The sequence below is a fragment of the Centropristis striata genome, chromosome 11 (assembly GCF_030273125.1).
Source record: "Centropristis striata isolate RG_2023a ecotype Rhode Island chromosome 11, C.striata_1.0, whole genome shotgun sequence".
Taxonomy (NCBI): Eukaryota; Metazoa; Chordata; class Actinopteri; order Perciformes; family Serranidae; genus Centropristis; species Centropristis striata.
In genome coordinates, this window is record NC_081527.1 from 38,084,731 (window position 1) to 38,156,819 (window position 72,089).

The 72,089-nt window shown below is 37.3% G+C and overlaps 3 protein-coding genes across 4 annotated transcripts; 1 reads left to right on the top strand and 2 right to left on the bottom strand.

The window, feature by feature from the left end:
* Positions 1-7,076: 7,076 nt before the first annotated feature.
* Positions 7,077-25,221, bottom strand: olfml2bb (olfactomedin-like 2Bb). Its single transcript, XM_059344538.1, has 9 exons — positions 24,672-25,221; positions 21,000-21,272; positions 19,895-20,002; positions 18,606-18,770; positions 18,304-18,517; positions 14,982-15,479; positions 13,782-13,958; positions 12,571-12,767; positions 7,077-8,767 (listed from the first exon to the last, which is right to left on the bottom strand). The coding sequence occupies exons 1-9, from the start codon at positions 24,954-24,956 to the stop codon at positions 8,378-8,380; spliced, it is 2,307 nt and encodes a 768-aa protein (XP_059200521.1). The 5' UTR covers positions 24,957-25,221; the 3' UTR covers positions 7,077-8,377.
* A 2,327-nt stretch (positions 25,222-27,548) lies between these two features.
* On the top strand, positions 27,549-46,611 carry LOC131980324 (protein Niban 1-like). The gene is made up of 15 exons (XM_059344541.1): positions 27,549-27,603; positions 30,558-30,688; positions 30,830-30,967; positions 31,618-31,735; positions 33,028-33,186; positions 38,218-38,333; positions 38,425-38,529; positions 40,871-41,033; positions 41,821-42,002; positions 42,101-42,247; positions 42,744-42,854; positions 43,764-43,871; positions 44,440-44,551; positions 44,860-45,781; positions 46,097-46,611. The coding sequence occupies exons 1-15, from the start codon at positions 27,549-27,551 to the stop codon at positions 46,476-46,478; spliced, it is 2,949 nt and encodes a 982-aa protein (XP_059200524.1). The 3' UTR covers positions 46,479-46,611.
* A 3,823-nt stretch (positions 46,612-50,434) lies between these two features.
* LOC131980323 (kinesin-associated protein 3-like) lies at positions 50,435-68,479 on the bottom strand. 2 transcript variants are annotated; one of them, XM_059344540.1, is made up of 19 exons: positions 68,353-68,479; positions 66,879-67,036; positions 66,052-66,113; positions 65,595-65,736; positions 64,191-64,290; positions 63,988-64,112; positions 62,979-63,077; positions 61,071-61,249; positions 60,766-60,928; positions 59,642-59,742; positions 58,746-58,848; positions 57,852-57,964; positions 57,565-57,730; positions 56,049-56,174; positions 55,358-55,456; positions 54,721-54,806; positions 53,609-53,765; positions 52,568-52,652; positions 50,435-50,982 (listed from the first exon to the last, which is right to left on the bottom strand). In XM_059344540.1, the coding sequence occupies exons 1-19, from the start codon at positions 68,382-68,384 to the stop codon at positions 50,883-50,885; spliced, it is 2,196 nt and encodes a 731-aa protein (XP_059200523.1). In that variant the 5' UTR covers positions 68,385-68,479; the 3' UTR covers positions 50,435-50,882. The 2 variants fall into 2 exon arrangements, with proteins under 2 accessions (XP_059200523.1, XP_059200522.1); XM_059344539.1 differs by having other exon boundaries at positions 66,052-66,116.
* Between the last annotated feature and the right edge of the window lie 3,610 nt (positions 68,480-72,089).

Sequence of the window (72,089 nt, forward strand, 5' to 3'; positions counted from 1 at the left end):
ATTCTCCTGGTGAACTATTCAGCCTTCTGTCTCCGACCACCATCTCTGTCTGAACCCTTCCTGGTGTTAGCCTGCTGCTACACTGCTGGGTTGCATCTACTTGCTGGACTTGTATGAGAGACTCTGTGATTAAACCTTTTTTTTTAAATCGCAACAATATCATATCGTGACTCAATTATCGGAATTAAATTGTATCGTGGGGCCTCTGATGATTCACACCTGTAGGCAACAATAGTAGCAATACATTTTCAGTTATTAAGAGATTTGCATCCTTACTCTAAATACTTGCACCTTTATGACATTTATCATACTTTTGAAGGGATAGTCCAACATGTTGCAAAATATGCATATTTTCCGCAATTTAGATCTGCATGAGAAGAGTTGGTAACTCTTTATATTAAGGTCCTTGTAATAACCATTAATTAACAAGTAATAAGGCCCTTGTAAGTCCTTACAAGATGCTTATTAACATTATTGTGTGTTTATAAGCTTATATAAGTGTTAATAATGGCATTACAAACACCCATGGCCCACCCATTATGTCTTTGCCATGCCTTTATTAATCTTATTTTGTTTGCTTATTGATATTAAAATATACTTTATTGCTCATCTATTATAAGTTAACTATGCTTTTTGCAACTAGCGGATCGAAAGCGAGAACAATGCCTTATTACTTGTTAATTAATGGTTATTAAGGACCTTATTATAAAGCGTTACCAATTATTCTTCAGCTCGTCTTGACCGGCAGAGTGTAAACAGCTGATTATTCATGAGTTAAATACTGCAAGATTTCAAAGAGATGAATAAAATCACAACTTACTGTGCTCCTTGCTGCTCTTGAACTTCTCAGCATGAAGCTAAAAAGGTCACAGGTCATTTTAGTGAGATGTTCAAACATACAACAGTCCTTTTCAATATTTTTTGGTGTTGCAAAAAGTGGATGCACCTTGCGTCCAGCCAGTTTGATTCGAGGGGTGAAGGAGCTACAAGAGTTCTGGCTTTTGGAGGTGTAGAAACTATGCTTTTTGCAACTACCGGATCTAAAGCAAGAACAATGCCTTATTACTTGTTAATTAATGGTTATTAAGGACCTTATTATAAAGCGTTACCGAAGAGTTTAACCACTCGCTTCAGCATGACTTCACAGTAAGGTAATACACCTCTGCATACTGATTGTCACAGAGAAGCAGCGGTGAGTTCAAGATGGAGAGAATGAGCTGAGATGAGTCCAGCAGATGTGTCCTGCTGCAGTCTGGACTCATTAGTGACGTCACAAACCAGAGCAGAGCTTCACACATGGACCTCTGACACGGTCTTTCTTTTTCCTTCCACCTGACAACAACAGGACCTCCATAAAGATGCTCCCGGTAACCTGATCCAGTGAGGGATTAGAGGAAGGACAGCAGGAGAGCGAAGGAGTGACATGATGAAGAATGTGAGTCACAGTCGAAGCCCCGACCTCGTGACTCTGCTGTGGTTTCTGTGTCTGAGCTCTCTCTGGGGAGGACCAGACGGGGTTTGGACATTAAAAGCTCTCAGGAGGAAGCTGCTGCTTTGATTGGACTTACAGGAAATGGGATTTTCATAGTTGTGGTCTCAGTCATGATTTAACCCTTTGATGCACAACATGGGTCTAAAGTGACCCGATATGTATGACTTTTTATGTTTTATATATCTTTGCAATAAATTATTTTCATCATTCAGTATTCCAGGTTTTCCTTAATTAGTTTGTTTTTGATCATCATACATTCTAATTTTGTGTTTTCCTTTATTAATCTTTTGATAAAATCCCTTTTTGTGTCACTACTCTTCTAATGGGTGAAAAATGACCCATATCCATTATTTAGTTTTTACATTTAAGTAGCTTGCTAAGCTAACTACTTAACTAACTTCTTGGCTAAGTAGCTTGCTAAGCTAACTACTTAGCTAACTTCTTGCTAAGCTGACTTCTTAGCTAACTTCTTTGCTAAGTAGCTTGCTAAGCTAACTTCTTGGCTAAGTATTTAGCTAAGTAACTTGCTAAGCTAACTACTTAGCTAACTTCTTGGCTAAGTAGTTAGATTAGCATGATACTTAGCCAAGTAGTTAGCTATGTAGTAACAAATAAATACATTTCTTCATAAAGTATGAGAGGCTAAATGGAAATAATGATCTGTTATCAACAACATATAAACTTATCTTATGATTGATTATTCCAAGTTTCTTTAAATATCAAAAGAGAGCACAGAAACACACAGCAAGCATTATATAACATGGGAAATAAATGTTGTGCATTAGAAGGGGTGTCAATATGTTGTGCATCAAAGGGTTAAAAGAAAATTAAAGGTTTCTGGCAGCAAACTGTGAGTCGGTCAAAAGTGCAGTATTGCAGATTCATGCAATGACTCTTAAATTTCTTATTACATTCTCAGACAGACATGGAAACCAGGATTATTTTCCATTGTGAGTCTGAAGTGTGATTCAACATCTTCGAGCCTCCAACTATTTTCTGCTTTTCATCCAAATCTTCTGGTTTTCTGTCTGAGCGCTACCTGAGACGTGTTGCTTCCATCATTCTGTTCAGACCTCAACAGTCTGTCTGAGATGTTCAGAGTAACAAACCAGATGCTGAGATCTAAAGTCTGGGAAACACATCAGCCTCCTTCCTCTGCTCTTTCAGTATTTTCCACCACTCCCCTCTCCTCTCTTCACCCCTGCTTGGTCTCATTTCATCACTCACCTCTCCTTCTGCTTTCTAATATTTCCTCTCTTCCAGCCTAGAAGGTTTCTGGCTGCAGGCTAAAGAAAAGTCTGCACATTTTTATATCATGTGCAACCAAACTATTCAAAGCTTCGTATAACCTCCAGTGTCCCCCTGTGAATATGCAAAAAACTTTATCCACATAAAAAAAAAAGAAATAAACACAAACAGTAAGCCCCCTTTGTTAAGAAAGTAGGACATTTTCTCATATTTTTTCTTGTTTACTTTATTAGTATTCGTTTCAAGATCAATGTTAATTTCATTTCTGAGGGCTTCAATTCAATTCAAACAACTTTATTTATCCCAAATAAGGCAATTCAGTTTGCAGTCTCCAGTCAGACAGCGCACGAGACAAAGCAAAAACAAAACAACAAACAAACAAACAAAAGCAGGACAGCACATAAACCAACAATTCCCTCTGTCAGTGGCAACAAATCAGTGTGAGGGTAGCAGCAATATCCAGTCCCCAATGGACCACAGAGCAAACAATCTCAGGACAAAATGAGGGGAAGAGTAATAAATAAATAAATACATTTCCACCTTATGGCTGGAATAAATAAATAAATGACTAATTACTGCTATCGGTAGCATTTAGCAGCTTGATAGCTGAGGGAATAAAAGAACTGGCGTATCTGTTTGTTCTCCTTGTGGGCTTTCACAACCCAAAGTTTGGTCTGTATCAATGAAACTCTGCTGGTTAAATCCTTGTTATGGTTCTTTTGGACGCTTGTGAATCTGGTTCTGACCAAAACAACCAGTCCGAGACCACTTGCAGAAAGGCTCTCGGTCCGTTTCCAAACTAACCCTAGTAAGGTTCCATTGCACTGAGAAAGTACCTGACCCAATGACAGGGAATGAACCGAAACTCACTGGATAGTGAGTCACCTTCACGGGCATTTAGTGAGATGTACTCAGAGCGACAGATGCTGCAGGACTGGGAGAGGACTGACTTTGACTTTTGATTGACATCTGGCTGAAGAACACACAGGAGATGCAGAATAAAGTCCACAAAGAATTGTGTTGAGATCAACGGGAGAAGAAAGGATTCTTCTTCAGAGTCAGTTTTCTACCGCCAGCTCTGCAACTAATAAGAAATAAAACTACAAGAAAACAAATCTTACATTCCTGCACTATGAAAGCAATGGCCATTATATTCAGTGCAGATTGGGAGCCAGATCTCCCACCAGCAACTGACTCCTTAGTGTGTTTTTTAGTACAACTAAATGTTGAACAAGTTATTTTTAAGCTACCAAAAATTTTACATTTGCTTTATTTTTTTGACCCCACTAGATCAATCAATCAATCAGACTTTATTTGTATAGCACTTTTCATACAAGAGAGATGCAACACAAAGCGCTTTACATAAAAAAGAAAGGAGAAAATAATGATAATAAAAAGATAACGAAACATAAAAAACAAACAACGGTATTAGTCCATTGAAGAGATTGGCCATCGTTTGTCTAGCTGTGGCTCTCATTGAATCGATTCTTCTTACTATTTCATGTCCTAACGCCAAACGTCTTAGTCAACAAAGTGGTTCAAAGGTCTGGGCCAAGCCAAGGCTTTAGTCCAGGGCATTAAGCTTGTAAAAACATTAAATGCTAAATGGACTGTATTTGTAGAGCACTTTTCTAGTCATTGCGAGTTCTTTCAGGTCAGGCCAGCATTCATGTGAATTTAAAAGTGACTCATTCACACATCCGGAGCAATCTGAGGTTCAGCATCTAGCCGAGCAGACTTCAACATGTAGAGTGAGATCAGAGGGAGAGAGAAAATGTACTTTCTTGTTATTCTCGTCCCATGTGGTCACTCAGAGAACAATGCAACAAGTCTAATGTGTATATCAAAGTCTGATACGTCTTATTCCTCTGTGCCATAGAGCTCCATTGTTGTCCACAAGCTATTAAAAGCACTGAGTCACAGTGTCACACTGGTTCTTTATTACCATGAACACACACACTGCAGTTTATTCTGACTCCGTCCCACGTACATGCTGCTGCTGCCAGAGAGACACTCACCAAATGTGTATTGATCCGCCGCTGAAAACAGTCCCAAAGAGAAGCTCTGATCAATCCTTTTTACTTCATGTTTACTGAAAAATACAACCCAGGAACTACTGAGCTTTTATTAACCACTTCTCAGTTTATTTCACTTTGCTCTCACCACTTCATTTTTCCCTTGGTTTCATCCTCTTCTCTGGTGCTTTGACAGTGTATAAAGTTGATGTGTGATGTAGTTTAAAGACTGAGATAGAAGATATGAGATTTAAAGTGGTGAATCTGCGAGAAAAAAGTTGCTTTTTTTGCCACTTTAAATCTCTTAAATCTGCAACTTTTTTTCTTGTAGATTTGCCACTTTAATTAAGTAAATTTGCAACTTTTTTCTCTAAATATTACCTGAAGTTACCAAATATAGTTCTTTGCCTGATAAAGGGTTAAAAGTGATAATAAACTGCTTTGTAATGTTCTGATTATTGTTGATTATTGTAATTAATGTTATAAAGCATTAAGAATATGTTTGAGTGCACAGACATGGGCGTCATATAAAGTGTGTGTGTGTGTGTATGTGTATGTGTATGTGTATGTGTGTGTGTGTGTGTGTGTGTGTGTGTGTGTGTGGTCCTCCAGACCAAGTGGTTCAGTTACAGAACACACACAGTCGTTACATTCAGAGTGTTTTTGAGGATGCAGTTGATGTGAATGCTGCCTTTCTTCTTCATCCTGCTTGGTGGTCACTTACTACACACACACACACACACACACACACACACACACACATGCACCACACACAGCCACATAAACATGACGGTTATATAACTTTTGATGGAACATTCCTGCTGTAAGTCGTTCCTTTGTAGCCGATATTTTTGTTCATATATTTTGGAATTGTTTTGTTTGAAACATTTCTTTCTTTTCTATCGTCTAATTATGTTCCACTTCACACTGCAGCACTGAACTCTAACTTATTATTATTTATAGCTGCTGCCGTGCAGGCCAGATTGGACCTTTGAGATAAGGGGCCAGGAGTTATTTTTGCAATTAATATTTCCACTTTAAGTGTGTGTGAGAGTTCTCTGGGGAGTCCAGTCAGAACAGCAGAGGGCCTATAAACTATAATAGTTTATATATATGTCTATAAAGCAGAATTAGCAGGGAGTTATTTAACAGCATTTAGTTTTGGATGGATGTTGACTGATTTGAGCGTGCTGAACAAACCAGACTGGAATGGAAACGTGTCTGAGAGGAAGTCTTATCAAACACGAGGATGATCTAATAGGAAGCTGTGAGGCTCTTTAACATGCAGAGGGTCTGCTCTGTGTCCTGAGTATTCCCAGTTGGAGGCTTCACCAGCATCTGGCTGGGGCTGATTTTCCATGCTGGGCTCCTTCCAGTGGCTCCGCTGCTTCCAGGAAAACTAAATCAACCCCAGAAGTCCACAATGTCCACGGCGGGTTGGACAGGACAGACCGAGGAGAAAGAAAGAAAGAAAGAAAGAAAGAAAGAGAGAGGGAGGGAGACAGACTGGAGGTGGTTCACCTTTATCTTTTTAAAAACATTTTATTATAAATAACCAAAACAAAAGGAAACTCATAACAGGCAGTTGAAACCAACCTTGTCTTGGGAATGTGGACCATGTACTGGTTTGAAAATAGTTTTAAATGAATGAATTAAATGACAGATGAAGCATTAAATGCACCAGGGTTAGAGCTTTCTGTGCTGTTTCCACCCAGATTCAAAGCTGAGGATAAGAACACTGCTGGACAGGAGTGAAGGGAAACATGCAACATAATAAGTAGACGTGCAATGAAAACAGCCTACAGTATAGACAGATACAATAATAAAGGTCTTACAGTAACATTAGATCCCACCCTTACATTATGAAGTAGTTTATCTGAAGTTATTAGGCCATTTTCACCACAAAGACTGTGGAAGAAAATCTGTGTCATCAGAGTTTGAAATAAAAAAGACGTTGAATCTCTAGCACTGAATATTTATGCATTGAAATTATGTATCTGAATGTTTTTCAATGTAAAAAATCCAACCGCAAAAAATTCAACCTCAAAAAATTCAACCGCAAAAAATTCAACCTAAAAAAAATTCAACTGCAAAAAATTAAACTGCAACATCGTTGCAAAAATCGGGATCGTTGCTTGACGCACGATCCCGATCTTGAATCCGGAATGGATTGCTCCTCCTTGGGTCCCCAGATGTTGCAGTTGAATTTTTTGCGGTTGAATTTTTAACGTTGAAAAACATTGATACATAATTTCAATGCATAAATATTCAGTGCTATAAATTCAACGTCTTTTGTATTTCAAACTCCGATGACACAGATTTTCTTCCATAAAAGATTTATTAAGGGTTTTATTATTAAGTTCTGTTTTATTATTAAGGTGGTACCTTCCAAAAGTTCATGAACTTGAGCTTGTGAACAACACACAGCAGCACCACCAGTTGGTTTCTGTTCATTGTGCTTCAACAATCAACATGGAGATACAGAAGAAATCATATAGCAGAATCACACGGCAGCAACTCAATTGCATTTCGTCATGTGGACACGGTGAAGACGAGCTGCTGAAGGTCAAAGCGCATCAGAATGAGGAAGAAAAGTGATTTAAAGGACTTTGAATGTGGCACGGTTGTTGCTGTGAGTGATGGTTCACAAACTGGTGATCTACTGGGATTTCCTCCAGAGTTTACAGAGAAAATATCCAGAGAGCCTTGATGCCTTGTTGAGGTCAGAGGTCAGAGGTCAGAGGAGAATGAACAGACTGGTTCAACAGTAACTCAGATAGCCACTGGTTACAACCAAGGTCTGCAGAAGAGCATCTCTGAACTCACAACATGTCCAACCTTGAAGCAGAAGATCACACAGCCACTTTATTAGGTACACCTCGCTGGCTCATAAAGTGGCTGGTGAGTGTATATAGAGAACTCTCCTCCACAGTGTTCATCATTTATGAAACTTGATGTAAGAAATCATCTTGTTTGTCCACAGACCTGATTGCTCAAAGCACATGAAGAATGGGATTAACAGGGTCATTATTGGCATTTTTTAAGAACCATTTGAGTGGAAAGCCCTTCAAGGCAATTTGTGATTTGTGATTCTGGGCTATATAAATAAAATTGAATGGAATGGAAATAAATATGGGAGTGGACATGGACAGCTGCTCACACCAGTGATTTCTCCATCACACTCACACTTAATTCAACAAAACTGTATTATGATGTTCTGGTAAATACCAATAGGATAAATGTGTGCAAATCTGTGAAAATACAGGAAAAATAGATGTGTTCTCTGCTAACCAAAGTTGTTTCCAAAGTTCAGAGGACGGGTCAACAGAGTTTTACGATCAGAGGAAACTTTACATTTGTAGAAATAGTGAAATAAGTGAATACATTTATTTACATTCATTCCTATGACTACCGGGGTTTTGTCTTTTGCTGACTTCTTTGGAGTTAAGTGCTGGTTAAAACTGACTTTGGTGTCAGCTCAGGTCCTTATAAAACACATTCAGACTGATCCACAGTCACTTAAAAAACAAAACACTGATAAAAAATATCCGTTTAGGTATTATGTCACTTCTTCTGCTTCCTGTGGCTTCTTTCTGGGTTTGCTATGTGTCCATTCATTGTGCTAATAAGCAAAGATGACATCATAGGTCATCTGATGCCCGGCGTCCCAGGCGTAGAGTTTCTTGCCCAGCGGGCAGTAAGCCAGCTGGGAGGTCTGAGCGTGCATGTTGGTGAAGGCGAGGCTGGGCACGGTGTGTGTGAGCGTGTGCGTGTCGAAGGCGTACGTCACGTTGGCGTATCGGTGCTGCATGCTGTTCACTCCGTACAGCACGCCGCACACCAGGAAGCTGTTTCCGTAGCGACCACGCCGGAGACCCGTGCGGAAGGTCTGTATGGGCTGCAGGTCTCGGGGCCGGAGGTGGATCAGCAGCATCACCTCTTGGTGGAAACCCTCGGTGTCCAGAGCCGGGTAGAGCAGCCACAGCCCCGACTCATCCACAGCAAACTCCACCTGGAGGACACAACACGCTGTTATCTACACAGGAACTAATAGCTCAAGTAAAGTTTTATTTTCAGTTTTATACATGTAATGTGTACAAATATAAACATACAATATACCAACAGTATAGAGACATAACAAAGCCCCTCACAAAGTCAGTGTTCAAGGTCAATACAAACGATTACATTAAGCACTTGGTGTAAGAGATGGACCGATATGGTCTAAATATGGTTGCCAAATTTTCAGAAAGGTGTTATATCGTTTTCTGAGACAATAGGTGATTTTTTCCAGAGGGATACAACTATTCATCTCTATCTATCTATTCATTCAACAGACCACCTATCAATAAGAAGAGGGGAGTCAGAGTTCCATGATTCTGCAATGCACTTCTTAGCCACACATAGAGCAACTTCAATAAATTTGAGCTGTGCATTGTTCAAAGAGCGGCGAATACTTGTAAAGTTCCCCAATAAACAAAGTTCAGGGTCCACTGGAACATTTATTCCTGTGATCTTGGTTAAAGTGGAACAGATATCATGCCAGAAGGGTCTAACTTCCATACACAGCCAGGTACAGTGCAAAAAGGAACCAACTTCAGCATCACATCTGAAGCACATTTCCGACAGGTTAGATTTGAATTAATGTAATTTTTCTGGGGTAAGGTATTATTGATGTAGAATATTATAGTTAATCAATCTATACCGGGCATTGATAATAGTTTCAAATAAAGTTCTTATGATCTTTATGGCTTCTCATGATTTCACTGTATGACAAGTATTTTATGTCTGGTGTGTGAAGGAAATTTGGTACTTCCTGTCATGGTGGTACAAGAAGTAGGCGGCGACCTACTTGATATTCAAGACACAAGGCATTGTGGGAACTGACTCTGTGAATTTAGCTCTGATAACACCATGATTGAGGGGAACACAGATGAGTGGGGTCTGTCCTGATGTGAGGTACAGGGCAGGAAGATAGAGCTGCTTTGAGTCTTGCTGAAAAGTGCAACAGTCATAAGTCGTGCGGTGTACGGGGCTTTGTTGTACTGTAAAAGAGCCATTCGGGATTGTGCGGTGTATGGAACACGAATGTGCTAATAAAACTTGCTGAACAGAGAATTGAGTGCTTTGTGTTTGGCCAGCTCACCCATTAACTAAAAAATACATAAAAGATATACAATATAAACATAAACATACACCTACTTAGGCAAGTAAATGTAAAGAAAAAAAAAAAAGATATAATGTAAAAATATATCAGGAAATTCTATATTAAAAAGACAGTTTGCCGAATCAAAGCATTAAATTATAGCCACTTGGATTAAATGTTTAGGAATAATTGGTCACATTTTGTCCTGTTGGATAGTGCTGATGTGTTTCTGCTCTTGTGACTTTCCCTCCAACTCTGTGCTGTTCCCCTCCTGGTCAGATTCCTGTGTGCCTCGCTGCCTCGTCTTTGTTCGTCCAGTTCCTGAGTCCTTCCACATGCTCAGCCCTCATGTCCAGCCAGCTCCCTGCCTCTTCAACTGTAAAATAACCTCTTTTTGCATATATTTCTCTGCTCTGGGGTCCAAACAGAAGCAGAATCCTAACACAAATAGAGTAATTATCACCCAGCTCGTATTAAACCTACTTTCCAAAGATCTCTTACTTCAATAAAAGTACTGATAGCACACTGTGAAATTACTCCACTACAGTAAAAGTCCTGCATTCAAAACTTACTGAAGTAAAAGTACAAAAGTATCAGCATCAAAATGTACTTAAAGTATCAAAAGTAAAAATACTCACTATACAGAATGGACCCACTCAGATTGTCCAAATATATGATTGTATTATTATTTTTGATGCATTTATGTAAGCTTTAATTTACTGTTTACTGTCATTTTAACTACTCAAAAACTTTTATGTGGTTTAATTAATGAAAATGCATAATTTTAAATTGATAATGTTTTTCATGTTAAATCTCAACCTGAAAAGTATGCTGGCAGCTAAATGTAGTGGAGTAAAAAGTACAATATTTGCCTCTAAATACAGTGAAGTAGAAGTATAAAGTTACACAAAATGAAAATACTCAAGTACAATTTTTAGGTGCTTGTGGTTTTCTTAAGTACAGTACTTTAGTGACTTAGTTGCATTCCACCACTGATCTTTATCTGTGAGGGCAACAAGCTACACATACAGAAAAGTAAATGAATTATCTTTGACACCTTCTTACAAGAAGCAAGATTTCTAATGGTGTGATCCATTTGAACAGGAAAGTTGCATTTCACCCTCTGCTGTAGGACTCCTGACTCAGTAAATCTGTTTTAAACACAGAACTGTTCAACTTGAACCTGTGGATACGTTGCTCTAGTGTTTGTATGCACAAAATACCACATAATAGGTTGTTATTATAATAGGTTGGTATTGCTAACGATGGCTAGGAAAAAAATCCTACTCTCCTCAGCCCTTAAAAATAATGTTGGAGCACTGTCCTTCCTGCCCCTGACTTGTTATTTCCGAGGTGAATAACGCAGCATAATTAATCTCTCTTGGAAAACTGCTGAAAAGGTCAACAGCTGAGAGAAATGTCCTGCTGTCTTTCAGTTAAAAAGAAGGAAATCTGTTAAAGTGTGAAGATTGTTTATATATTATATTAAAAATGGTGATTTGCATGATGTGCTTGCCTCAGTAGAAGTAAAAAAAAGTGAACTTGAATTTATATTGTGCCAACAAAGAAGCACATGGTGATTGTGGAACTTGTTTTCTTTGTTTAGTTTAGATTGATTCCTGTGCACCAAGCTGGAATCAGGACATTTAGCCTTTGCAAAATGAACTGGATCAGAGGAGAAAAAGCTTCCTGTCTGACCTTCTCCTGACCCGTTGTGACCCAACCCTTACCTTTGTCATTTTGGTAGTAGTTATGTGGTGAATGTATTTTTTTAGGCTTGTCGTAATAGTAAGGTTGCCACATTTGGTGCAGCACCATTGTGGCTGAACAGAAGCGTATACTTAAACCTTTGCTCACCAGCTGCAGATCTGGCAACGCACACTAACCACTGCACAGAAGAACTGAACAGATATCTGTTCAGAAAAAGTTATAGTGTGTAACTCCCCTTATACTGATTCAACTATAAAAATTAAGCCTAAAAAAAGTTGGAAATAATATCAACAACAATTTTGAGTTAGCATTGATACGCTAATGGCTACTCTTGTAGCTGTAACAAGCAGCGCCGCTAGCATCAGTTAGCCGCTAGCATCAGTTAGCCGCTAGCTTTCACTAATGACCGAATTTCCCAACAAAGAAATAAGAGTTATCAGAACTATTGTCCCTTGTTGTGAACCCCAACTTAAAGATATCAGTAACAACAACTCACCAACTTGTTTTTGAGCAGACAACTGGCTTCCTTTGTTGTGCTAACTTACATTATTGCCCTAAATGTCAATAATTTATATTTCCAAGTTTTACCAACTTAAATCACTGTTTTAGGCCAAAAAATACAAGTTGGCTTTTTTGCAGTGTACTAAGTGTGCACTATATTTGAACCAGCTCTGAGGGTTAAAGAGCCAAGGCAGCTGATTTCACTGCCTCCAACTCTGCACACAAACATGAAGGAGGTATTGATCTACTAAGACTCTTTTTTTTTCACTTTTATCAGAGCAAAGTGGTAAAATCAGACTTAAAATGAACCATAAACTAAACTACAGCAGTTGTTTCTACCACTTTCTATTTGACCTTTTGAACTCCAGTGATTTGTAGTGTTTTTGTTCCCTGCTCTGACCTTTTATGACCCTTTAAAACGTTCCAAATGTATTCCAACAGTAAATCATCACTGCTCTCACCTCAGTTTGTGTCCTGTGAACATGCTCCTCTAGCAGAGCATCATGTAGCGTGGTCCATGCAGCTACGTATCTGTGCCTCAGGTCGTACCTGATGATGTCCCTGCTGAAGGCTCGGTTGTAGTAGAACGCTCCGTTAAACACCACGTGGCCCGTTCCAGTGAAGCTGTAGGGAAGCTTGTATGAGTTACTGGTCTGACCTGAGCAGGAAGAACACACACAACATACAGGCAGCTGGTTAGTTAGGCTGGAACCATCACTCAACTATGACCAAGGTTATAATTGTTTTGGATTTTTCATTAGTTTTAGTTTTAATTTCGTTGTCAATTTTTGTTTTCAAATTCAGTTAGTTTTAGTTAGTTTTCAGAGTGATTTCGTTAGTTTTAATTAGTTTTTATTTTTTGGAAAATGCTTAGTTTTAGTTTAGTTTTTATTAGTTTTCATGTTAGTTTTAGTTTTTTTGTAATGGGGTATTTGTTGGGTCCAGATTCAATAAGGTCACAATAAATGTTTCCTTTGTTTCCTTTGTCTGATCCGTCTCAGCCCCAATAAGTTTATTAAGACATAAAACCAAATAGATGAAATAGATTTCATATCAACCAAAAGAATTACATATGAAAAAAGTTAACAAAGACGAAAACTAAGGACATTTTCACTATAATTTTAGTTAGTTTTAGTTAGTTTTGTAACCACACAGTACAGTTTCAGTTAGTTATCGTTTTTTTAAAACTCTTGATTTTATTTTTATTTCAGTTAACGAAAATGTTTTTTCAATTCTAGTTTTTGTTATTTCGTTAGTTTTCGTTAACTATAATAACCTTGACTATGACAAATATATATATAAGCTTTAATAAACAAGTTTCATTTTTTATTTTTTTTTCATTTTATTAATTCTTCTTTTCAAACCGAAAAAAATAAATAAACATAAACTAAAACAGCGTAGGCTAGATGCATATACATATTCATACACATACTCACATAGACACCATTAAACAGATGTCCATAAACATATAAACATTTACACACATACAGTATATAAAGCCCTATACATATACATGCATCTGCCCCGTTTAAGTAATAAGATAGAAATAAGAACCAGTTAACTTAATATTCAATATGCATTACCTTACCATTACAGACATTACCAGTCTTTCTCCAAACCATGAAGTCATGTAGCTGCAACAGATGCTTCTAACTGCCAACAGCTCCGTTACCTGTTTTGAAGGTGTCCATGTCTCGGAACTCCAGGAGGTTGTTGCCATAGTGACCATTAGTAACGTAGACGACGTTGCCATGGCCGCGAGCGTCTCTCATCCAGGCTCCCTCACTGAGGCCGTAAGAGTTCTGCTCCACCGGTTCAGAGAGGCTGGCCACCGTGTCCTTACACACCGCTGCAGGGACCAACATGGAGAATCATGATTAGTATCAGTCATCAAATGTTAACATAAGAAAATAAGTTTTATGGTTCAGAAGATTTGCAAGAGTCACAACTTCAGTGCAAAAGTAAAAAACAAATCATAGTTTGCATTATTCACTCTAGCTCTTTGGCTTTTGAGAGATTTGATACAAAAATCCCACTAAATCTCAACTGTGTTCATATCTCTGACAAAAGAAGCAAGCGTACAGATCTATACATTAAGGAAAGAAGGAAACACAAAGTCTAAGCAATAGAAACCCAAAGACCTGATAATTAGAGTCAACATGTGTCCTAATAAGTGACTCTTTAAATAATACTCATGTTTATTTTGTTGCAAAGTATAGCAATGATGATCTTTTTTTGTACAAGTTTGATCTTGCTTCCAAGCTTTTGGCCTGTAGTGTATATATATAAATATATATATATACACTACAGGCCAAAAGTTTTAGAACACCCCAATTTTTCCATTTTTTTATTGAAATTCAAGCAGTTCAAGTCAAATGAACAGCTTGAAAGGGTCCAAAGGTAAGTGGTGAACTGCCAGAGGTAAATAAAAAAAGGTAAGCTTAACCAAAACTGGAAAATAATGTACATTTCAGAATTATACAAGTAGGCCTTTTTCAGGGAACAAGAAATGGGTTAACAACTTAACTCTATGGAGTCTTGGGCTATTTTGTCTATTTTTGAATTCTTTTCATGTCTTTGTAAGTCATTTAGTGTCTTTTTAGTAATTTTGTGTCTTTTTGTGTCTTTTTTTAGTAATTTTGTGTCTTTTTTTAGTCCTTTAGTCCAACATAAAATGTGATTTTGAATCTTTTTTTTACTTTCAAAACACTATCATGCTCAATAAAGAATTTTAAATGTTGCAAATGTGCATTAATTTCAGAGTAAACTGAGACATTAAACTGCATAATTTTCAATTAAATTCTGGAAAAGTTGGTGTCTTCTAAAACTTTTGACCAGTAGTGTATATATATTTATATATATATATATCTACCAGGCTTTTTGGTGGTCTTTGGTTGGTCAGCAGGACTCTCCGTCCAGCTGAGTCCACTCTTGGGTCTTGGTGGAGGTTGGGCCCTGAGAGACGCATCAGTCGGTGGAGCTTTATTGTCTGAGATGGTGGTTTGCTGATTGGCGGGCCTGGTGGGCTGAATAGTGGTTTGTTGGGAAGTAGTTGGGTTCAGTTTGGTCGTTGTTGGTTTTGGAGTCGTTGTTGTTGTTGGTACCACGGTGGTTGGTCCAGTTGTTGGTAGAATGGTGGTTAATTCAGTTGTTGGTACCATGGTGGTGGGAGCTGCTGTGCTTGTCGTTGTGGTTTGTTGGGTGGTAGTTGGTGGAGCTGTTGGTGGCTGTGTGGGTGACACTGAGCTCAGCACTAATCTGGATTCATCAAGGAGACTAACAGTGGTTGGAGGTCTTAGAGTCCTGGTCGGGGAAGTCCTGGTAGGGGGCTTCTGGTCCCAGATCAGTGCGTCAGTATTTGCAATAGTTGCTGTAAAAGAAGTAAGATGAGAGACAGAAGAGGAGAGGGACAGTTATATGTTAAGAATTATTCTTATTCAGACAGTTCTATTTGCCTATTATAGCTGTTAGTTTTGCACATTATGTTTTATATTAACAATGTATAATAACCACCTTTCTGCTCATTGTTTGGGCTGACCAATGGACATTAAACATCTTCCTTGTTACTGACTGGATAAATATGTATCACACCATAAATCGATCATTATCTTTAATATTTTAGGCACAAAACACAATTGACAAGGCCTTTTGTAGGAGTCATGCAGTTTTTCACTCATGTACAGTCATGGAAAAAATTGTTAGACCCTTGTTTTCTTCAATTTCTTGTTCATTTTAATGCCTGGTACGACTAAAGGTTAATTTGTTTGGACAAATATAAAAATAACAACAAAAATAACTGATGAGAGTTTAATTTAGAGCTGATATCTAGACATTTTCCATGGTTTTCTTGATAATGATTTAGGTTATTATGAAGAAAACCATGGAAAATGTCTAGATATCAGCTGTTAAATTAAACTGCAATGAGCTATTTTTGTTGTCATCATTATAACATGTACACATGTACCTTTAGTTTTACCAGGCATTAAAATGAACAAGAAATTGAAGAAAACCTACAATTATTACCCAGATATTTATCTGAACTCTACAAAGTATTTTAGCAGCTTTCTGCTTATTGTTGGAGTTGACCTTTGGACATTAAACATGTGACTTGTTACTGACTGGATGTATACGGAGCATCACACCATAAATCGATCATTATCTTTAATATTTTATGCACAAACACAATTGACAAGACCTGTTGTAGGAGTCATGTGCAGTTTTTCACTCGTTTATAAGTGAGAGAAAGTTAAAGCCCGTCATGTTGCAGCTCATGGAGGTGTTTGTCCAAACTGTTAATTCCATCCGACCCAGAGATCTGAACCATTGTCACGTTCTTGCTGTCAAAGACATTATTACCGAATTTCCCTTCGGGGATGAATAAAGTAATCTATCTATCTATTATCCATACCACAGCAGAGAGAGGAGGTGCAGAGGAGGAGCCCGGCTGATGCACTTCTTAGATTTATGAGAGGAAATTGGACAATTTATGGAGCAGAAAGGAAAACCAGTGTTGGAATTACAGGCTGCAGAAAAATCAGCCCAGGCCCTTTTGCATTGATGGTGGATATTAGAGACACTGATGCAAGGCTACAACAACACTGTCCCACAGTATAATGATAGCATCTTGGATTGTGGAGACGCAGCTGTTGGCGGTAAGTGGCGAGTTTCCCACTTCATATAAACTCTGCTTCAGGGGCACTGAATAAAAAAACAATGGAAACTCATCGTGGTCATATTTAAAGATGCTGAACATTGTGTAAAATATTGTCCACGAGCAGCTTCACTACACAATGATCTGTATCTGTTTAAAACCATCACGGTGGAACCTTACTGTTAAGTATGTAAACATACTGTAAATGCATTTTAAGTGCATTATTTTCCTGTTCATCTTTGCAAATGTTTAATTTATCTGCACATTATTTAATTAAATTTCCTGCAAATGTTTAATTTCTCAGTTTGAATCCAATTTCTTTGCAAATTTTTAAATATTTGGTAACGCTTTATATTAAGGTCCTTGTAATAACCATTAATTAACAAGTAATAAGGCCCTTGTAAGTCCTTACAAGATGCTTATTAACATTATTGTGTGTTTATAAGCTCATATAACTGTTAATAATAGCATTACAAACACCCATGACCCACCCATTATGTCTTTGCCATGCCTTTATTAATCTTATTTTGTTTGCTTATTGATATCAAAATATACTTTATTGCTCATCTATTATAAGTTAACTATAAGTTAACTATGCTTTTTGCAACTACCGGATCTAAAGCGAGAACAATGCCTTATTACTTGTTAATTAATGGTTATTAAGGACCTTATTATAAAGCCTTACCAAATATTTTAGCAAAGGTTTTATTGTAAAATCAGACTCATCATAGATTCATCCATCTATCTATCTATCTATCTATCTATCTATCTATCTATCTATCTATCTATCTATCTATCTATCTATCTATCTATCCACCCACCCACCCACCCATCCATCCATCCATCCATCCATCCATCCATCCATCCACCCACCCATCCATCCATCCATTCTTCCATCCATCCATCCATCCATCCATCCATCCATCCATCCATTCTTCCATCCATCCATCATCCATCCATCCATCCATCCATCCATCCATCCATCCATCCATCCATCCATTCTTCCATCCATCCATCATCCATCCATCCATCCATCCATCCATCCACCCACCCACCCATCCATCCATCCATCCATCCACCCACCCATCCATCCATCCATCCATTCTTCCATCCATCCTTCCATCCATCCATCCATCCATCCACCCACCCACCCATCCATTCTTCCATCCATCCATCCATCCATCCATCCATCCATCCATCCATCCATCCATCCATCCATTCTTCCATCCATTCTTCCATCCATCCATCTATAAAACACATTTATTTAAACAACATTTATATTACAAGCAAATTGCTACAATGTCACATTTTTGCCCCACTGGCAAAAAAAACCCATTGAAACAAAGTTCCAATGACCCTGATAGTCAAAAAGATCAGAAACAACCCGACAATGAAATCTGATGCATCTTTGCTGAATTATTGTGTGCAAAGTTACAAAAAAAATCACCAGGCGGAAGATGTTTGTTCAGAAAACATCCATCCAATGTGGTTTTCTTTGACATTATTTGAAGTATTTCCATAATAAATGTATGTTTCCACTCACTATATCTTCCTCTCACTCTCTCCTCCTCCTCCTCCTCCTCCTCTCTGAAGCTCTCCTGCTGCTCCGCCTTGTAGAAGGTCACGCCCCGGACCACCTTCACGGGCTGCTTGGCCTCCGTCTTCTCTCTGCTGGTCTTGGTCTTGTTCCTGGTCGGCTGTTGTTGCTCCAGACCGTCTTGTTGTTGGTTCTTCTTCAGCTGACCTTCATAATTCTTCTGAAAGACACAGGATTTTCAATAAATTATTAATCTCTTTTTAAACAGATGAGACATGTGATTCTGTCTTCTGATTGACAGGTAATACCTGCTTGTTGGCGAAGGCACCTGCTCCACTTTTCTGTCCTGCACGCTCCAAATCATTCACTTTCTTTTTCTTCTGCTGGGCCTTCTTCTCTTTCTCCTTTTCTTTGGCTCGCTCCTTCACACGTTCTTTTTCTCTCGCTCTCTCAGTGAAATTACGGGCAAAAGCCTGGAGAGCACACATGATGACAGGGCGTTACCAGTCCACCCTGAGAACAGTTCACATGGCAGAATACAATAATACACCAGTGGTGCTAGAGTGGTTTCTATCAAAGTAATCCTTGACATCTCCAAAGTGCTTTGATATTCAAATCTGCTGCATGCTGAAAGAGAAATGAGAGAACTTGTCGGGAGAACGGGGTCTGTGTCTGTGTGTGTGTGTGTGTGTGTGTGCGTGTGTTTGTGTGTGTTTGTGTGTGTGTGTGTGTGTGTGTGTGTGTGATCTGTGTGTGTGTGTGTGTGTGTTGTTACGGCTGGCTGCCGTTCTTTATTTTATTGTTTCTCCAAATTACTCTACTATTTATGTAAAGTGATAGTGAGGTTGCCCGGAGTTGGTTGGCCCTTCTGGAGCTGTGAGACCGCCTACTTCCTGGTTCTACTGCCTCTACTTGTCTGTGATTGGTGCGGCGGAGATTCCTGTAAGTCAGCCAATCAGGACTTCAATCAACAGGCTGCACCTTATAAAAGGCTCATGTGTCCACAGTTCATGGCGGCTGTGAGACAGTGAGCAGTCTGCCTTTGCTGTTGGGTTATATCAATTTGTGTAAATTAGGAGTATTGTATTAGTGTGTGTTGCAGCAGTATTGTTTGACTGTCTAAGGGGTTTCAGACAGTGTGTTTTCTTGGACTTTTTGTAAATGTTGTAGATTGTCAATTTGTTAGATAAAGAACACCAAGAGTTTGGACATCCTTTGTTTAACTCTTAGTTTGTTTTGTTGGTTTGTGAAAGCTTATGGGTGCTGACCTCCTTCTGTTTCTTAGAGTTCTCTTTAAGCCAAGAGTTTGGTAATTTAATTTATTTTATATTGTATTGCCTATTGTCAGCCCCATACAGCCTCTTTTCGTTAAAGTTTGTTGTATAAAAGTTTTCTCTTACTGGTTAATAAACACCTGATTTAACCAGAACCTCCCAGTGTTACGTTCCACCTCAATTCTATTCCTTTTTCACATGTTACAGCTCACAAAATCGAGCCGTTTCGTAACAGTGTGATCTGTGTGTGTGTGTCTGTGTGTGTCTGTGTGTGTGTGTGTGTGTGTGTGTGTGTGTGTGTGTGTGTGTGTGTGTGTGTGTACCTTCTCCATGTTGTCCACCCTCCTCAGCAGCTTGGTGGTGACAGAGTTGAGTTTCAGCAGGTCCAGTCCGTACAGAGATCCCTCCAACAGGTCGATGATGGTCGCCAGCTGGACATGTCAACATAGAGGGGACACACACCAAACACAGGACGTAGAAACACAAGACGGCCAGACATTCTCAACAAAACAGAAAAATACTGGCATAGAACAGCACGAGATAGGCAAAAGTGGGGAGAGCGGGGGAAGGCCTACGTCCAACTATGGACCTTTACAGGCTGAAATAATGATGATGATTGGGATGAAATAAGTAAAATCAAGGTTCATCATTTAAAAAAAGCTTTCATGTCCTTGAGGAGCAAATTGCTTTACAGACAGTCCAAAGTTCAACGAGTGATGTCCAAATAAAGCTAAAACCTGAAGTTTTTCTGGAAATTCAACAGAAGTGTCAACGCTTCTACTAAATAATAGATTTTTCAGCCTCTGTAGCAGATAGAAATGAAATTCAAAAAGTATCTGAGAGCTTATACAAATACTACAAAACGACATATCCACTTTCCAGGCTTCAATGGGTTAACCCCTTAGGTTTCCACCTCATTCTACAGGGGGTTGTGACAGTGGGACAGAGGGAGATAGCAGGTGAACAGTAGATGCTATGAACAAGTGGTGGAGACCATCTGAATGCTGGGAACCTGGAGATTAAGCTCCCTATGTGTCATAATAATAACATAACAACTATAAACATCTATAATCTCAAACGTGTACACTAGAGGTGTGGATCCCCAGAGGCCCCACGAAACGATTTTATCCCCGTACTTGATTCACAATACAGTATTATTGTGATTTTAAAGCCAAATTTAAAAAGTCTAAAGTTAAGATACGTCTTAAGTTTGCTTTTAAAAATATGAACAGTCTCTGATTTTTAGTGCAACACAAATACAAACAACACATCGTACACAACAAAGCACAAGACACAGATCATATCCTCCAGATATCACAGATACAGCTCGCAGTTCAAACTCTACATGACCTGAACTAATCTCTTAGAAAAACAGTGAAAGTGACTTTGTGTGTGTGTGTGTGTGTGTGTGTGTGTGTGTGTGTTTACCTTGATGTCGTCTCTGCTGGCCTCTTGTAGTTTCTTGAACCTGTACTCTCCCTCACAGGGGTTAACAGCTGACGGTGGAGCCATACACACACACTGCTGACAGTCTGTTCCCTTAGTGATGGTCTCTACGGTGTAATGATCCTGGGACAGCGATGCTGGGTCGCTGTCATGGATACGGCTGCAGTCGGAGCGTTTGATTGGTCGAACAACACAGCGGCACACACAGTCGGAGCCCGAGGACACCGTCTTTACTTTGTCGTAATCACCCAGCAGCTGAAAGAACAAAAGAACACACAAAGTTTATTTTTCTGTATCTTTCTCAGCTAACTCAGGCTGTCTCCTTCTTGTCTCTATACTGACCTGTAAAGCCTCACTGCAGTAACTACACTTTTTGGTCGAAATTGAGTTATAACTAAAAATGAACTCCTTAATGTCTGTTTTATCGTGTGACAAAGTTTTAGATTTCAATTTTGCTTTATTGCAGAGAAATCATTATAGAAAAATTACAATAATTACAAACTCCAACTCAAAACCAAAGCAGACCACAGTAACTTCACTTGACTGACTTTGCATTACTACTAAACCTTTTACAGCAATGCAAAACCAGAGTGCAGTAACTACATTTTTGGGGTCAAAGGTCAAATAAATCGTCATGATTTTTGAGCATAAAAATTACATCATCATTGTAGAAATAAGTGTTATATCACTGACCTACCTATAACCCATTTGGCTTGTAAGTTAAAAACATTAAAAAACTTTAAAGCAGTTTTCTCAGTTTAACCCTTTAGTTGTATAGTAGGTCTAAAACTGAGAAAAACTACTTTATGTTTTTTTTAAAACATTTTTTAATTGGCAAGCCAAATGGATTATATGTTTACATTATTATTTCTCTGAAATAAAGTAAAATTGAAATCTAAACCTTTGTCACACAATAAAACAGACATCAAGGAGTTCATTTTTAAGTTATAACTCAATTTCGACCAAAACTGTAGTTACTGCAGCTAGGCTTTGTAGAGCAGAATAGACCTAGAATATACACTACGGGTCAAAAGTTTTAGAACAGCCCAATTTTTCCAGTTTTTTATTGAAATTCAAGCAGTTCAAGTCCAATGAACAGCTTGAAAGGGTACAAAGGTAAGTGGTGAACTGCCAGAGGTAAATAAAAAAAGGTAAGCTTAACCAAAACTGAAAAATAATGTACATTTCAGAATTATACAAGTAGGCCTTTTTCAGGGAACAAGAAATGGGTTAACAACTTAACTCTATGGAGTCTTGGGCTATTTTGTCCATTTTTGAATTCTTTTCATGTCTTTGGAAGTCATTTTGTGTCTTTTTTTGGTCATTTTGTGTCTTTTTTTAGTCATTTTGTGTCTTTTTTTGGTCATTTTGTGTCTTTTTTTGGTCATTTTGTGTCTTTTTTAGTCATATTGTGTCTTTTGGTGTCTTCTTTTAGTAATTTTGTGTCTTTTGGTGTCTTCTTTTGACATTTTGTGTCTTTTTTTAGTCATTTTGTGTCTTTTTTTAGTCCTTTAGTCTAACATAAAATGTGATTTAGAATCTTTTTTTACTTTCAAAACACTATCATGCTCAATAAAGAATTTTAAATGTTGCAAATGTGCATTAATTTCAGAGTACACTGAGACATTAAACTGCATCATTTTCAATTAAATTCTGGAAAAGTTGGTGTGTTCTAAAACTTTTGACCAGTAGTGTATGAAGCAGAAATACTTGCAGCATGGTGATGATGTTGAGTTTCTCCCTGAGAAGAAGAAGAAGATCGCTCCGGGCGTTTACAAACAGCCACTTTTGGTTTGGAGCACGTACAGTCTGAAGGATGTTACATAACTAACCACCAGAAGGATGCAGCCTGTTGCCGTGGTGAACACACACACACACACACACACACACACACACACACACACAGAGCCTGGGTCTGATTTACACGCCATTTAAGCTGAACTGACGAATTGTTGGGTTTGGATTGTGCATGAGGAAAATAAAGTATATAGTTCTTGTTATGCAAGTAAACACTTCTGTCTAATATGATTACTTGAATGAGATATTTAAGGTTTATAGTGCAAAAGGAAACCAAAAATGTTTCCAAAAATGCACAAGTGCTTTGAATTCTCATGTGGTTTTTTCACTTGAAGTGGATGGAAATTTTTCTTGAGTTCACCAAGCAGCCCAACGACTCAGCTGAGATCTGAGATCAGATGAGAGGAACATTTAACTGCTCTTTGGTTTAATCTGCTCGTTTAATCTGATACTTCCACACATTATCAGGGTAATCATTCTTTAAGCATATAACATGGCCCATACAAATCTCCATGTTAACTGAACTTGTGAATAAAGTATATGAAATCTTTCCTCTACTAGTTTTGTACATTGGTGGAATGTAACTAAATAAATATACTTAATTACAGTTGACATTATTGTACTCATATATTTCTAGTACTAACCCTACTACATTGTACTTTTTTCTCCCTTTACAATTATTTGAAAGCTTCAGTTATAAGATAATTTGTCTATTAAGATTATTCACATATAATACATGCACTGTATATGACCTATATTAATATATGTCCGACCGCTTAGGAACTGAGTTGGAAATTACATAAATAAATGGCCAAAATGAACATATCTATTCGATTAAAATAATCATCTAGTGATATTCTCAATAGTTTTAAAACATCCCTTGACCCAGAAAATGTAGATTTTGACACCAAGATTGACCTTCTAATCGGCTTGGAAGATATATTGGTTCTCATAGACTTCATATGGCTGCCATCTCGATGTAGTGGCTCCCACCCCAAAATTGAAACTTATGATGATGGAGATCATGTGGAAAAAATGTGGTGCTTTTGTCCGCCGTGCCTCGTCCCCATTCTTCTCAAATCTGGCCCTAAAGAAGGTATAAATCAGCTAATAAATGATATAATATTTAGCTACCCAGTAAAGAAAACAGTTGGAATTCTGCACAATGAGTACTTTTAGGCTACTTTTGGAACTTTAAGTGTTGATGTCAATGCTACCATTTTGAATGCAAGACTTATCCTTGCAGTATTTCTACAACACAGTATTTCTAGATATCTGAGATATCTAGAAATACTGTGTATTTCGCGACCCCAATTGGGGTCGCGAGATGATTTCTGGGGGTCGCCAAATCATTTTGGAAGTCAGCTCTGTCTCCACTGTGTTAAAGTGTTCATGTGTTAATGTGTTTTAGTCTTTTTGTCATTTTGTGTCTTTTTTGATCATTTTGTGGTCATTTTGTTTCCTTTTTTGGTCATTTTGTGTCTTTTTTTAGTCATTTTGTCTTATTTTGGTCATTTTGTTTCTTTTCTGCGTCATTTTGTTTCTTTTCTGCGTCATTTTGTGTCTTTTTGGTCATATTGTTTCCTTTTTTGGTTATTTTGTGTCTTTTCTTTGTCATTTTGTGTGTTTTTTTTAGTCATTTTGTCTTTTTCTGGTCGTTTTGTTTCTTTTCTGTGTCATTTTGTGTCTTTTTTTGGTCATCTTGTGTCTTTTTTTGTCATTTTGTGTCTTTTTTAGTCATTTTGTGTCTTTTTTTGGTCATCTTGTGTCTTTTTGGTCATTTTGTGTCTTTTTTGGTCACTTTGTTTCCTTTTTTTGGTCATGCATGTTAAATTGGGGGTCGCTGCAGTAACTAACCTGACTGATGATGTTCTCCTGGTTGTCCAGCTCGTCCTCCAGCGGCTCGGCTGTGGGCTGCGGAGCTCTCTCCTCCTCTCTCCCCGGGGACTGCTGCTCCCTCCCCCGCAGACTGTCCTCCACTGTAGCCGCGGGGGGAGCCTCCCTGGTCGGCTTACCCGGCTCTGCTGCTCCTTTCGGCTTACCCAGCAGCGTCTCTGCGCTCCGGACCGACTCCAGAGCATCCAGAGCATCCAGAGCGCTCACAGCGCAGCAGAAGATCACCAGAGACAATCTGCGCCACATGTCTCCACACCAGCAGAGGACAATGAAGAAACTAGAGCCAGGTAATGATCAGGTAGCTGGAGCCAACAATGGCCGAGCAGGTCCAGTCAGTCCTCAGTCCTCCAAACAAAACAATAAGTGAGAGTTTTCCAGAGTGTCCATGGGTCCTCAAACGCGTCTCAACATCTCCACGCGCCGAATGGATGCTGCTCCAAGTCTGACATGGAGAATAAAATACACAGCAGACCAGTGCACTCGGGTTAGTTTCAAAAAGTTTGTCATTAAAGGGATAAAAAGGGATTAAAATTAAAAATTGTTCACAAAGGCCTATAAAATAGTAGAGACAAAGGAGGCCGGTTCGCTTCCATGCGACGTGTCGCCGGTAAGATGGGACAGACCTCCACACCGGAGCCGGTCCAGACCAGGACTGAGTCTGAGCCAGGGAGGGAGGGAGGGAGGGGGAGAGAGAGAGAGAGAGAAACGGAGGGAGAGAGAGAGAGAGAGAGAGAGAGAGAGAGAGAGAGAGAGAGAGAAACAGAGAGAGAGGGAGAGAGAGAGAGAGAGAGAGAGAGAGAGAGAGAAACAGAGAGAGAGAGACACACACACACACACACAGAGAGAGAGAGAGAACCTCTTCAGTCTCTCTATCCAGCTGTTGGACACAGTCAATAATCCCTTTAAGTAGCCTACCTTAAACCTTAAATACACTGTGTATTTAATGTTGTACACTGTGAATGATATACCATCCTCTTCTGTGTAATTAATTCACAATTCCTTCAACCACTACCAAATATAAATATGATAATTTGATTATACTTTTATTCATCATTATTAATCAGTGTTCAAAATTGATAGTTTAGTAAATGTATGAAACTGATTTAGGTGAATTGGCTATATTTTTCTGTTTTACAGATGGTGCCCCAATGAGCTATGACTTAGAGAAAATAAAGTCATATAATTTATTATAATTAATAATTATTTATGATAGCCATCTTACCAAACTATTGAACCTGCAAGATCCACACAAGTCTTGCTCAGGTTCATCCTTACATATTTTATATCCTTAAGGGAGGGAAAGCATTTATGATAACGCCCTTTTATTTACATATTTGACGCCCTATTCAAGGTATCATTCATTCATAAATGAGGCATCCTAAATTCCCAGCAACCATTAGTCATTTTTGTCTGTCATAAGGCATACATTCGAGTCGGCAACATGAAGCAGTCCAGTTGTAAATGCTAGAAAGTCTTGCATGAGAGCGTAGAACAATCTGGCAGTGAGTGTGTGAAGCAGGGGTTTATATACTGGCCTGATTGGTGATCAGGGGCAGCTGAGTGCATATATGCTAGGCGTCCCTAATTTGCAAAAGGCTAAACTTTAACTGGAAGCCACATGAGTTTCCCCATAACCATACAAGGTACCAATCAGTAAGTAAAAAACATTCACACAGCCATGGGATACTCAGACATGTAGACTGATCCACAAACAAGTGTTTACCCTGCTGAACATTTCAAATGTCTGCAGTGAAAAAGGTCTATGGTCCTGCCACACTGTAAAAAATAATCTGTTTAATTTACGGTAAAATACTGGCAGCTGTGGTTGCCAGAATATCCCCGTAAAAAATACAGTGAGTGGGTTTTCTACTGTAAAAAAAAATGTTTTTTTTTAAATGGACCTGCACTTATACACTGTAAAAAAAAATTGTAGAAATAACAGTAAAACACTGTCAATACTTCAGAAATAGGGCATAAAATTAAAAATTCTATATCACCATATTAGACTCTTTTAATTACCGTAAATCAAAGAATAGCACAAAACTTTTACTTTTTTCTGACATAAACTGGAAGAAACACACAGTTTTGCTGTAAAAAAAAATAATTTATGGAGAAATACCATGATGTGTGAATTAATGACACAATGACCCTAAAAATAACGGGAATATTCAGTCTAAATTACAGTTTTTGCTGGTTTAAATTTAGAAGAGAAAATCCATTCACTGTAATTTTTACGGTGAAGTTCTGGCAACCACAGCTGCCGGTATTTTACCGTAAATTAAACAGATTTTTTTTTACAGTGCGCAATTAGACTCATTAGACTTCTGAGTCTACGACACATTCAAATACACTGATGATGATTCAGTAATACACTGTTGTCAGACAGGTTGCAGAAGAAACCAAACGATGACACAAAACAGCATAAAAACACTGTGAAAGTTGAATTGCCAACAGTGTGTTTATACTGTTTATGTTCATTACTTTGGTATTAGGGAAGTCTAATATGACGTCATTTCTGAGTAACAAGAGATATCTTCCCTTCCATGTGTTCACCAGCAGATGGCGCTATTAGGGAGGCTGTGACACTGTGTGTGTGATGTTGTAGTTGGTGACAGATATCAGCATGTTCACCAGCAGGACCGCCCAGCTCACCACACACACACACACACACACACACAGACCGACTCACAGAGGAAATGCGCTGAAAAAAAAAAAGCTCTTGACACATCGGAGAGCTCATTAAGTTGACATGTGCAGCTTATAGGTTTCCTGTGTGTTCATGTACTGATAACTGAGCTGAGCTTTTCATTTGAGAAGAGGGAAATATATAAATACATTATGGGAGCATCTTCCTCTGGCTTGTTGGATGAGGCTAAAATCAGCAACATCAAAGGTAAAACTAAGACATCACTTCTTTGTTTCGTGGTTTATTCTGCAGCTTTGGACACTTTTTGTGAGTCGCCCGGGGATCCTAAAAACCTCAAATTCCAAATTTTCCATGCTGGCTTACGACTGTTTGACACTCATTGACACTGTCAGAGTGTCAAAGTTTATTCAATACGGTGATTTTTGGGGCTGTATGGTGGTGGTGTTGTAGTGTACTGTATTGTATTGTACATAATCATTTTCTTAATGTTAGTTTGTTTTAGCAAAGTGATAGACAGGAAACCCTGGGAGGGGTTGTGACATGCTGCAAAGGTCCCTGATGATTCAAAGTGAAGACCCTGTGGTTCTTTATATTTACCACCAGGACAGTTAGCATGACTTTATTTTCTCTTTGAATGTGTTATGAATAAAAATGAGTTTTATGCTGTAATCACAAATGATAAGTTATTCTTCTAAGTTAACTCTAAAGTGAATATAACAGTTTTAACCACGATGGTGTCCTATGTGAGTGGTTTTACTTATTCATACGTGTACATTCCCATACATGTTATCAGCTCAGAAACATCCTGTCACTAATCTCCCAGAATGTAATTACAGCCATTTCCAACTATTACACTATTATGGGTTGTCTGATCTGTATGAGGGTGTGTGTGTGTGTGTGTGTGTGTGTCAGTGTGAAAGATAAAAGTCCGGCTACAGACTAGTGAGCCAGCGATGGTGTGTTCATGGACATACACTGTAAACAAAATGATAAACAACAGATTATGACGAATCCACAAGAAGACACATCAAGCTCCTCCAGGTCAGGGAGTTCATTAATCCACCTCTTCTAACAGAAAAACAGATATTTGACATATAACATAACTCATACAGACCCTGTAAGGCAAGGCAAGTTTAATTGTATAGGACCTTTGTAGTGGAGTAATTTCACAGTGTGGTGTTAGTACTTTTACTGAAGTAAGCGCCCAGAATACTCCACAACTGCGGTAAATACGTCACCTTCTCACCTAGAGACGCCTGAGTGATGCACTTTAATGCTGCATTAGTTTTTTTTTTTTTTTTTTGGACACTTGGAGTGATACAAACTGAAAACACAACATGGATACATTATCAGCATACAGAGCTGTTATGGCTAACCAAAGAAAGAATATCTGCAAAACACGTCACTATGTTCACCAGCAATGTGAAAATAAGAAGCAAGGTTAATGAAAGTGAACTAAAACAGTAATGTATCAGAGTTTTTTACATACTAATGTATCAGAGTATTTTACATACTTGTGTCTAATGTGTCCAGAGGGGGACTTGAAATCACACTTATAGATTTGTGCAGCTTTAATACACGGTCGCTCAAAATATTTTTGACCTCTCTCCATGAATTGATTGTGACAATTTGATTTATTCTTGACAGATAAAGTCAAAACTTTATTAATCAATCTCTTCCAAACATCACAATCAAAAAATAAAGCACAGTTAACAGAGGATTGGGTCTGAAAACGGGTCTGAAAAAGTCTTGCAGCTCTATGGAATCAGCACAATCATGGCTAGAAGTGGGTACAACTTGTGTCTTTTGTGCAGTATAATAACATTTTTAATGTCAGAAATCATTAAAAAAATGTGAACAAAGAGTGAAAGGTGAATTTCTTTGCTATAGTATTTTTTTAAACATGGAATGAAATGTTATCTATATATACAACACTTTCCAAGTATCATGAATATTAGGGGGAGGAAATGGGGATTCCACATACTATACTGATTGAATTATTTACATTTTCAAGCCTCTTATCACACTGTGTCTTGTCCTCTCCTCTCTGCTCTGTGTAAACAGCCTGCTGTTCTGTCTGATTTTCAGGGAATATTTGTCATGTCAGGATCTGGTTATTCTAAACGGTTTATTTAGAAAAAAGTGATTTTGAAGAAATATCAAAATTCGTTTGGTTACCTATCACACACAGGGCCGGCTCTAGCCCATCTGGTGCCCTCGGCGAGATCCATTGGTGTTTAACAGCTCCACTTGCTGTTTCACGGAGGGTGGAACACCCATTTTTGTTTGCCCATGGTGCCAACCAGCTATATAATACAACAGTCTATCTATAAAATGATTAACTTCCGACTAAATTCGCAAAGAAGCCCAGCTGGAGACGCTAACAAAGTTAGAGACAAGAGAGACAATGAAAGTGCAAACCCCGAGAAAAATGTGCTTAACTGTGTTAAGCTAGCGTTGGTTATTTCAACCTAGCTAGCAAGCTAATACAAATGAAACGTCTTCACAAAAACGGCATTTAAAAAAAGATTGGGTCTTCTTCTCCTCCTCCTCTTTTCTTCTTTTTTGATACCGCGCACAAGAGAGCTTACATCACCTGCAAGATTTATCAAAACATAACGTGTCTGTCACTTGACGTAACCTGACCTCTGTGACACCGGTCTGACCGTCTAAAGGGGGGCAAGGCAATGACCACACGTCACATGACTCAGCACCACAAGTGACAAAAATGTCATTGTTTATCTGTTTCTTTATTTTTTTTTAATATTTATTATTTTCAAGACAGAACACAAAAGGAGGGCGACAATGGGAAAATTATTATATATACATTTTTTTTTTTTTTTTCTCCCTCGAATGTGACTGGTGGCGCCCCTCGAGCAGATGGCGCTCTTGGCGACCGCCTATGTCGCCTAGAGCCGGCCCTGATTACACACATGATGCATTCAAGGATTGTCGAAAAGTTTATACTCTGTGATGCCTAGCGTTGGTGCATTTTTTAAAAGAAAGTATAATTTTCAAACCCGCAGATGTTAAGGCAAAATCTATCACTTACTGTAACCACGTAACAAAGGTTTCTTGCAATAAATTAACAAGCTGATTATTCACTTTTGAGATGGAAGAAATAACATTTTAAAGGGACCAGGCATATCGAGATAAAAACATCTTCTTTTTTTAATGTCCATGTTTCTGTGTGTATCCAGGGCTTGTTGACAGCACGTTCCAGAGCTTCAGTGAGTTTTACAGACTGCAATATTCTGCAAGCTACATTGGACATGTACACCAGGAGGTGGAGCCTAAGAAAGAGGGGAGGAGCCTATTGCTCACAAAACGGGTAGGAGCTGCTCCTGCAAATCTGTCAATCAAACAACACGCAATAATCATCAATCAAGACGTTAAGTTAGAAGTTACATCAGTAAGTCTGTTTGTGTGTGTGTGTGTGTGTGTGTGTGTGTGTGTGTGTGTGTGTGTTTAGCCACAGTATAATCCAGAGGAGGTGCTGTACCAAGGCAGTGTGAAGTTCTCTTGCTGGCATGAGCAGGGAAAGAAATGCAAAGAGAGATACGTCGTCCTGAGGAGAGACTACAAAGTGGAAATACATGAAAACCTGGAGGTGACACTTGCACATACACATCCTCTCTCAACATATAAATAAATATACACTACTGGTCAAAAGTTTTAGAACACACCAACTTTTCCAGAATTTAATTGAAAATGATGCAGTTTAATGTCTCAGTGAAATTAATGCACATTTGCAACATTTAAAATTTTTATCGAGCATGATAGTGTTTTGAAAGTAAAAAAAAGATTCAAAATCACATTTTATGTTGGACTAAAGGACTAAAAAAAGACACAAAATGACTAAAAAAAGACACAAAATGACCAAAAAAAAGACACCAAAAGACACAAAATGACTAAAAAAAGACACAAAATGACCAAAAAAGACACAAAATGACTTACAAAGACATGAAAAGAATTCAAAAATGGACAAAATAGCCCAAGACTCCATAGAGTTAAGTTGTTAACCCATTTCTTGTTCCCTGAAAAAGGCCTACTTGTATAATTCTGAAATGTACATTATTTTCCAGTTTTGGTTAAGCTTACCTTTTTTTATTTACCTCTGGCAGTTCACCACTTACCTTTGGACCCTTTCAAGCTGTTCATTTGACTTGAACTGCTTGAATTTCAATAAAAAACTGGAAAAATTGGGCTGTTCTAAAACTTTTGACCGGTAGTGTATGCTGTCTGTGTTTCCACCTCTAGACTCTGAGTCGTGGATGTCCGGCCAAGTTGGTGCTGCAGCCGGTCGGGGCCAGCGTGTTCTCCTCAGAGAAGGAGTCCAGAGCTCACCTGGAGCACACCTGTGCAGGAATCCTCAACGGTAGAATTAATTAATTTATTCCTTATAGTAGTACCAACAATATCGCATGCTGGTTCACAGTTCATTCTACTACCAACAAGAATGGCCTTGGTAGGCTGGTCAATACTGCTGGAAGTGGGCAGGAAGGTGTTATGTCCCTGTATAACAGACAGGTCCTGAGGAAGGCTAGCGCCATCATGGATTGTCCTGATCATCTTCTTCACAATGATTAGAGCTCTTGCCCTCAGGCCGTCGTCTCAGGGCCCCTAGGTGGAGGACTAAAAGACTCCAGGTCTCATTTATACCAACTGACATTTATTTAACTAATAGAAAGTAGCCCTCTAACTGCTCATCTTCACCAGTCTGTTTCTTGCACATCTGCACATTGCACTTTTTACCTACACTAGGTAGTAACTCTCCATTTAGGGCATGGGTCTAAAACTCGCGGCCCGCGGGCCAATTGCGGCCCTCGTGATGATATTTTGTGGCCCCCACCTTGATATGAAAGTTTGGTCATTGTGTGTCTTTTTGAAGTAATTTAGGTTTTTTTCTGTCAATTTGTGTCTTTTTTATAATAATTTTGTGTCTTTTTTAGTAATTTTGTGTCTTTTTTGGTCATTTTGTGTCTTTTTTAAGTAATTTAGTTTTTTTCTGTAATTTTTTGTCATTTTGTGTCTTTTTTGGTCGTTTTGTGTCTTTTTTTAATAATTTGTGTCTTTTTTTAGTAATTTTGTGTCTTTTTTTGTGTCATTTTGTGTCTTTTTTAAGTAATTTAGTTTTTTTCTGTAATTTTTTGTCATTTTGTGTCTTTTTTGGTCATTTTGTGTCTTTTTTTAATAATTTGTGTCTTTTTTTAGTAATTTTGTGTCTTTTTTTGTGTCATTTTGTGTCTTTTTTAAGTAATTTAGTTTTTTTTCTGTCATTTTGTGTCTTTTTTCTTTTTAGTAATTTTTTCTCTTTTTTTGGTCATTTTGATACTGCCTCCAGTGGCCCCCAGGTAATTTGAGTTTGAGACCCCTGATTTAGTGGTATCAGCTCTGCAACAAACATGTGTCAGTGATTTTATATATGCGTATGGCGTTTCTTTGACTGTGTTTTAATAGATATTTATTGGGTCTTATTATGTTATCGTTGTGTACCTCGTCTTGTGTGTCCTGCTGCAAAACAAATCTCCCTTCAAGGGACTAATAAAGTCATTCTGATTCTGATTCCGATTCTGATTCTGAATTCACGGTTCAGAGAAAATACAGTCAAGCCCACTTCTGTAACACTGCTGTGTGTGTGTGTGTGTGTGTGTGTGTGTGTGTGTTCAGGAGTGAAGGAGGACTCTTCCTCGGCCTCTTCTTCCTCTGTGCTCGCTGTGTATCTGCACCTGCCTTACATGGGCCACAGCTGCTTCCTGTTCCAACAAGAGAAGGAGCGAGATGACTTTCTGTCTGCCCTCAAGACCTGCATCAGGCACGGCAACCTGGGTAAAAATAAAACACACACACGATCACATTAACAAGACCAGGTCAGAACCTCACATAATATATGGCTGACCACGATTGGTCAATGCAAGTCAAAGTTTATTTATAGAGCACATTCAAAAACAACCTCAGTTGACCAAAGTGCTGTACAGTTATTAAAATAGAATCAATCATACACAACTGGGTATAAATAAAAACAATAAAAAAAATAAAATACTAAAAAAAAAGGAAAACAATAAAATAAAATAGAATAAAATAGTAATAAAAACTCAATCCAAAACAGAGTTAGAGATAAAAAAAAAAGACAAATAAAAGGGTAAAAAAGTAAAATGCAATTTTGTGATTGTGAGGGCAATGTGTTAGAGGAACAGTATTTGTCAGCAAGTAAATAAATTCCACTGTATCGTCGATGAACAGCTAGATATCTATTCACAGTCCTTTAAATTAAATGAGTGAAGTAAAAGCAATGTTGTTATGAGGCCACGTGTTTGAAAACAGGCGTGAAGAAGAAGAAGAGAGCAGGCGAAGAGCCCCGAGCAAAGTGTCACATACAGACCTGTGTGTAGGGCAAAGTGACTCATAAAACAACTCACATCCTCTGCAAGTTGGGGGTAGTTTCTGGACAGGAATGCAAGAAATAGCTGAAAATGAGGAAATATTCAAATCTGGGGGAAAAAACCCAGATGTGAGTGAATCTCTGTCTCTCTGATGCCCTTCAGGCAACAAGAGTTCAGACATTTTCAGAAATTCACTTTGTTTCCAAGAGTGAATATTGATGCCAGTCTCACATGTGAAAAATACTTGAATTGTGTATGAAACTTTTCAGAGAAGATCAATTCAACTTCTTATTCTAATTCATCAGCATCAAATTAACTGTACTCACTGCTTTTGGTCTGTATGGCCGGTAGCTTATGGTGCCTAATCTTAGCGTACATTTTAAAACTTTGATATTTATGAGTCACTCACAATATTCAGGAAAACTCATTTCAAACTCATTTCATTCAAACTCTTTGAATGGACATAATGAAATCGTGGAAAGGATTTCCACATGACTGAACTGATTTCTTCTTCTGTTGTTCTAACTTAAAGCAGTTTGGTTGGGTCAACTTGGTTTATTTGGGTTGAAATAACACTAGTAAATAAATAAAGTTGGCCCCCTATCAGGCGGCCTGCAGTCACACATTTGCAGTGGCGGAAAGTAACAAAGTTTTTAAACACTTTTATCTCAGCATGAATGAATCTAATGCATGCTAAGTTGTTGAATTGCATGCAAATCCTAAATGATTTAATCACATTCATCTCGTAAGCATCATATTTTTCGTACAAAATTCACGTTAACAGTCAGACGATTTCCTCCCTTGAAGTCAGTTTCCTGACTCGACCACCACTGTTCCTCTCGTGAAAAAAAACATACCAATGAACACCTTTTAAAGCTTTTTAACCTTTTTTTTTTTTTAAAGTTATGGTTTAGAGGTGTTTCTTGACAAATGTCAGCTGGGACCACTGACTTCAGGCAGCTTCCAGTTGTTCATCAAGAAATAGTTACAGCATGTTTACTAAATCCCCTGATCATAATCATGTTGATAAAACATATGAGAAACAACATATTTTAATAATAAACAAGGCAAATAAGTCCAGAAACCTGTGTTGTGATGTTAATTTAATCATTTAAATTTCAATTAGGAGCAGTTCATTATGACAAAAATACCAACTAAGTACTTGGCAAAGAGCTTTGATAATGACTAGTGAAGCTTGTTATTTAAACTGAGTTATTTGACAGATAACAAGCATCCTGGTGGTGTTAGACTTCCAATGAGTGAACACTTTTTTAGAAAGCGTTCGTCTGTACCAGAATGCCCTTTGCTGGGTGGCTCTGTTTCAATGTGTCACTCATGTGATGGCAGTTGCTGCGGCAACAGCTAAAGATATTAATACTGTTGACTTCCTGTGTGGTTAGCTAGGATACAAAGCAAAAGCAGCCCCTTAACTTAACGTTATGTCATACGGTTGTGAAAACACAGCATGTCACATCTGCACCGTGATGTTCAGCAGCTACAGGAAACAACCAGATCTGGCCAGCAGGGACTGTTTCACAGATAATAAACGATTAGAGGAGTTATAAAACGTCTTGGAAATAAAGTTCTTTGACTCAAAACACTGGAGATGGTTCCGCTTGTTGCCAAAAATGACTGCATGATGTGAGATGTCGAAATATTTCCTGAAAAAGTCCCGATGCATGCAATAGTATCTTTTTTTCCCCAGAAAAACAAAACAAAAAAACCCTTATTTTGAGATGTCAAAATGTGAAAAAAGTCAAACTATAGTATGTTGAAAAAAATTCAAAATATGGTCATTCTGTTGTTTGTCAAAAAATGCCTAAAATTATTTAAAATAGCTTGTTGGTCATTGTAATACTACAATACATCCAAAAATGTTCCAGAATAAAAACATTCTAGCTCAGTGTGATAGGAGACTGATGAGAAGACAGAAGGGTTTTGGTTTGATTTTTGTGAATTTTGAGTCTTGAAAAATTCATTATACTGTCTCATTAAAAAGTCATTTTATGTACTTGGATCAATTATGGTCTGTTGAAACATATTAGAACATAATATGGTCAGAAATGACATAAAAACACCCCTCATCAAGTCATACTGTAGCATGTTGATTTTTATCAAAAATGGTTGAATTTTAAAATGCCTAAAATTGCTTAAAATGGGTCGATTATAGTCTGTTGATGCATATTGGAGCATAAATGAACCAGAACCAGAAATGAAAGAAAAAGCACCATATTATGGGATGTCCAAAATGTCAAAATTTTAAGTGAATTTTTTTTTTTTAAATGTCCCGATACTCTCAAAATGGTCTTAATATAGTCTGTTGATACTTGTTTAGGGTGGCTTTTCCAGAAATAACAGAAAAACATATTTTGAAATGTCCAAAATTTGAAATTTGAAAAAAAAGTCAGTGTTGACAATACCTTCTGATTTATTTTAACTGATAAAATTAAAAGTAAATGGGGAGCTTCCACAAAAAACAATAATGTCTTTTTCACCCAAGTTAGTATTGTGTTGTAATTGTTTCAGTTTTATGGCCCCAACCTTTCTGTCATCAGCTTATTTTACAGGCAGATGTTTTCATTATTTGTACATTAATTAGCATGAATGCTAATGTTGCTTCATGCCTGCTGGATGTCTAAATAGGCTTTTTTTTCCAGACATAAGCAACTTTATGAAGTGATGTTAAATGTAGGAGATGTTCAGCTTGAATAAACCAAGAAATTCAGTTTTGATGAAACTAGTTTTCAGCAGTTTTAGATGATGAATCAACTAAATTACTGTTTTTTTACTTCATGCACAAACAGAGTTCCTGGAGAACTTTAACCATTCAAGCATCACATGTCAGTGACATCAGTGAGGAAATGAATTCATGCTGCCTTCCTCAGTTTAGCTGCACTGTGTGATTCATACTGATGGTGTAATAGTGAATTATTAGTGAAGCTTTCGTTTCCTCAAATTTCCTCTGCAACAAGTGAAAAAAAAAATGCCCACAGGCCTTAAGGGGAAGAAGACCACAACAGAAATACAACAAAGTAATAACGGAACATGAGAATGTGAAAAAATTAGAGATGTGAAACCTAGCAACACCAAAACACCAAAACACCAAGAAGACTAATAACTGTACAGGCTGAACTGTAGAAATAGAAGTGACGGCATATAGAAACTAAAACAATGGTACAAACTAAATAAAAACACAAGATATCACTGAGCTATCATATATAATAATAACTGTAAGGGCCAATAAGGGCCAGTTCATCAATAATAATTTAAGTTAAAAACAGTTAAAAATGAATGATAATAATTTCATTGTAATTCATGCAATGCTAAGAGTACATTAGTTTAAAATATACAATTAGAAATGTTTAAAGGGTGTTTCTATGCTTTAAATTTTACATTGTGATGTCACTATATAGTGGTAACTATGGTAACTGACTGTGTATCTTAAGTTTTGTTTTTAGTCAGAACATGTTGGAAGCAACACAGTCTGTTGACCGTGCGTCAGACCTGTAATTTACTTTGTTGTTTTTAAGTAAACATTTTAAAAGACAAAGAAGTTGTCATGTCTCGTCGCTCGCGTGGAAAAAGAGTGTTTTTATCGACTGACTCTAGAAGTGGCGACGTTAAGAAGGAAGACCAGACGGAGTGCCGCTACAATAACATTTACTCTATAGAGATTTTAAAGACTAACAGTGTGTTAGTCTATCTGTCAGTACTTTCTAATATTATTTATATATAATATTCCAGTGGCTCTCTGATACAAGCCCATGGTTCCTACTAAAGATATGAACCTTCTGAGGATTTACATCTTCAGTCAAATATGAAAAGATAATTAATAAATTGTTTATCTTTTTGTGGTATTTCTGCCCTTTATCAGCTAACCGACAGGAGAGAGATGACAGGAAGTGAGAGTAGAAAACGATGCGAGCGGTCTTTGGTTGGCTTCACAGGAAATAGGTCATAATCCATTTTTAAAATAACTGGTTAATGTTATGTTAATGTAACGGTGTGTGTGTGTGTGTGTGTGTGTGTGTTCATGGTGATAAAGTAGCATGCCACCCTATGAGGGGCGTGTCATTCTTCCCTCTCACATACACAGGAACTTTACCTCTCACATTAACAATTTTATCTCACATTCACAAAAAATAATATTTAGAGAAAAAAGTGGCAAATTTACGAGAAAAAAAGTAGCAAATCTGCGTGAAAAAACAACTTTTTTCTCACAGATTCACCACTTTAAATCTCATAAATCTGCACATTTTTTCTCGTAGATTCACCACTTTAATCTCGTAAACTTTTTTTCTCAAAATATCACCCCCCTCCCCCGGGTCCTATGGTTTTTTTTTACACATTCTGGCTGTATATAATATCCTCCAATATTCTCTAGGGTTGAAATTTGGAATTTGCCAGTATTTAGTACTATTTAGTAGTCCTATTAAGTGTTTAGAGGTCTCAGATGTGACTCCTCCCCTTCCTGCAGAGCCGTGGTGTGATTGGTCCTATGAGAGCGAGGCGTACGTCCACGCCCTCCGACTCTACCGGCAGCACAAAGGAAGCTATGAATCCTGGGAAAAGCTTCTGGGGACTCAGGAACAAGTCAGTCAACCAACGTCACACTTCAGCTTTCTGACTGTTTGTGGTTGTTTGTTTGTTTGTTTGTTAATTGTTGGTGTTTGCATTGGTACAGGTGCTAGCCGCCCAGGTGATGGAGGAGGTGTTGCCATGGTTACAGAGTCAGCTTCAGTCCAGACTTAAGGGCAAGAAGAGTGAAAGGATCCAGCAGTGGCTGGCAGTGAGTTAAACTAACAACAACACAACAACAACACAACAACACAAACAGGCTAAGAGGGACGCCGTCCAGTTCAGATGGTGTTTGACAGGAAAGTCTTCCATCATCGGCCCTGCTGGTTGTAAAAAAAAAAATATATATATATATATATATATATATATATATAGTGACTCTTTTGTTTTAGGTCTTTAATGTGTGCTGATCTATTAATGCAGACAGCAGACAGTACATGTGTCAATGTTGTGATTTCATTTTAAAGGATCAATTCACTCAAAATCTAGTGGCGTCTATCCACCTAGATCGTTTTTAATTCATTGTCCAGGTTTTGAGATTGTCACAATACCAGAAGTTTAGTAGATAATAATAATAATAATAATAATGATAATGATAATAATAATAATAATAATGAATAAAATAGTAATGATAATAATAATTGTAATAATGATAATAACAAAATGTGCAGAAGGCTCAAATTCAACCTAGCGTTCTGTCCAGAATAAAGGCTTGTGCTGGACAATTTCACCTCTCACATTGAGTTTTACCTCTCAAATGCAGTTTTACCCCTCACATTCACAGTTTTACCCCTCACATTCACAGTTTTACCCCTCACATTCAGTTTTACCTCTCACATTAACAATTTTACCCCTCACATTCACAATTTTACCTCTCACATTCACAATTTTACCCCTCACATTAACAATTTTACCTCTCACATTAACAATTTTACCTCTCACATTCACAGACATGAGTCAAGTTCCCATCATTTTTTGCTCATTAATCCTTCTGTTAACTTTTCCATGGTAAAAGTTTCTATGTTTCTATGGTAAAATCAAAAAACAGTAAAATTATTGGCAGAGCTTCATGTGACTGCTGCTCAGCTGAACTTCCCCTGCTGATCTGATAACAGAGAACCATTCATACATTCAAAGAAGTATTTATGGCTCTGCCTGGGCTTTCTAGTGCTCTGATCAACAAATATATTTTCAGTTTGGCCTTGTGCTTCTGTTATTTTGCCTTTCTGAGGCTCCAGTTGTCGTGCAGATTTGGATATCACAGTTTAGTAACCAGGGTTACTCACGCACATGAAGGAGAAGTAAATTAGTATTAACATAATTATTAATGGTCTGATATTTATACCAAAAATAGAGGACATATTATAATTTCAGGGTTTAAAGAAAGAAAACAGTTGTGAGCCTGAAAAGTTATCTAGAAGGAAATGCATACAAAGTATTTATTTAAGTTTGAAATGAATTAAAAACTGCTCTGTGGCTGAAATAAGTCCTGTTATTTATTGTTAGAAATCAGGTAAAATGTAAAATGTAAGTATTTTAGCAGCCCAGTACACAGTAGCCCAAATTGAATAATCGTTTTGTCTGTAAAACCATCATTTTAAATATGCGGTAAGGTGTCATTAGACCACTGAATGATACAACATATTACCTTATTCAAAAAGCACCAGTCAAACTTCATACAGTGGGAAATGATGTTGAAAACATGATGAAATATGGCATTTCTATTTGTTTTAGACATGATTTTAAGGAAGATTTGAGTCACCTTATAGTTCCTTATAGTGTTTGCGGAGATGTGGATAGTGATATTTTCCATCATTTCCATCTCAGTGTTTTATGGTATATTATATATATATATATATATACACACTACCGGTCAAAAGTTTTAGAACACCCCAATTTTTCCATTTTTTTATTGAAATTCAAGCAGTTCAAGTCAAATGAACAGCTTGAAAGGGTCCAAAGGTAAGTGGTGAACTGCCAGAGGTAAATAAAAAAAGGTAAGCTTAACCAAAACTGGAAAATAATGTACATTTCAGAATTATACAAGTAGGCCTTTTTCAGGGAACAAGAAATGGGTTAACAACTTAACTCTATGGAGTCTTGGGCTATTTTGTCCATTTTTGAATTCTTTTCATGTCTTTGTAAGTCATTTTGTGTCTTTTTTTAGTCATTTTGTGTCTTTTTTTGGTTATTTTGTGTCTTTTTTTAGTCATTTTGTGTCTTTTGGTGTCTTCTTTTGACATTTTGTGTCTTTTTTTAGTCATTTTGTGTCTTTTGGTGTCTTCTTTTGACATTTTGAGTCTTTTTTTAGTCCTTTAGTCCAACATAAAATGTGATTTTGAATCTTTTTTTTACTTTCAAAACACTATCATGCTCAATAAAGAATTTTAAATGTTGCAAATGTGCATTAATTTCAGAGTACACTAAGACATTAAACTGCATCATTTTCAATGAAATTCTGGAAAAGTTGGTGTGTTCTAAAACTTTTGACCAGTAGTGTATATATATATATATATATATATATATATTATTCTAATGTGTGTGTGTTTCAGACGGTGCAGGCGAGCTACAGCGTGGTGCTGCAGCAGCTCACTGAGAGTCTTTCGGCTCTGAGAGAAGAGTGTCGTCAGACAGTATCAGCCAATCAGGCGCTGATCAGATCCAACCTGGACCAGATCATGTCCTCTCAACACTTCCTGGAGGAGAAAGTCAAAGGTAAGGGTCAACCTATTTAATACAGTCTATAGGGTTAACCCTTAGCAGTTTGAACACGCATATAAAATAAAAATGGGGGGAAAAACATAGTTTTTAAAGGCTGTTAAACTGATAAACTGATATCTTGGACTTCAATCTGAGCTTCCTGTCTGATAAGATTCCAGTTACTATCTGTTAAACATTCAGTTTCCCTTACGTGAATGTGTGTGTGTGTGTGTTCAATTGTGTGTGTGTGTGTGTGTACGCGTGTATGTGCCTGTATGTGCGTGTTTGTCTGTGTGTGCGTGTTCGCTTGTGTGTGTGCGTGTTCGCTTGTGTGTGCGTGTGTGTCTGTGTATGTCTGCTGGTGTGCATGTAAGTATGTGTGTGTGTGTGTGTGTGTGTTTGTGTGTGCTGGTGTGTGAGTGTTTGTTGGTGTGTGTGTGTGTGTGTGTGTGTGTGTGTGTGTGTGTTTGTGTGTGTGTGTATATAATAGTTTTGGATTTTTCATTAGTTTTAGTTTTTATGTGAATTTTTGTTTTCAGATAGTTTTCATTAGTTTTTAGAGTGAGTTTGCTAGTTTTTATTCGTTTTTATTTTTTTTGAAAATGTTTAGTTTTAGTTTAGTTTTTTTATTAATTCAAGTTTTTTGTATTGGCGTATTTGTTGGGTGCGTCACAATAAACGTTGTCCTATTTCCTTTTATTATCCACCTCAAATTCAGAGTTGGGTGAACTCAAAAACAATTTTGAGTTCACCCAACTTTTCTTTTTGTTGCAGTGTACTAACCCTGGTGTGTGTATTTCAGGTTGTATCTGTGAGGAAGCAGAGAGAGAGTGCAGTGTGTCAGTAGCTCCCTTCATGTCCTCCATCCTGGAGGCTCTGACAGAAACCATCGGAGGAGGAACCCAGAGCATGAGACACACACTGCACACACACATGGACAAGGCCTTCACACACTCAGGAGGAGGAACCGAGGAGGTGCAGAAGGTCAGAGATGTTTACCTTTAATTTCCATTATTATTATTCTTATGATAATAATTTGGTTGAAGCTCCTGACTGGTTGTGGTTGTGTGTGTGTTCTCCAGGCTCTGTCTCCTCTCAGCTCCATCAGTCTGGATCAGAGCTACAGGCAGGTGGAGAACCTGACGGAGAAGCTGGAGGGTTTAAAGCAGCGGTTTGGATGGAGCAGCACCCAGAGACTGGTTCAGTCTGCTCACCTGGAGATGGAGAAGGTATAAATAGTGAAACTAGAAGATGTAAAGAATCTATATAATAGGCTCCATGTGGTCAGGATATCGTGTCAGCAAGTTGTCGAAATAACGCTGCACAGTTCTGCCTTTTTCATGTTTTTATTCAAAAAAATCCAGAGCAGTGAAGCTTGTTGTTGGTGAAAGTTTGATAAAATGCTGCAGTTGTTGTCGTCCAACATGTTTGATATCAGTTCAGTTCAGTTTGACTGAATACTTTGTTGGTCAGTCTGTGGGTTTGACTCTCATTGTGGAGAAATAAAAAGACTGAAGTCAGATGAATACACTGAGAATTCTCTCTGATTGGACAAAACAATTCTTGATTGAATTTAATTGTGTGGACACAAAATGCAGTGAAACAGTTAAATCCCAACATATTGTATCACAATACTCACCACATTGCAAAAATGCTTAAAATCGCAATAATATGATATTGTGACTGAAGTATGGGGATAAACCGTATCGTGTTGTGTGTCTGCAGCTGCTGGACAGTGCTGTGTACACCTTGGAGCTGTTCCTCAAGTCCTCAGCCAGACTGCAGCCGTCTCTGGTTCCTGTGAAGATGGAACGAGCTAAAGAAAGAGTCCTGAAGGTAAACACACTGCACCAAACAATATCACATGAAGAATGTAGCAAGAGATCCACCCTGTATGATTTACAGATCATGCATCAAAGACAGTTTGATTTAAGAATGTTTGGTAACACTTTACTTGAAGGTATCGTCATAATAGTGACATGATACTGTCATAACTGTGACATGACACAGTCATGAACGTGTCATAAACATTATGTCAGTGTCATAAACGTTTATGACTGCTGTCATTAAGTGTCATTCGGTTTTTGTCATGACAACTTGACATTAAATTTGTTTGGGATGTCCTTATTATGACAACTTGAAATTACTCAAAATGACATTACCAGAAAATTTCTTTGTCATGGCAAGTTGACATTACCAAAATATGCATCTATTTTTGTGTTTATGTCAAGTTGCCGTGACAAAGACATTTTCTGGTAATGTCACTTTGATTAATGTGAAGTTGTCATAATCAAGACAACCCAAGGAATGTCAACTTGTCATGACAAAAACCGAATGACACTTAATGACAGCAGTCATAAACGTTTATGACATTGACATAATGTTTATTACACGTTCATGACTGTGTCATGTCACAGTTATGACAGTATCATGTCACTATTATGACGATACCTTCAAGTAAAGTGTTACCGAATGTTTTTACTGCCGATACTATAACTGATAATTGTTTCGGGTCAAAAATCTGCAAAAAACCCCAAAACATGTTGATTTAGAAGGTAAAATAAGGTATGCAATTTACATAAAAAATGATTCTTACACTATTGGAATAAATTATAGAAATACAAGCATGAGCCTAAATATGAGCATGAAATAGATGATGGTAATCGCATTCAGTAAATGAAAAGCATCTGTGTGTGTGTGTGTGTGTGTGTGTGTGTGTGTGTGTGTGTGTGTGTGTGTGAGCAGCAGCTGGACTATGACAGCAGGCTGGTCCAGAGGAGACTCTACCTGGAGGCTCTGCTGGAGATCACTCTGCCGGCTCTCACCAAGAAGATGGACACCAAGTGGGAGAATGTAGGTCACACACACATCACAGCGTTACACAACCAGAGGAACACTCATCTCACCACTTTATCATCCTATAGAGCAGCTGTTCTCAACCTTGGGGTCGGGACCCCAATTGGGTTCGCGAGATGATTTCTGGGGGTCGCCAAATCATTTTGGAAGTCAGCATGGTCATTTTGTGTCTTTTTTAGATCATTTTGTTGCTTTTTTGGGTCATTTTGTGTCTTTTTTGCCATTTTGTGGTCAATTTGAGTCCTTTTTTGATTGTTTGATGTATTTTTTTTGGTCATTTTGTGTCTTTTTTAGTCATTTTGTGTACTTTTTAGATCATTTTGTTGCTTTTTTGGGTCATTTTGTGTCTTTTTTTGCCATTTTGTGGTCAATTTGAGTCCTTTTTTGCTTGATTTGATGTATTTTTTTGGTCATTTTGTGTCTTTTTTAGTCATTTTGTTGCTTTTTTTGGTCATTTTGCGTCTTTTTTTAGTCATTTTGTGACTCATAAAGGTTGAGAACTACTGGACTAAAGTCTTATAAAGTCTTATAAAGTTGTCCTAAAGTTACATGTGTCTCTCTCCAGGAGCTGCAGCAGTTCGAGCAGTACATTTTCTCTGACTACAGCAGTTTTATCCTGGTTCGTAACGTCTACGATGATGTTCTGAGAAACATCGTCAGTAAGGAGATAGAGACAGGTAAGCACACACACACACACACACACACACACACACACACACACACACACACACACACTACTTTTACTTCAGTAAGTTATGAATGCAGAACTTTTACTGTAATGGGGTAATTTCACAGTGTGTATCTGAATTATTTTCCCATCAATGATTTTAACCTACTGAGAAATAGAACATGTGCAGAATAAAAAAAGTTAACTGGAACCTGTCTGTCTGTCTGTCTGTCTGTCTGTCTGTCTGTCTGTCTGTCTGTCTGTCTGTCTGTCTGTCTGTCTGTCTGTCTGTCTGTCTGTCCCTCCCTCCCTCCTCAGTGGTCCAGAATGCAGCCAATCAGAAGAGCAGCAGGCTCCTGATTGACACGTCAGACCTGGCCATCAGCCAGTACAGCCTGCTGGGACACACGCCTCCTCGCTCTGCTCCCGACAGCCCCACCACCACCACCGCTCCTCCTCACGCCTCCTCCTCCTCCTCCTCCTCCTCCTCCTCAGCTCCTGGTGAGGCTAAAGAAGCTGCTCCTCCTGTGGAGGAGGAAGGAGGTCACACAGTCACCATTGAAGTTCCCCCTCAGAGTGACAATCAGAGTGATCTTATTGCCAAATCTGAGCCGAGTACCACTCAGAGCACCGTGCCTCTGTCTCCTGTCATCGTTATAACTCAACAGGTAGATGAAGCTGGACGCCAGCAGCCTCCTTCCTGCCAGGAAACACAACAAGAAGTCCAGCCTGGAAATGACATACGCTCAACCACAGAGTCTGAGCCTTCAGACCCAGCCACGCCTCACTCTGAAGCAGCAGATCTACCTGCAGAGTCCACTAATCCTCCCCCAGACTCCTCTGATCTGTCCACAGATGTTACAGCTGAATGTGCCCCAAGTGATCAATCTGCACCACCCAGTGACCTCTCCACCTCTGAAGAAGTAACAGAAGACCCCATACCTGTCCTGGAGCCCCGCCCCTCACCTCCTTGCACAGATAGTCCAGTGCAGATCAGCCTGGGGACCCTCAGCGAGGCTGTTGGTTGTAGTTCTGCAGCTCCTCCTGTAGTCCAGACCACCATGCAGCAGCCCACCGACAGAGCTGTGTACCTGACGGGAGAAATAAAACACACCTGGGAGGTGGAGAGGGTGAAAGAACAACAGAAAGAGGAAGAAGAGAGAATCAAAGACGCACCTGAAGAGATAGTGGCAGGACAAGAGAAAGAGGAGGAGGAGGAGATAGAGGAGGAAGGAGGTAATCCTTAATACATACTCCTTCTTTAGACACTTTATTTGTATTTTTACATTACATTTTATTGTATTTTTATATTTTATTGCTTGAAGTATGCCTAGGTTGTTCTTTTTATTTAATTATTTAATTAATTGTGTTGTTATTGTCTCTGTGTGTAATGCTGCTGCTATACTGTAATTTCCCAGCTTGGGATAAATAAAGTCTATCTATCTCTCTATCTCTCTATCTATCTATCTATCTATCTATCTCTCTATCTCTCTATCTATCTATCTATCTATCTATATCTCTCTATCTCTCTATCTATCTATCTATCTATCTATCTATCTAAAGGTGTGGCCCAGTCAGGAGGTGAGCCTGGTGATGAAGGTTGCAGCTCCTCTGGATCACCAGCAGGAGGCGCCACAGAGCCCAGCGAGACAGAGGAGGAGGTGCAAGATGAGGAGAAAGGTGGTGAGGTTGAGACTGAGATACTCAGCGATGAGGAGGAAGCAGAGGAGGAAGATTGTGGAGTAAAAGAAGACAAAGCAAAAGAGGAGGAGGGTCTCCGAAGCCCTCGGCCAATAGAATCACAGGAGGAGAGCGATGCTGAGCTGCCATTGGACGGCGTGGCTCTGATCAGATCACTAGTGACGGAGGTGACGGAGGTGGAGACAGTAGTCAGGCCCTGTCCCAGCAGCACTGAGGACAATAACAGTATAGAATAGGAACAGATACTCCAGCCTCTCTTTAAATGGTACACAGAATACAGGAGACACATTATATTATTACTGCATCATTTATACTACTACATTTTTAAAGAAGACAAAATTGTGTTTTACATAAAAGCTACAACTTTTTTTTTTTTTTTTACTGCTGTTTACATTTGCTCTTTTTTTGCCAACCCTGAAATAAATGAACTTACCCAATAAAGCTGTAAAATCCTTATTATCACTGAATTCATGTCTATTTGACCAACTATGACCTATAATGGCAATAATTCATTCTTTACTCTCACATTTATATAAAAAAAACCTCTCACATTCACAATTTTACCTCTCACATTCACAAAAAAATACCTCTCACATTCACAATTTTACCTCTCACATACACAAAATAGGTATTTTTCGTGTATGTGAGAGGTATTTTTTGTTCACGTGAGAGGTAAAATTGTGAATGTGAGAGGTATTTTTTTGTGAATGTGAGAGGTAAAATTGTGAATGTGAAAGGTATTTTTTGTGAATGTGAGAGGTATTTTTTTGTGAATGTGAGAGGTATTTTTTGTGAATGTGAGAGGTATTTTTTGTGAATGTGAGAGGTAAAACGGTGAATGTGAGATAAAATTGTGAATGTGAGAAGTATTTTTTGTTTATGTGAGAGGTAAAATTGTGAATGTGAGGGGTATTTTTTGTTTATGTGAGAGGTAAAATTGTGAATGTGAGGGGTATTTTTTGTGAATGTGAGATAAAATTGTGAATGTGAGAGGTATTTTTTGTGAATGTGAGATAAAATTGTGAATGTGAGAGGTATTTTTTGTGAATGTGAGGTAAAATTGTGAATGTGAGAGGTATTTTTTGTGAATGTGAAATATAATTGTGAATGTGAGAGGTATTTTTTGTGAATGTGAGATAAAATTGTGAATGTGAGAGGTATTTTTTGTGAATGTGAGGTAAAATTGTGAATGTGAGAAGTATTTTTTGTTTATGTGAGAGGTATTTTTGTGAATGCGAGAGGTAAAATGGTGAATGTGAGATAAAATTGTGAATGTGATATGTAAAATTGTGAATGTGAGAGGTAAAACTGAATGTGAGAGGTAAAATTGTGAATGTGAGAGATATTTTTTGTGAATGTGAGAGGTATTTTTTGTGAATGTGAGGTATTTTTTGTGAATGTGAGAGGTATTTTTTGTGAATGTGAGAGGTAAAATTGGGAATATGAGAGGTATTTTTTGTGAATGTGAGAGCGAAGAATGAATTGTGGTCCCTCGTACTTAAACCTGCATTCTTATTAAGTTGTAATTCTTCTAGTTCAGTTGTTTTTAATATTTCTTAATGTCACACATTAAATTCCTCCTTCTATCTTGATAATTCCAGAGATTTTTTTTTTTTTTTTTTTTTTTTTACAACTTTCACAAGGGATTTGGATTCAAAGCATCTGACTTAAAAGGCCCAAAAATCTGCATTCATACAAGAAATGTGTCTCTGAACTTTGTGATTTATTCTTTTTATTATCACCTGAGGATGAAAGACAGGGACAGATGGAGAATATCTACAGTCCAGTCCTGGCTAATGCTTGTTTACAGTGTTTTCTTTAGTAGCAACACAATCATTATTATAAAACAATACACAATATACATAAATTAACAATAACTTACAATAAAAAAAACAATCATACATGACAATTTAACTCTATGTGCAGATAGAAGTAACACAGCACATAGAGAATCATCTATGTCCTGCAAATACAGAATGTGTGACCCTCCTTTTCATATGCAGTTAGTCAGTGGCACAGTCTCTCATAGACCTCTACAGGTCTGATTCACATTCATACAGTAAGACATACAGTGCTAGCCCTGCTGTTTGTATTCAAATTGGTGAGAATCAAGTCACATTCCTTAATTTTGAAATTTTGCTCTTAAATAATGCTGATAATGTTGTTTTAAGTTGACACAACAACAGCAACGAGGACACACATTAAACCCCCCATGGACCCAAGTCTCCTGATCTCACTGCTGGTAAAACAGGGAGAACCAAAAGCATTATGAACAATGAATCAATAGTTGGCTTTCATTATGTCAGAACAGGATCTGCAGATTAACATCACTGCCATCATAACACACATGCACAAGTTCTGTCCTGACAGGTGAAATGTCCAAATATGTACTGGATATTAAAGAGAGTTATGATGTAGGATGATTAAACATGATTAAAAACTAAAAAGTATGCTTAACTCCCTGATACCACTTTACCACCAACATGGAACCGGTTCTCGTTCAAGCCCCTTGTTTTGAAAAATAAATTGGTTTGGAACCAGAAAAGTATCTGTATTAAGAGAAAAAGATTGCAGTTAATGAATGTGACGTATCCTTGATTACAATGGTTCCTCTTACGTTCTCCTGATGAGGAACCGATTAAAGAACCAGAACTGGTTTGGTGAGAAGGTATCAGAAGCTCCAGACAATCAATATATCTCAGTTTAAGTGTCATTGTGTCAATACTTAGTGTGTAATATGAAATATCTAGATACTTTTAATGCAGTGCCTTCTCACTATTTTAACAACCATGAGAACTAGACTTTAAGCCATTACAAATTAAGAATAACAGAATTTTATTAGGTAGTGACATACTGTTGGAAAGAGAGGGCCCACTTCTGCAGTGACAGGGTTTCTACTAATGGATCTAATACTGTTATGGTTTGAAATCAGTAACATACAGCACAGAGTGAACATGTGCTGGCAGCATTTTGAGATCCATATTGAAGGCAACATTCCTTACGTTAACATTAAAGTGTGTTTCCAGGTCTTGGGAAATACGACACTTTATGCAATATGCAATCTCAGAATCGGTCGGATGATGAGCCGGGAATTTAGAGTCATTGTCTACAGTCTCATAAGCAACTTGAGATGTAAAAAAGGAAGCTGGAGTTGAGACATGAGGCTGGTGAGCAGACTGTTTCTCTGCATGTAAATGTAGAGAAGCCAGTGGTTTCTGAGACTACAGATCTGCAACTAAAGCCCACTCAAACATGATTGTTCAATAGTATTCAGACTATAAACAAACCATAAACGGACACCAGACGAGACACACAGAGACCCTCTTGTGTTGTTACACGTTAAGTCTATTTTTGACGTGTTAGGTGAAGCGTTTTCTGCATATAAAGCTGTTAAAATCACACAAATATCTCGCTTTATATGCGTTTTGAACTTATTAACCACATCCACATTAACTGATGCTCCCGGTCTGTTTGTGCTCCTATTTCACTACATGCAGATTCCCTTCGCTGGCTACAGTGGGCAGGGATATGAAATCAATCAATCAATATATACAAACATTGCCTATTTCTTCCCATGGAGCAGACATGAACATCTTTCAGAAAATCAGTAAGTTTCAGTAAATTCCTGCTGACTCAACAGAGTGGGAGCCTTGATGTATCAATTAACATGCAGTTAATAAGTTAGAAACACATATACGGAGGGATATTTGTGTGATTTAAACAGCTCTGTATGCAGATTATGCTTCACTTAACTCGTAAACATGGAGCTCCTGTGGGGATTCCCAGTAAGACCAGTCTGCCAGAGTGAAAGAGCCCCCTAAATTAAAAGATCCCCAACAACAACAACAACAACAAAGTGTCCATTTTACAGTGACATGGACAATAAAAAGCTATTTACATTATAGTGCATGTTACTTTTACTCATTCTGCAGGCCAGGCTGCTGACAGTGAGAGATTCGTCAAACTGGTGGAACTAAATCTGTTTAACAATGGAATGTAAAGTTTAATTAAAGTTGTTTTTTCTAGTGGATTTCAAGAGGCAACAAATATTCATCCTAAGACAAGAAAACATGCACTAATGTATCAACACATCATTGGAAATGTTAAATCTGTTCACAATCCTTACATTATTTGCTAACCCACTGGGAAATGACTATATGACGGTAGCCAGCAGGTAAGGAAGACATGTAATATAATGGTGAATATGACTGTATGAAATGTAACATTTGAAGCTATATTATCTGCAGCTGTGCAGAAATACAGAGCTTAAATTGAATAAATGGACCTTAGAAAAAAGCTGCGCATGATTCCAATGTTGATTTAGCATTCATATGTCAATGTTATGAATGAAACTTAGTATTCAGAACAGTCCTAATGGTGAATGAATGAACTTGGTAATGAAATGTGACAGCATGGAACTACAGTTTATTTAATAAATAGTTTCAAGTCTGTAGTGGTTCTGAGTCAATCTTCATCAGTGTTTATGATTAATGTCTTTCTAACTATACTTCAGTCATGATGGGTTCTAGCAGTGAAACTTCTATCTACCAGTGGATGAAGGAGGGATGGAGTGTGTGAGTCTATGAGTGTCTATGAGTGTCTATGAGTGTCTATGAGTGTCTATGAGTGTCTATGAGTGTCTATGAGTACTGGTAGAAGGGTTGTTCATCAGGTCTGAAGCCGTAGGCGGTCGCTGGTCTTCCAGGAGACGAGCTGGTCTGGTCAAAGACGTTCCCGTCTCTGGAAAACAAAACCAGTCAAGTTAACAGACTGTTACTTTTATGCACCAGATACACTACTGGTCAAAAGTTTTAGAACACCCCAATTTTTCCAGTTTTTTATTGAAATTCAAGCAGTTCAAGTCAAATGAACAGCTTGAAAGGGTCCAAAGGTAAGTGGTGAACTGCCAGAGGTAAATAAAAAAAGGTAAGCTTAACCAAAACTGGAAAATAATGTACATTTCAGAATTATACAAGTAGGCCTTTTTCAGGGAACAAGAAATGGGTTAACAACTTAACTCTATGGAGTCTTGGGTCTGGAGTCTATTTTGTCCATTTTTGAATTCTTTTCATGTCTTTGTAAGTAATTTTGTGTCTTTTTAGTCATTTTGTGTCTTTTTTTGGTCATTTTGTGTCTTTTTTTAGTCATTTTGTGTCTTTTTTTAGTCCTTTAGTCCAACATAAAATGTGATTTTGAATCTTTTTTTTACTTTCAAAACACTATCATGCTCAATAAAGAATTTTAAATGTTGCAAATGTGCATTAATTTCAGAGTACACTGAGACATTAAACTGCATCATTTTCAATTAAATTCTGGAAAAGTTGGTGTGTTCTAAAACTTTTGACCAGTAGTGTATATTGGGGCAGTAGATCAGCTGCAAATAATGGGTAACTAATATTACGTATTTTTTACAATAATGAAATACTCATTTTGTTTCATTTTTGCAAGAATGAATGGCGCCAGCATTCATTTAAGGGTTCAGCACTTAAAGTCAAAGGAGATTAAAGTGCTTTATGGCATAACTTGTTTGATTAAAGAGTAGTGAATACGCCGGAATGAAGAACACTCGTCTATACAAAATAAAAGTGTTCTCAGCTTCATGCCACCTAAAACAGTTGATCTTCCAAAAATAAACAATTCAGAAAAGTTTAGAACTGCCGTAGCTTTCCTTTGAAGGGTTTGAATCCGCCCCTGTTGCCACCACTGGGAAGAGAGTTGTTGGTAATCTGTACGATTAGGATTTTTATGAATATTATTCGCCACTTTTCCTCTCCACACAAACGGTTTACCGGCATGCAACTAAAGCCCACTCAAACATGAATGTTCAATCGTATTCAGAAGGGTAAATGAATTCTCTAGCAACAGTAAAGCCAAACATGACTCATTACTTTCATCACATCTCATCACGAGTTCTCCATCAGGTTCTGTCTGTTTCTGATCTGGGACCTCTGTCTCTGCATACTACTATTGTGTTGGATCACCAGTTCTACTCAACCATGACTCAGCACTTTTCCTACTACTTCAACTTTAACTTACCTTTTAAGTAATCATTGCACTAAAGCGTCAGCTCTTCAATGACCTTAAAAATATTCCAAATATTTTATACATGATATATTATTCATATTATTCAACTATCACTTCCACCAAATCCCACTTTCCACACTATTTCTACTTCATCTTCTTCTGACACAATCCCGTCAGCATAGCATCAGCTACTCAGCATCCAGTATTCCCAACGCAATTTCTTCACACATTGCATTCTCTAGTTTTTTCCAGTTTAGACCTGCTGAAAGACACTTCATGTTTCTGGAGTCTGGTAACTCACCCTGTATGGTACAAGTCTCCATTCTGAGGCTGGAGGTCATTGAAGAAATCTGGACTGACTGAACCATCTGCTGGAGTTATTCCATCTAAAGACATAGACATTTAGAGGATAAATGCACAGACTCATACATAGTACACACTAGTGGTCGACCGATACAGGTTTTTTAATGCCGATACCGATTATTTTGACAACAGTTTTAACCGATCCCCGATATGTGCTGCCGATTTTTTTGGGTCGATTCTTGAAGCCGATAACGCCACTTCTCCCTCCACTCACATGATAAAAATAACACAATGATAACAAATGTTACACAAGTCTCAATTTAAACAAAAAAAGATTTTTTTTTTAACAAAACAAATATATTAACATATTAACAGTTGGATAGCAAACGATGCATATGTCGTTCTAGGCCTGGAGGTGGTGGCGCCTCAGATGATCCACATATTTGACGTCTTATTCTTTTTTCCGGTATCAGCAGCAGCTCACCAGTGAAGAGCCTCGCCTGGTGTCGGCTCAGTGAAATGGGCTAATTGATCGGCTAATGCACGCACTTATCGGTCGATGCTGATAAAAGTAAAAAACGCAAATATCGGCCGACCTCTAGTACACACAAAACATAGTTTCTTCAGTAACTTGCACTTCATACTAAGCCAAAGTCATCATAAGTCATCAGTCTTTTCAAAATATCACGACAGTAGCTCTAAAAAAGACAATTCAGTAGTTTCCCTCATCACCTCAATACTGCAGCTTCAATTCAGCATTTTCTTATGAGAAGATCTATAATGACACCAAAAGCTTCAGTGTTGGCAAATAAATGAATCAATAAATAAAAATGTGTGATTATTTTCTTATTTTTTTCTTGACTATGGAACTTTGTGCTGCTGACATGTTACTTCTAGTGTGAATTTTCAAATACCAGTACAAAGATCTGTTGGTATAAAGACATAAACTCATGTAATAACTTGATAATTCAGAATAAAAGATAAAAATGATGTAGTATGTCACTCCAAGCATGGATCAGAGTTCTGGGTGTTAGTTTACCTGCGCTATAGAACAGATCGGTCCTGTCGTTGTCGTTATCGTAGAGATACGGTTCAGACTCATCAGCTTGTCGACTCTCCACCATCTCCAGCCACTGGTTGTTATGGAACCTGAACTTCTCAGACTGAATCTTCCTGCCCCACTCCTCATCATACTCCTGAAAGATTAAAAAAAAAAAACAGGTAAATGAAGTAGACAACAACCGACAGACAAAAACAGGAAGGTGTGTTTCTATCCTTAGTAATATTATTCATTTTTCAACCATGATTCCATTCTGATTATAATTTCAATGCAGTTATAAAGCAGTAATTCTTTGAAAAATGATCGTTTTCTTTGCAGACTTGTTGGCCTGTAAAGCCCTCTGAGATGGCAAAACATGTTATAATCTGTGAAGCATATCAGAATTAGAAAGAAAATGCTGATACACCGATATTTAAATGGATTCATTGCATTTATTGTCAGATTTTCTTTGTGAGAAGTCAGTCTTTTGGGGTTACTTGGCAGTGTAGGCATTCATTGCCATTTTCTGCAGGATTTTCTGTCATTTCAAGAGGCTTCAACCATCTAAAGGGACGCTCATGCACATAGTTAAAGAGTGGAAAGTGAATATAGAGGGGGAAAATTAAATGATAACCGAGGCCAAAAGTTTTTGAGCTGAAATGAAAAAAAAAGACCATTTTATGTGGATTGTGCACCGATATTTCACCACTCTGTAAATGTGCCCAGAGGGCTAAAAGTAAAGAATAAATAGGCATAAAATAAATAGCTAAATAAACATCATTACGGTTCAGTGTCAGTCAATTGCTGATGATTTAAAAAAAATAATAATGCCAAGCAACATTTTGCTGCATCATAAATTGTGTAGAAAATGTTTTTCCGTGTTGGCACATGCCGGAGCACATATACACCGAAACCAACAGGCCTTTGACAGGTTATTTTATCTGTGTGGCTCAATAAATCCTCTCAGAAATGGGCAAAGTCTCTCATCACAGGCTAGATTTGACCTAATAAGAGGCGTGCAGAAATCTCTCTCTAGGGCCACTTTTATGATAATATGCTGAATGGTTATTGTGGAAAAAATGAAATCTTCTCTGTGTGTGTGTTCTACTTACAGCAATAATATCCAGGGTGTTGTCACACACTTTTCTGATCTCAGCATTCTTGTCATGCATCAGATCTATCAGGTAGGCTGGAGCTTCTACAGAGAAGGTTAAAGGTTAAAGAAAGAGACTCTGGAGGATGGAGGTGAAAGGTTTAGTGAGGAGCTGTGAACCAAGACAAGAGGGTAACACTTTACAATAACCATCTAAGTGATGTTTATAGATGGTTTATAGACCAATTATTAACCATTTATAAAGTGCTATACATATTTAATCTTTAAATGTTTCAAACTAATTTCTTTAATGTAAATGAATCATTTCAAAATCATTCACATACTTAATATGGTGTTAAAAATGTTATGAGTGCAACTAAAACTATTAATAAACTATTAATTATAATTCAATTGTTTGTTAATGGTATAGTAACTATAAACTTACATTAATATACCATCTATTAGCCATTTATAAATGATTTAGTTAGTTACACATTAATAAATTATGTATTTACCATTCTAAATGGCCTATATACGGTTTATAAATGATGATTAAACATTAATAAATTATCTGTTTACCATTTATAAATGATGGTTATTGTAAAGTGTTACCGAAAAGAGATTCTCATTAAATCATTGAACTGTGGGAAGGATACGAGTGTCTTTGATGATGACGTCTCGTGTCGCCTGGTGAAACACCATCTGATAGAAGACGTAAACGATCTGACACACAAACTCATCGTCCTCTTGTTGGGCTGATTACAGAAACAGAAGAATATAAGGAAAGCAGGTTATTAAACTTTCATTAAAACTGATATCTCACTGCAGGTTTTATCTTCCCTCTGAGGACTATTTCATTTATTTATTTAGTTATAAACAACCAGCCTTCTCTTCGACCTTCATTTTTTTATTGTGTAATAGTTATTTTATGAGAAATATAACACATTTTACATGATTCACCCAGCACAAAAAACCCCAAAACGAAATTAGGTAAATTAAAATTGTCAGGGGGTTTATGATTTCCCCAATAAGATAATCTTTGACCCTTGATTACTGCCTCATATGATTAAATATTACACAATTATTTCCACATTTTTGTTTTTTAAAGGGTACATTAGAACAAAGAACCACAAAAGAAACCTTCATGTTGGGTTATTGGATTCAAACAAAAGTGATTTTCATTTCAGAGCTTAGTGAAACCAATAAAACCGTATTTTATAGCACTACATCTGCATCTCAAAAACCTTAGAGAAGAGCATACTGGCATCTGAAAGTTGAATATCTTGAAGTGTGTGTGTAAACATTCATCAACATAACATCTTGACCCAAACCACTAGTGTGTGTTACCATTCAGCAGCTCGATGAGAGCAGGAATGATGCCAGATTTGGCCAACATGGCGGCACACGCGTCATCAATGGAAACTGTTCCGATCATTATCACCACCTCCAGGATGAGGTCGTCCTCTGCTGAGCCTGAAACACACAAACAGTTTCCAAAATTAACCTCACAAGGCTGCTGGAATATCACATGCCAGCAACAAAAAAACAAGCATTAAAAACAAAAAAAAACAAACACACAAAGCAAAAGAACTGAGCACATCAAGCTAAATCAAGCCATATACTAGAACCTCATATAATAATAGAAAATGGTATTTGAAAATAATAATGACCCAATAATATCTCTGATGATATAGCTTTAAAAACACACTGTAATAGGAATTATAATACGATTCCACACAGTATAAGCTACATACTAGAGGCCCCACGATACGATTTTATCCCAATACTTAGTCACAATATGATATAAATGCAATTTTAAGAATTTTGCGATATGGTGAGTATTGCAAGAAAACTCTCAGTCTCTTCATCTGACTTCAGTCTTTTTATTTCTCCACAATGAGAGTCAAACCCACAGACTGACCAACAAAGTATTCAGTCAAACTGAACTGAACTGATATCAAACATGTTGGACGACAACAACTGCAGCATTTTATCAAACTTTCACTAACAACAAGCTTCACTGCTCTCAATGTTTTTAGAATGAAACATAAAGAAGCCGAACTGTGCAGCGTTATTTCAACAACTTATCCTGACACACACATGGTCTCCAGTATATTCCCAAAAGTGAGCCCGATACGGCCTCCTTAAAAAACAAAAACGTTGAAAATACTGACAGCCTGCCAGCATTAAATATCAATACTTGCCGGCCTTGAATCAATATAATATTGCTATGCAAAATATCTCAATACTACACTACCTGTCAAAAGTTTTAGAACGCCCCAATTTTTCCAGTTTTTTATTGAAATTCAAGCAGTTCAAGTCAAATGAACAGCTTGAAAGGGTCCAAAGGTAAGTGGTGAACTGCCAGAGGTAAATAAAAAAAGGTAAGCTTAACCAAAACTGGAAAATAATGTACATTTCAGAATTATACAAGTAGGCCTTTTTCAGGGAACAAGAAATGGGTTAACAACTTAACTCTATGGAGTCTTGGGCTATTTTGTCCATTTCTGAATTATTTTCATGTCTTTTTTTGGTCATTTTGTGTCTTTTTTTGGTCATTTTGTGTCTTTTTTTAGTCCTTTAGTCCAACATAAAATGTGATTTTGAATCTTTTTTTTACTTTCAAAACACTATCATGCTCAATAAAGAATTTTAAATGTTGCAAATGTGCATTAATTTCAGAGTACACTGAGACATTAAACTGCATCATTTTCAATTAAATTCTGGAAAAGTTGGTGTGTTCTAAAACTTTTGACCAGTAGTGTATATACATGTGTATGCCAATTCATTCATGTGGCTATCAGACGGGCTCTACTTAGGAGAAATTCTGAAGTTTACATCTATGTCTACATTTAATCCGTACCTGGTTTCAGTCTGTCTTTAAGGTAGGGTACCAGGTTGTACTCCTTCAGCACCAGCTCCCAGTCCAGATCAGGGATGGTGAGGTTGGCCAGCGTTCCCAGACACTCCAGAACCCACTCCTCCTCTTCCTCAGCACGGATCTCTGCTGCCAGGTCACCAACGTAGTCCTGACAGAGACGGAGCACATCACTCACATCACAACACACTGCTACCGCTACCGCTGCTACCGCTGCTACCGCTAACATTAATCAGACACCTCAGTGCTTTTATTGTGTATTTATAACTCACTATGAACACTGGCTTGGTTGGTCCGTCATGTTGTGAGATGTTTCTGATCATTTTCATTAGAAGGCAGTCTTTCATCTTCAGAGCTCTCTTCATCAGCATCTTCAACCCGTTTCCTGCAGACAGAAAGACTCTTGTTCAGTTAAAACTGTTTTTCTAAAAATCACAGATCAATTAAATAAGGTTGTGTACACAGAAAACTTCCTTCCTGAGCAAGTAACCAGTTGAGTCAAGTTCTAGCTTAATAAACTCCACAGCTGACCAGCAATGGAAGGTCTGCTGGTGGAAAAACCGTCAGAAGGAATTCACAGACATTAGCCGTGTTTCTGTTATAGTTGGGTTGAATTTTGAAGCGAAATTTTGAAATGTTGCATTAAAGAAAATGCGAATTAGGGATCAGCTGGTTTAGATCGAATAAACAAAGCTGCAGTAACATACTTTGGTCAGAAGATGGCAGTATAATGTATTGCTGTAGGCTAATCCGTCAGTAAACAGTAGTAGAAGAGGAGATTATGCGAGAAAGAAAACAGTAAAAGTTGTGAAAAAAATAATAAAAGCGAGGTTCCTAATCGGACAACTTTGGTCGCACGAGAGGAAAATATGTCTTCAGGAATTAGATTCTGATCAGTAGTGAATTAAATGTTCTCTACGTCAAAACGTATTCAGAAAAATTGTTTCCAACTCCTGTTTAGTGCATTAACTATTTTTGGAAAAAGACTAAAAAAACGAAAGTGAGCATAAAATCCTTTATGCGCATTTTCGAGAGTTTTTTTTCTTTCTAATTTTGTCGTTTCCATTAAGCCTCTTTCATGCAGATCTTCAAAATGTGCATTGAAATGTGTTGATGGAAACACGTCTATAGTGAATCATTATCTAATGCAGCTTAGCTAGATTTACCTTCACACATGAGCTGAGCGTTCCTCTTGTTAGCGGCCAGGTTGACGCAGATGGAGATGAGCTCAGCTTCCTCTTCACTGTGCTCATACAGCATCTGCATCAGCTACAACCACATGCATAGACACACAATTATACTCTATATTCTTTAAGCTTGTTAAGTTTGCCTTATATGACATACTGTGTTGAAATTTGGGGAAATGCATATAAAACAAACCTAGATCCAATAATTAAACTGCAGAAAAGAGCTATCAGGATAATAAATGAAGTTGGATACCGTGATTCTACAAATCAGCTTTTTATAAGATCACACACGTTGAAATTTCAGGACATTGTGTATTCAAAAAAATTAGAAATTATGTTTCTAGTGGTAAACATGTCAATTCCTGTTTGTATTCAAAAAATGTTTAAATTAAGGCTTTATGGATTTATAACTTAAGGGGGTTAATGCTAATGTTTGAAACTCACAAAGTCAGAACTAATCTCAAGTACAGATGTGTGTCAGTTTTGGGTGTAAAATTATGGAATTATGGACTAAATGATGAAATAAAGATGTGTAACTCTATGTTAGTTTTCAAGAAGGCTTTAAAGTCTAAAATGATCAAGGGTTACAATGAAATTTGATTGAACTAGATTTTTCAGTTTAAGCTATCATGTGTTTTGTAACAATGTGAATTACTCAGTTAATGTAATGTATATAATGTAATGTATATAATGTAATGTATATAATGTAATGTATATGCATGTAGATAGTACAGGAGAGGCAGAAATAAGCCTTTAGTGGCTTCAGCCTGGTCCTTTTTCGGTTGCTGTCTGATGGATTCTTTTGTAAAAACATGATTTTATTTTGTTGTCTTTGTTTTGTTTGTTTGTTCAGTGTGACTTTCAGTGGATGGTACCTGAGGTATGCAGTCAGTGTAAACAAACATGCCCTTAAAGCGGTCATCGATGCTGATGTGGTACAGGATCCGCATGGCGACCTGACGATTGTTCTCATCACCTGCACCACAACAAACGTTCACAAACATCAATAAAAATATTCTGATACTCATCACTTACTGGCCATTCATTTTTTTTATCGACTACTTTTGCAACAAAAAACATTCAATTATCAAAATTTTGCACTCAAAAAGGAAATCCATGCTATTTTTACCTTAGTGAATGCAGCTACCAAATGCAAATTTTGCATGTAAGCTTTCAGGTTTAGCATTTCAGTCAATGCATTAAATCTTTGAGATTTTTAAGACAAATAATACTTTTTTTTTTTGTTGCAATTTCAGCTTTACGATTCATTTCAGTTTTTAGCATTTTCAGCAGTAAATGTATTTTCTAGTTCCACATCACAATGCTACTGTACTGTGCACCAAGGTTATAATAGTTTGGGATTTTTCATTAGTTTTAGTTTTAACTTCGTTGTGAATTTTTGTTTTCAAATTCAGTTAGTTTTAGTTAGTTTTTACAGTGAGTTTTCTAGTTTTAGTTTATTTTTTATTTTTTGAAAGTGCTTAGTTTTAGTTTAGTTTTTATTAGTTTTAGTGTTAGTTTTAGTTTTTTTGTAATGGGCTATGTGTTGGCTGCCAGATTTAAAGAGGTCATAATAAATTTTGCCATTTTATCCATCTCAGCCCCAATAAGGTTATTAACTCTTACAGTTCTGGGTGTTTTGTATTTTGGTTCTAGTGTAAACATCCCAGTCTCAGTAAACATATTCACCATGTGTTGCATGTTCAAATAGAAACACTGAATTATGAATGAAAAAAGTTGACAAAAACGAAAACTAAGGACATGTTCACTCTAATTTTAGTTAGTTTTAGTTAGTTTTGTAACCACAAAATACAGTTTCAGTTAGTTATCGTTTTTTAAAAACTCTAGTTTTTATTTTTATTTCAGTTAACGAAAATGTTTTTTCAATTCTAGTTTTCGTTAACTATAATAACCTTGCTGTGAATTAAGCGTATGTGCTGCATAATGCAATACAGAGAGAATATATATTTTATGCTCCTGTGTGAGTGAGTGCGGTTACCCAGTAAGGCAGACAATTTAGGTAACAGTCCCACTTCCACCATCTTGGCTCTGAGTCCAGAGTCGAAGGAGAGGTTGAGCAGCAGACGCAGCGTCAGGTTCAGGAGGTCTTCATGGTCACAAGGAACCAGACGAGCCAGCCGCTCTACAGTATCCACTTCAGCCTGAAACCACAAAGAAATCACGTCATTTTAGACTTGTTGCTTGTAGTGACTCTTGGTCAAAGAGTAAATAAATCCATAAAATGTTACTTCAGGCCCTCCTCTGATTCATTAATCCACTGACAGGATGAAGTCTGAAGCTCACCATATCGTTCTTGTTCTCCAGGAAGATGGAGAGTTTCTTCAGGAATGAAACCACCAGGACCAGCAGCTCCTCATCGTCCCGCTCAAGAACTTTGACCAGCAGACCCACAATGTTTTTGTTACGCATCTTCAGCTCCGTCCTCGTGTCCTCAGCCAGGTTCAACAGGAGGTAAAGAGACACTGAGCAACATGGAATGGACGGAGAGAGAGAGAAAGAGCATTACAGAGAGTATAAGCAACTTCTTATTGGCATCATTAAAGTCATTCTTTGGTTACAATTAACAAGAATACCAAGCCACAACATATTGATCTATCATTTTAATTTAAAAGCTTGGGTTTTATGTTTCATAAAGCTGCTAACTATGAATAGGAGTGATGCTTGGGGGGAAACACTCTGTTCTAATGCTGCTTTCACAAGTGGAGATCATGTGGTAAAAATATAGCATTATTAAGGGATAAGGGAGTATTTGAAGCGCGATTTTTAGGACTTTTGACTTAACCTGGACCTTTACTTTAATGACTTGGACTTGAGCATATTTGGTACAAGCCAAGGTTATTATAGTTAACGAAAACTAACAAAATAACGAAAACTAAAATTGAAAAAACCTTTTCGTTAACTGAAATAAAAATAAAAACAAGAGTTTTTTAAAAAACGATAACTAACTGAAACTGTATTGTGAGGTTACAAAACTAACTAAAACTAACTAAAATTATAGTGAAAATGTCCTTAGTTTTCGTCTTTGTCAACTTTTTTCATTCATAATTCAGTGTTTCTATTTGAACATGCAACACATGGTGAATATGTTTACTGAGACTGGGATGTTTACACTTCAACCCAAATACAAAACACCCAGAACTGTAAGAGTTAATAATCTTATTGGGGCTGAGATGATAAACCAAAGGAAATGAAGGCACATAGCCCATTACAAAAAAACAAAAACTAACACTAAAACTAGCAAACTCACTGTAAAGACTAATTAAAACTAACTGAATTTGAAAACAAAAATTCACAACGAAATTAAAACTAAAACTAATGAAAAATCCAAAACTATTATAACCTTGGTACAAGCATGACCTGGTGTGTCCCCACTATTCACAGTCCTGCTCTTCTCTATCCTCCCTCCCTCTGACCCCTCAACCTCCATCTACTCTATTCTACTCTGTTGATCCTGTACAACAGCATCTACTGAACGTCTGTCTGTCCTGGAGATGGATCCCTCCTCTGTCTCTCCCTGAGGTTTCTTTTTCCCCTGTTAAAAGGGTTTTTTAAATGAGTTCTTCCCTGGCTGATATGAGGCTCTAAGGACAGAGGGAGTCCTACCATGTACAGTCTGTAAAGCCCTTTGAGGCAAATCTGTGATTTGTGATTTTGGGCTATATAAATAAAATTGACTTGACTTGTCAGTCAAAAGAGCTCCAGAGACACACACATTTCACCTCCAAATCAGGAAAGAGTGGCGCATTTGCCAAAGGACGACTGATGAGGAGACAGGGACAACTCTGAATTTCAACTGACACTCAAAGATGTTGGGTCAGATGGTAGTAAGGAAGGAAATCACATCATGAGAGACCAGGAGCAGTTTAATAGGCTAGAAGAGACGATAATGTCCTCTGTCCTGGAGGCTCCATGACATGTACTCTGAGGATAGAGTTGATGTTATACTGTGTTGAAATAAATTAACTAAATGTTTGCTTTCAGACTCAACTCAGGTAATGATGACTCGACTCTGGCTTCTCTTTGGTGACTCGAACTCGAGTCGGGAATGTCACAATGTGCTACACATTAAATGCTTTTTGCTGGGATATGACAAGGAATGCACTTTCTGCTCTCCAATTGCAAATGACCATGTCTGGTGTTATTGTTAATGTATGACAAACATGTGAGTTGAGTGTTGGAAGGCGAGCTGACCTCTGAGCAGCTGCTCCTGTTTGGACAGCAGGCCGTGGTATTTCCTCACAGCTTTGTCCTGGTCTCTCCTGAGGGAGCCGTTCTCTGGAGCTGACTCACGTACAGGAGTAAAGTCAAGGATCACACACAACATATGTCTGGTGCACTATACCAGCTATTCTCAACCTTGGGGTCGGGACCCCAATTGGGGTGTCGAGATGATTTCTGGGGGTCGCCAAATCATTTTGGAAGAATGTGTTTTAGTCTTTTTGGTCACTTAATGTCTTTTTTTTGGTCATTGTGTGTGTTATTTGGTCATTTTGTGTCTTTTTTTGATCATTTTGTGGTCAATTTGTGTCTTTTTTGGTCATTTTGTTTCCTTTTTTTGGTAATTTTGTGTCTTTTTTTGGTCATTTTGCGTCCTTTTTTGTCATTTAATGTCTTTTTTTAGTCATTTTGTGTTTTTTTGGTAATTTTGTTTCTTTTTTGGGTCATTTTGCGTCTTTTTTTAGTCATTTTGTATCTTTTTGGTAATTTTGTTTCTTTTGTGGGTCATTTTGTGTCTTTTTTTGGTCATTTTGTGTCTTCTGGTCATTTTGTGTCTTTTGGTCATTTTGTGTCTTTTTTGATCATTTTGTGGTCAATTTGTGTCTTTTTTGGTCATTTTGTTTCCTTTCTTTGGTAATTTTGTGTCTTTTTTTAGTCATTTTGTGTCTTTTTTGGTCATTTTGTGTCTTTTTTGGTCAATTTGTGTCTTTTTTTGGTCATTTTGTTTCCTTTTTTTGGTCATTTTGTGTCTTTTTTGATCATTTTGTGGTCAATTTGTGTCTTTTTTGGTCATTTTGTTTCCTTTTTTTGGTCATTTTGTTTCTTTTTAGGGTGATCTGAACTGTGCGTGTGAGATTGTGTTCAGTGAGTGGGGGTCACGGACAACATGCATGTTAAATTGGGGGTCGCGACTCAAAAAGGTTGAGAACTACTGGTCTATACAGAGGAGGGAAGACCATTAATAACCCAAATAAAAGGATATAGGCTTTGTTCTTTTTGCGTAGCTCCTCACGCCACACATCGTGTCTCTTCAGCTCGTGTTCCACCACGCTCATACACAACGCTCCGATTTTATAATGACTCACAACTCCATGAAACTGGGAGAAACTGGGAGAGGAGAGAAGACACATTGTGTAAAAGGATGAAGCAGGAGAGGAAGACATACTGAAGGAATGTGTGTGTTACCTGGAGAAGCAGAAGAAGATGTAAATGATGATGGTAGCCAGCTCTACACTCTGTTTCCAGTCCTCCCTCAGAACTCTGGCCAGAGCACCTAGAGCTGCCTCTACACACACACACACACACACACACACACACACACACACACACACACACACACACACACACACACACACACACACACACACACACACACACACACACACACACACACACACACACACACACACACACAGGCATTTGTCATGTGAGGTAAACAGCTTTGTGTTAAATAAGGCCACCAGTGTGATTGGCCTGGGGTTGGTTTGTTTGTTTGTTTGTTTGTTTGTTTGTTTGTTTGGTTGCCTGTTACAGAAATGTTCCACTGTTCAACTACATTAGTCGACTTAAGATCTTTTCTACTAACTAATGACCATTTTTATGTGTAGCCAGCCTTCTAGTTAATAAACAATGACTGGAATCAGAACACTTCCAAAACCAAATATCTTATCCTACAGATTGCCAACAGATTCTGCATTCATATGCATAATTGTATTCATATGCATGTGAATATCTCAAGTATGTGCCTCTACCTTCAACAGAATGAAAGAGGAGAACTGGATAGTTGAGCACCATGGCTCTAAAGAGTGCAGGCTACAGAAAAAAACATCATAAACACACCCTTTGATTGGCTAAATAAGGACCAACCAAATGTACCATATATTTAGCTATTAAAAGGGTATATACACTCAAAAAAAGCAAACTGTGTGTCTGTTACCTTCTCCTTAGTCTAACATGTAGCTTCTACTAAATAAAATGATGTTTTGTGGTTGAACAGTTTTAAAACATGTAGTTTTAGCATAAAATGCAACACTTTAAAATTTACTAGAATACTTTATGTTCAAACAACCTAATTAAATTGCTGAATATAATAATCTGTTTAAAAATTATTTATTTCCTGAATAATTACTATTATGTTCATTTTCATATGATAAAGGTAATCTTTTAGGCTAAACCACTTCAACCTAACTTTTGTTGGCTCATCACAATTAATTCATGTACTTCACTATTTTAAAAAGTAGTTGTAACTACCCTATTAAATAAAGTAACTCTTAATAATAGCACACATGTTTAAATGGCCCAAGAAAATTATGTTAGTATGTTATAATTACCCTTACAAATCTAGTTGGACTGACCCCTGGTAATTAATTTACAATAACGCAAATACATCATGTTGACCCGAAATATTTACATTTTGTTCACTCAACAAAACTGTTTCTCGCTAAATTAAAGCATTTTATTTAGGTGGAAATTATTTCCATAGTTTTATTTCGTTCTGGGGACAAATTATTTTTTTGAGTGTATGTAAATGTAGGTATAGGCTACTTGGCTAACCATCAGTTTTAACTAGCAGGTTGAATGTAACTGTACCGTTGTGCAGCAGCTCCTCCAGGTTATCAGGGTTGCGGGCCAGCTGCAGGAGGAGAGCAGAACCTCTGATCTTCTCTGGGATTCCTTCATAGAGCAGCTCTATATACTCATCCACTCTGGTGATACTGGCCTCCTCATTTAACTACACAAACAAACACACACACACACACACACACACTGGAATTAACTAATAAGGTTTGACACTATTCCAGTAAACAATGATCATGAGAATTAAAGCTTGAAACTGTTAATTAGATTAAATAGACATGGATCAATAATGAGAAGTCATAGATTATTCAACGATATAAAGACCTAAAATTTGGGGGCGGTGCACATCAGGTTAGAGGTGAAAAAGTTATGAGAAACAGTGTAAAACTAACAGAATGCTGCCTGAGAAGTAAAATGGCTGCGAAGGAACAAGACACATGAACAAACAGGCAGTATTTTAAGTTGTTACCTCCATTCCTTCAAACGGTGTCAGCTCTCTGGGTTTCACTGTTCTTTTCTCTTTCTTCTCCACTGCTGACACAAAAACAGCCAACAATAACAATACAGTATTTCCTATATTTCCAATACAGTATTTGATACTGTACATCTACACAGGAATCTTCTTATCACGAATGAAACAATATACACTACTGGTCAAAAGTTTTAGAACACACCAACTTTTCCAGAATTTAATTGAAAATGATGCAGTTTAATGTCTCAGTGTACTCTGAAATTAATGCACATTTGCAACATTTAAAATTCTTTATTGAGCATGATAGTGTTTTGAAAGTTAAAAAAAGATTCAAAATCACATTTTATGTTGGACTAAAGGACTAAAAAAAGACACAAAATGACCAAAAAAGACACAAAATGACCAAAAAAGACACCAAAAGACACAAAATTACTAAAAAAGACACAAAATGACCAAAAAAAAAGACAAAATGACTTACAAAGACATGAAAATAATTCAAAAATGGACAAAATAGCCCAAGACTCCATAGAGTTAAGTTGTTAACCCATTTCTTGTTCCCTGAAAAAGGCCTACTTGTATAATTCTGAAATGTACATTATTTTCCAGTTTTGGTTCAGCTTACCTTTTTTTATTTACCTCTGGCAGTTCACCACTTACCTTTGTACCCTTTCAAGCTGTTCATTTGACTTGAACTGCTTGAATTTCAATAAAAAAACTGGAAAAAGTGGGGTGTTCTAAAACTTTTGACCGGTAGTGTACGTGGCTAATCAATAAACTAGTAAATGGGCCTGTTACAAAGAGGAGAATATGGTGACATGACTGACTTTTGCCCTCCACAGGGGATGACTTCCTGTTCTGCAGGTAGTAGAGGAGCTGCTCCACCTGGGGCAGACGGGAGGAAGGGATGAGTTTACACTCCTCCACCACTTTCTTGGCCAGAGCTCCCACATCTGTACTGGGAGAAAGACTTTTCACTCTGATACTGGAGGGAGGAAGAGAGGACAAAGACAAGGGTGACAGGTCAGAAGCTGGTTGACTTCATTATTATTTGTTTACAGCTTTGAACAGGTTTCTAAGAAGGCTTAAGTCATTGAAATGTAATTCTTAGTGACTACCTGCAACAGACTTTAAGGCCATTGCAAAGCCTAAAATAAAATAAAGCTGGGAAATTAGCTACTAAATAATCAAAACAGGTATGGACAATTTAAAGAATTTAAGTTATAGACTGGAATATCTAATTACAAGATTTATTAAGCCTGAATACAACTAATCTAATTTGAATGAGGATGAAAATATTCATGAAGCAAAGTAAAGAACAATGGAAGTCTGGAGTGCATGGCATAAGAAAATCAACTGTGACCATGAAAAACTTGTATCATTCCATTTCAATTCAAGTTGAAGAATAAGAAAATATGGTAAAATATAGTGGTGTCAACAATAATCGATGCGGGACATGCACGATTCAGCATCGATGCAGCAAAGTGCCATAATCGATTATGTTTATTTTCTGGCCTCCCAACTACAACTCCAGTTTAAAATTTATGTTTTCTTTTTTTCAGGTTTGAAAATGCCATATCCAATACCCTGTACCATTTTTTTTAAATTTAATTTAATTTAATGACATTCATGTCAAAGATACAGGAGAGTGATGATACACACATAACAGCCAATAAAATCTGTTGTTATTAGGCCTATCTGACTGCTTGTATTGCCTCATGACTGATGAAAAATGTCCCTTGTTGTGTGCAGTAGAATTGTGATGCATCGTAGAATCGAATCGTATCGAATCGTTACCTGGTGAATTGTAATCGAATCGAATTGTGAGAGCAGTGCCAATGCACACCCCTAGTAAAATAGCCCGAAAGGTCATGGGAAAGAATAAGAGTAGTGTAGATAGATAGATAGATAGATAGATATACTTTATTTATCCCAAACTGGGAAATTACAGTGTAGCAGCAGCATTACACACAGAGACAATAACAACACAATTGAATAAAAAGAACAACCTAGGCATACTTCAAGCAATAAAATATAAAAATACAATAAAATATAAAGTGTCTAAAGAAGGAGTAGAATAGAATTCCAGTGCAGAATAAATATGAATATACAGTATAAAAATGTAGGTGCTATGAAACAAATAAGGTGCAATGAACAGTGTGCATAAAGAACACATAAAGTGCATAGACAGTATGTAATGAACCAGATTATTATTTGTTATTGTACAATGTGATGGCATGTGGAAGGAAAGATTTTTTACATCTGTCCCTATGTGTAAGGAAAAAACAAGAGTGCACTCACATTTTTTGTCCCTCCTTTCGTTCCCCCAGCATCTGACCTCCACCTTCTCCCAGTATAGATGCTTCCACCTCATAGTGGACCACCAGGGCCTTCTCTGTGGGATGGACGTCTAGGCTGCCCGCAGTGACTTTGCTGTGGGTAAATACCCTTGCATTAGGGTTATGCATAAAATCCAAACATTTCACAATATTGTCTTTTATATGTATTTTCAATTCATATAAGGAAAATATGCATGTTTGTTTGTTTCTTATTGTCTGAGTGAAAAACACTAAGAGCGTATCACTCAAAGACTCAGCTTGTTCCAACATTATTAGTCAAGACAAAGTCAAATCAGCATCTAAAACTCAAATTAAGCCAGACATAAAGCCAGTAGCAAATTATAACATTTAAAATAATAAAATGACTTTTGATGGTGCAGTTAAGCTTAGTTTACATTGTTATAACAGAATCTGTTATTCATGAATATAAGAATATATTATTAAAACTATAGGCTTCTATACATCGTAATACATTTTAATATATCCGGTTTACTATTCATCTATCACAGGGATGGGCAACTGGAGGCCCAGGGGCCACATACGGCCCGCACCCTCACTTGAAGTGGCCCTCAGTACAACTACATGCATTTGAGCATGAAATCTTAAAAGTGCAGCGTAAAAATGCACAAAATTACTTGTGCAATAAATGTTGGTCTGCTGTTCTTTCACTGAAAAAAAAAGAAATCACAGTAAGTGGTTATTTTTATTTACTTCAAACCTTTTGTATTCCTATTTATACTGTTATACATGCATTTGAGCATGAAATATGTTAAGTTACTGCACTGTAAACAAATAGACACAAAATGACCAGAAAAGACACAAAATGAAAAAAAGACACAAAATGAACAAAAAAAAACACAAAATGACCAAAAAAAAAGACACAAAATGACCAAAAAACCCCACAAAATGACCAAAAAAAAAGACACAAAATGAACAAAAAAAGACACAAACTGAACAAAAACATTAATTCCTAAAAGTGCAGTGTAAAAATGCACAAAATGACTTCTTGCAATTAATGTTTTTCTGCTGTTCTTGCACTGAAAAAAAAAGAAATCACAGTAAGTGGTAATTTTTTATTTGCTTCAAACCTTTTGTATTCCTATTTATACTGTTATACATGCATTTGAGCATGAAATATGTTTAGTTACTGCACTGTAAACATATTTAAAATTGCAGTTTCATCATATCTGGTAAGTGCACGCTCCTATATGTGGCCCTGTGGTAGTGAACATGAAAAATTGTGGCCCCCTGCAGCATTTAAGTTGCCCATCCCTGTTCTATCATGTTAGTTTTCAAGGTAAAAAGCAGTTTTGACAGTTAAAACACCTCACCAAACCAATGAGGTTACACTGTAAACAATTGTCTTGTAAATTAACAGTAGAATACTGGCAGCAGGGTTTCCAGCATTCTACTGTTAATTGTACAGTTCCTCTACTGTTATTTACTTTACAGTATGTTACTGTGATAAAACCACATACTGAATGACAGTAAAATCCTGCATTTCATTGATTTCTACAGTAGACTAAAACACAGTATAGTGCTGAAGCTAGTTGCAATATTATTGCAGTATACAATGCAGTCATTTTTTGTAAATAGAGCATATTACTGTCTGAAAGCCAATTACTACGAATTAAGCTCTGTCTTCACTGTAACCTCAGTAATCTTAATAAACCATATACTGACTGAGTTAGTGAGTAAAATACAGGCATTAAAATGTGGACAAGAAGAGACTTATATTTTATGGGAAACGACAAACTACCCACAAATATTGCCCAGAATGCATTATTTTCTACAGTATAATACATTTTTAATGGAAAACAGTATGTTACTGTCACAATGTGGCTGTTTTCTTACAGCAATGTGTTACAGTGTATGAATAGGAAGACACGCCCAGACAGCTACATACACAGATATAATAGCTGGTTATTAACAGATAACACTGTATGTTTCCATAAACGGTTGAATGATAAAAAAAGATTAGCTCAACTCACAGTGTAGACTACTAGAATGTACATGAATTAAATAAAAGACAGCTGATTAGTTTATGTGTCACTGTTACACAGTAGCTAGTTAGCTGTAGCCCCTTTCATTGAGAGGAATCTAACACCAGCCCCCTTTAACAATCTGTTTCACACAATCTGAGATTAACAAAAATAAAAGAAATTCACTTTTTGTAATTAGTATGTTGTTGTGATGGATTCGGCGCTGTGTCAAAATCACCACACAGTAAAGGTTGATTACTTGTATTGAAAAACACAGACAGACTCCCAAATATGATTAAAATAAGCGACTATGAGTTGGGGTTTACCTCCAAAAGGCGATTTTATTGTCATAATCTATGGATTACATGTATGCCGAATTGATTGGTGGATCATAGTGGATTACTTAAACTCTAAAAACATTTTATATTATGTACTGGCTTTACATGGAGAGTAAAACAACAACAAATTGCCTGAAGTTTGGCATTAATTGATGAGAGCTTCTAACGCAGCTGACTAGAGATGATCGTGTTTCAATAACACTCTTTAGTCTCACCTAACATTAATATATGTGCTTGCTAAACGGCTATAGTTCATGTGGTGGCATTATTCTGTCATATTTTAATTATATTAACGTGCTAAACACATTGTATTAGCGTCCTTAGCTTGCTTTAACGCGACTTTCCCCAATAAATGTTGCAGCTATTGGAGTAACAATCCTGTTACTTTGTTGCGTCTCACCGTTTGAGGTAGCGCGCGTCGTCCTGCATCTTCTTTAATCTTTTGTTTCAGATGTTGAATTACAGCAATAGCTCGATTATATTTAATGGATCCCCCAAATCACGACCATAGCAATCCGTGTGCTGGCTACTCGCTAGCACCAGTCATAACAGCAAGAGTTGGACTACAAATATGGCGTCCTTCTCGAAGCAGAGACTCTCAGGAAGCATTTTTTTTTTTTTTTTTTTTTTTGCGCTATGTAAGAATATCTCCTACGTTGAAAAGAGCCACTGCATTGGTATTTATTGGTATTTATATACAGTCTATGATTGGTAGTAACCATGTCGTCACCCTGTTTAAATAATCGCCTAAGTCATTTTTTCAAGTTTTGCAGGAAACACAAAAAACTTCACCAAAAGTGTAACATACACTACTGGTCAAAAGTTTTAGAACACACCAACTTTTCCAGAATTTAATTGAAAATGATGCAGTTTAATGTCTCAGTGTTCTCTGAAATTAATGCACATTTGCAACATTTAAAATTCTTTATTGAGCATGATAGTGTTTTGAAAGTAAAAAAAAGATTCAAAATCACATTTTATGTTGGACTAAAGGACTAAAAAAAGACACAAAATGACCAAAAAAAAAGACACAAAATGACAAAAAAAGACACCAAAAGACACAAAATGACTAAAAAAAAGACACAAAATGACAAAAAAAGACACAAAATGACTAAAAAAAGACACAAAATGACCAAAAAAAGTCACAAAATGACTTACAAAGACATGAAAAGAAATCAAAAATGGACAAAATAGCCCAAGACTCCATAGAGTTAAGTTGTTAACCCATTTCTTGTTCCCTGAAAAAGGCCTACTTGTATAATTCTGAAATGTACATTATTTTTCAGTTTTGGTTAAGCTTACCTTTTTTTATTTACCTCTGGCAGTTCACCACTTACCTTTGGACCCTTTCAAGCTGTTCATTTGACTTGAACTGCTTG

Coding starts and splice junctions, on each gene's coding strand:
- olfml2bb (XM_059344538.1), bottom strand. CDS start 24,956: ATGTGGCGCAGATTGTCTCTGGTGATCTTCTGCTGCGCTGTGAGCGCT. Junction 18,771..19,894: donor GGGTGGACAACATGGAGAAG/GTACACACACAC, acceptor TGTGCTCTCCAG/GCTTTTGCCCGTAATTTCAC. Junction 18,518..18,605: donor GTGCCTTCGCCAACAAGCAG/GTATTACCTGTC, acceptor TGTGTCTTTCAG/AAGAATTATGAAGGTCAGCT.
- LOC131980324 (XM_059344541.1), top strand. CDS start 27,549: ATGGGAGCATCTTCCTCTGGCTTGTTGGATGAGGCTAAAATCAGCAAC. Junction 43,872..44,439: donor TGGACACCAAGTGGGAGAAT/GTAGGTCACACA, acceptor GTCTCTCTCCAG/GAGCTGCAGCAGTTCGAGCA. Junction 45,782..46,096: donor ATAGAGGAGGAAGGAGGTAA/TCCTTAATACAT, acceptor ATCTATCTATCT/ATCTAAAGGTGTGGCCCAGT.
- LOC131980323 (XM_059344539.1), bottom strand. CDS start 68,384: ATGCTGGGGGAACGAAAGGAGGGACAAAAAAT. Junction 67,037..68,352: donor CGAAAGGAGGGACAAAAAAT/GTGAGTGCACTC, acceptor TCCTCCCTCCAG/TATCAGAGTGAAAAGTCTTT. Junction 57,731..57,851: donor CAACCAAGCCAGTGTTCATA/GTGAGTTATAAA, acceptor CGTCTCTGTCAG/GACTACGTTGGTGACCTGGC.